We start from the raw sequence: 63,976 nt of genomic DNA on the forward strand, positions 1-63,976 counted from the left end.
AGGCCGTGATCCTGGTTACACCTAGACTTTGCAGGCCCATACCAGGGCCAAATATTCTTTATTCTGCTAGATGCATATATGAAGTGGTTGGAAGTTATTCCCGTAGCTTCCACCTCCAAGGCGGCGGTGGTCAGAGCCTTGCGTAGGGTCTTTTGCACGCATGGGATCCCCGATACCCTCATCATGGACAATGGGACCGCTTTCACCTCCAGGGAATTCCAGGAGTTCTTGAATAGATACTTAATACAGAACATCTGGTCCGCCCCCTTCCATCCGGCCACCAACAGCCAAGCAGAGCGCATGGTGCGCACCATGAAAGAGGCCCTGGGGCGCATTGTACAGGGTGATTGGGACCACCGCCTGGCAGCCTTCCTATTTGATAACCGAGTCACCCCCAATACCGTCACGGGTTGAGCTCTGCTGAGTTGCTAATGGGGAGGAAGGTGATCACCAGGCTAGACCAGTTGCATCCCAACCAGGCCACAGACCTCTGCAGTTTCCCCGAAACCAGGGAAGCCGCTAGGGGGTTCTTTCCAGGGATCTGGTGTACGCTAAGCGGCCTGGAGTGGTTAGACACCCAGGTGCTGTGGGTGAGGGGGGGCAGATCCTTAGGAGGCATATCGATCAGCTGCGCCGCCACACTTTGCCAGAGGAACCGACAGCAATGGGTGGTGGGGGGAGCGGGGGAGAACCGACAGCAACACCTCCGGTAGCTACCCCGCCCATGCCGACCGCACCGAATGTAAGGGCGGAAGAGCAACACAGCGGCAGGAGCGACCCCCCCCCCCAGAGAAGGGTCTTCGGAAGAGCAACCAGCGGCGGACAGTCCTCTTCCAGCGTCACCCCAACCCGGGGAAACCGCCGCCCCACCAGCCATGGCAGCAGCTCCAACTCCACAAATAACCCCGAGGAGGTCGACCAGGGAATGCCGGGCACCAGCCTACTTGAAAGACTTTGTGTCCTGAACTAGGGGGGGAGGAGTGTTATGTCTTGCATCCAAGTCTGCACGTACAACACAGCTCGCTAATACGCTCCGCTCCGCCAATCAAGATCTGTGGCGGGAAGTTTAACTGTCCAGGATTGGACCAGGCCAGACGGAGGGTTGTTCCGGGGCATGTATATAATCGGGACCCGGCCCGCGTTTCCCTCTCTTGTGATGTACTCACCAATAAAGTATGTTGCCTTCAACACGTCTCGTCACTCAGTACATTACAACCCTGTCAACAAAATTGGTGGTAGGGTATAAGCTTTCATGAGACACTGCTTACTCCAGATTTCAGGAAGTGAACAGTGACCAATGCAAGCTCATACCCAAACATAAATGTTGGTAGTCTTTAAAGTACTACTGCACTCTACTCTTTTCTACTGATACAGACACTGTTGCTAGTTGTCTAATGCCAAGAAGTGATGTTAAACATTAAATTTTCAAATGATAAAATGTTTACAGCAATATATAACTGAGAAATGAATCCTTCAGTAAGCTTTCAGATATGATTTAAATCATAGGGGGTCAAACTTGCTTAATGAAAGAGTCACACAGAATAAACATCAGATGTTTGAGAGCTGCAAGACATGACCAAATATTACTAACATCTTAATTAAAACTATTAATACTTTCTTTGCATGAAAGATAAAATACACATGTATCCACTTTACAACATGACCATGCTAGAAGGAGACTTTAAAATAAAAAGCTGGGAATAATATTCCCTATAAAACCAGCATGGGGAAAGTTTAGGGAATTATTTTTTGGCACCAGTGGGAGAAGGAAACACACATGTACCATATAAATCAGGGGTCCTCAAACTTTTTAAATAGGGGGCCAGTTCATTGTCCCTCAGACTGTTGGAGGGCCGGACTGTTGTGGTGGCTGCCATTACTGTACAAGGCCGCGGGCCGTCAGTTCTCCGTCTTCTGCATCTCTCTCCCTTCTCCACACCACACACCCCAGCCTGGGAACTCACCTCACCTCGGTATCGCCTCACACTCTGTCTCTGCCGCCTCAGCCCAGTGCCGGAAGTGTGCATTGCTAACGCAAGTTTAGGTCAAACGTCACTTCCGGTCTGATTTTGCCATAACCCGGCGGGCCGCATAAACATCCTCAGTGGGCCGCATCTGGCCCGCGGGCCGTAGTTTGAGGACCCCTGATATAAATCACTGACCACCATTTGCATCATTATGCATCTCTCTTTGCCTTGACAAGAAGGTTAGTAAATACAGCTCCTACAAGAACTGTGCAACTAAAGGGGAACCCTGCACCACCCTCTTTAATTCTATCCCTTCTTCCAGTAGCTCCCTCAGGTCTTGCACTTTCTTTCCCTGCTCTAAGTCTCTGGGTGACCATTGTGGTGAAGAAGAGTTTGCAAGTCTGCCGATTTCCCTCTCTTCCCCACTTCACACATGGTGGAAATAGTTGCCTACCTATTGGTTAGTGCTCAGAGGCTGACAGAGGTCCCAATGCTAAGCATACTTACTTGAGAGTAAGCCTGCAGTAAATTCCTCCTTGACCTCCAAGAGCCACACAATATGGGTAACAGAGCCACATGTGGCTCCCAATCTGCATTTTGGCCAACCCTGGTTTATATACCGTTGTAAATATTTTAACATTTCCCAAGGCTTCCAAAAGCCAACAAAGGATTATCTGTGCATTCCAGGATTGTCTTGGCCTATGGAACATGTGTTTTCCAGTGCTGACCTGATTGTTATGCAGTTGTCTGTGCGCAATACTGACATGGCAGCATGTTTAAATGTAAAATTTTCCCAACAAAAATCAGTAGCAGAGTGGATAGCATGTAAGTAGGCCAGAAGGATGGTGAGCTGGTTAATATATTTAGATATACAATTTTTAATGAGTTGCCTTATTTGATGGAATGTACATGCCTATTCTATGGGCAACCCAAATGGTGGCTGAACGCTCATGAGATGTGGCAATTTTGCAAGAGCTCAGAAACCCATACACAACTTAAGAACGTAATTGTGTGAGAGGGGTGGCAGGAGCATCCTCCAGCCTCTGGTGTCATTTAAAGGGGCCACCAGTCAGCTGATTGGTGAGCCCTTTCAATCATACAGGAGGTCGGCAGCTGCTCCCATGCAATTTGAATTGTGGGGGGAGGGGCAGTGGTGAGGAGAGTGGGAAGGGAAGGCCCTGTGGGAGGGGTGGTGGGGAGGGCAGGTGACAGGTCAGCTTCCCCTCTCCCAGAGCTATCCTATGGGCTGGGGGGTCCATCTGACCCCCGCCTGGATACAACAGCTGGGGAGAGTGGTAGAAAAGGGAGGGGAGGGGGTAGAGAGAATGGCAGGAAGGAAAGACCATGAGGGTGGCGGGGGGGAGGAGAGGCTGTGGGATGGCCAGCTGGCAGCCAGCAAGGATCTTCTTCAAATGGCAATGGTGGGAGAGAAGGCAGAGGGGAGCCACTAAATGCCCCCTGAAAAAATGAAAGGCTCCTGATTTTTTAAAATCCTGGCTATGGGCCTGCTCTTGAGACCAACAACAGGGCAGAGAGTTCAAGGCCTTCCCCTGATGTTGCCTCCCTGGCTCTGGGATTCAGAGAAAATGGAGGTTCTCTAATCTACTTTTAAAGCCATCAATGTCTGTGACTATGACTACAACCTCTGGCAGTGAATTCCACATTTTAGGCATTCAGTGAGTAAAGAAGTATCTTGTATCTCATGCCCATCAGCTTCACTGGATGCCTCCGAGTTCTACTATTTTGGAAAGGAGGGGGGGGAGTTCTCTCTGTTCACTCTCTTAAATGGCTTTTTGTGCTATTTCTAAAGGAAAAGGAGCAGCAAACAGATTCTCTTCTTGGGCTCCTGGTAGTGGAGCAGCAGCAGCAGTAGCAGCAAAACACCTTGAGCAACTGCTGGCCTTACAGAGGAATTTATCTTTAATCTTTATGCAGGATGGAACCTGCGGAATCGATCCTGAGTAATGTCTGGTGTGTTTCCTGTTGTATGTTGGATCTGTATCTTGTTCTGTTTTCTGGACCTGCGTCTCGGGGTACGATGAGGTGAGCTCCACCCAGCCTGGAACAGGAGAAGACGGAGGCACTCACCATGTATGGTAACTTCACTTGCCGTCTTGTAGATATATATATATATGTTCCTGAAATGTTATATTAGAAATTAAAAGCAACTCAAATGGAAATAGAAAGTATAATATTTGAAGATTAGGAAACAAAGTCTTATAGCCCCAGTTATTCTGAGTAGTAGTGTTAGAATTTAGCTGTCCAGACAGTTAGCCTGTCCCGAGTTGCTTCCACACAAAAAATGGTTATTCACATAGCTCTCGTTACTGCTGCTAATACAGAGGCATTCTTAGTGGAAATGGACCATCCACATGAACGTTTTTACAGCACTTTCCTTGTCACAGCCAACCACAACTGTCATTCCCACTCCTGCCAATAGAAGGCTGTTCAGAAGAATTAGGAATTGACAGATCAGCATTATAATGTTGCAAAATTCTAATGCAGGGGTCCCCACCTTTTTTGAACCTGTGTGTAGCTTCAGAATTCTGACAGTGTGTAGGCAGACACAAAATGACTGCTGCAGGAGGTGAAGCCAGCCACAAAACAACTGCCACAGCTCACCTTTAGGCACTCAGTGAAAATCCTTGTGTACTGGTACCAACTGCTGCCAAAGCAACATTCAAAACTAATCTGCACAGCCAATCAATTCTCCAATGGCCAATCATAGCCCTGCTAGGCAAAAGTCCCATCTGGCTCCACCCACTTTTCTAAACTGCCAGGAAAGCTTTCAGAGGGAACCATGCTGGGGATGCCTGCTCTAGTGCCATCATCTACCAGCTTTAATCTTAAAAAAAAGCAGGTATGTAGTCCAGGGGACCCCAATGTGGCAACCATGAGTGCCATGGCACCTGCTGACAAAGTTAGCAGAAGAGAGGGAGAGGAAGCGGATGATGGCCGTTTACTCATGGGCCACATACAAGCCCTTTGGGGGCTGCATCAGGCCCACGGGGCTGCACGTTTGACACTGCTGGGCTAGAGGCTTAGTTTTATTTAAATGAAAGCAGAGAATGAAGAGAACATGTTAAATATAGTGTTATAACATACCAATATGACATGGGCTGCCCTTGAGGCTGCTCTGGAAGCTTCAGGTAGTTCAGAATGCAGCCAACCCAATTGTTGGCTGGTTTAACCTGGGATGCATATATCTGTCCTGTGCTGCAGCAGCTACACTGGCTACCTATCTATTTCCAGATCAAGTTCAAGGTGCTGGTACTCACCTTAAAGGCCCTAAAACTGGGGTGTCAAACATGCGGCCCCCAGGCCAAACCGGCCCCCTGAAGTTTTTAATCAGACCCAGGGGGCTCTCTTCTCTCCCCCACCCTCACCTGTCCTTACCCTGCAAATTGCGGAGGCTTCCTATGTTCCCAGTTCCTTCTGCCTTCTCTTTGCAGAGGCTAAAGCAGAAGCAAAGCTGCAAAGAAAATGTGGAATGAATTTTCTACTCAGGCGTATAGGCAGAGCACACTGGAATGGATAATCCACTCTATGTTTTCTTTGTAACTTTGTTTCAATGGAGAGGTTTAACTTCCCAGCATTTCTATGGCAGCTGAAGCTTCCTGGAGTTGTCCTTGGAGAGCAAGCGTGAATGCTCTGAGTCAGCTTTGTCTTTTCTCAAATGGGGTGAGAACTAATGCCTAGTGAGTATTCTAACTTGGGAACCCACAATCAAAGGGGGATATTACACTAGAGAGCCATTGCTAATCTGAGTAGGGGGGGGGGGTGAGCTTGCAATGCTTTACCTTGCCATTTCATGTTTTCCCAGGCTGAGAGCATTTTATTTTTTTAGTTTTATGCTGTGTGATCCTTGTGCTTTTCCTTGATGTTTTATTTTTAAAATTGCATTACAGAATCCCACTATTAAATAAATTGTTTGTTCACAGCCTAAGCCAGCATTTAAAACACTAAAATCATACAAAATTAAAACTGATTGACCATAAAATCATACATAAAGAGGCATAAAATACTGTTATAAAACTACAAATATAACAAAACACAGCAGTTACAGCAAACAAACTGGCAAAGGTGTTTAGCCATTTCCTGACTGAATCATTAGAGTTTTCCTTATTCTTGTGGCAAGCCAGCCAAATGTTGCTAATTTGTATGTAACCTCAGGGTTCTTATCAGTAAGAAGATTCTTAAGGAGTTGCAATTTTTGGCTACTGGTAAAAGGTATAGCTGTGGAAAATGGAAGTACTTCTCGATGATCATTATAAGCCTCACAGTCAAATGTGACATGGACTAGAGATTCGATACCATCATTGCAGCAGGGACATAATCGTTCTTGGAACGGCACTTTTTTGTATCTCTCCTCCACCGCTGCTGAAGGGAGAACATCCCACCTCATAAGAGTAAACATTCTCCTATATTCATTGTTTGTTAAGCGATATAGGTAGGGCACCCTGTTGATTGGTTCTGTCAGAGCTTACCATTTGGTTGTGCTGTTGAGGTCATTTGTCTGACAACGTCCAATATTCTCTGTTTCACTATCTCTCTAGCTTACAACATGTAAAACTAACATAAGATGTAAAATTAAGCATTAAAATTAACAGTACATAATTTATAGTTAAAAATCTAAACATTTGTTTTATACATAAAACATTAAAATCATTCAGCGGTCTTAAGCTACGCTCAATTCAAATTCGATGTTCGAGATATTGTTTTGAAAGTCCGTAATAATGAATTCTGTCCTCTATGGCCCTAATCCATTTTGGGACCAAGGTATCTTGCAGAATTAAACTGATCAAGCTCTTAGGAAAAAACATAAGTTTAAACCAGAACTAGATGGATAAAATCCAAAGTCTCGCTTCTACTGTAATCATGCCAGTTTCTATCCTAATTAATGCATTCGGAATGCCCTTGGGTACCTGGAGGACTGTTCTTAAAAATTTTGATTGAACACTCTCCATTTTTTTGTAGTTTGTAGTAATGTTGATTGGGCCACCAAATGTTAGCTGGCAGAGGGATTTAGCCTTAAACAATCTAAGGGCCGCAATTATGCATTTACCCCCTTTGCTCCAGTAGAATTTTTGGATAGCCCCAGCACTCCTTTGGAATTGAATCTCCAAAAATTCTGTTTTAAGGCATCTCCAAAAATTCTGTTTTAAGGCATGTGTCTATGTTAAGTTAAAAAATAATATCTTTAATTGTGTTTGCCTGTGTCCTTTATAAAGTGTACATCTCTCCCTAGCATTACATTTTAAGACATGCAAGGCTCAGCCCCACAAAGTCCCATTTTTGTCAGATCTGGCCCTCCTAACAAATGAGTTTGACACCCCTGCCCTAAATGGTCTGGGACCATCAAATCTGAGTGATCAGTCCTTTCACTACAGTCCCCTTCATGCACTGTGCTCATAATCACACAACTTGTTGGTGGTGCTGAGCCCCTGAGAGGTCCACTTGGCTACCACCAGGACAAGGGCCTTTTCCACTTTGGCCCCACCCTGGTGGAATGTTTTGCTGGATGAGGATCAAGCCCTGCAGGACCTTCACAGCTTTTGCTTGCGAGTCAGTGTTGGTCAGGGAGGCCTTCTCTTAATATTGTTCTGTTGGCCCTCTAGAAACTTACCCACTTCTTCATGTTATATTTATTATTTATGAGTGACCAGGGTCTGATTTTATTGTATACAATCTGTTTTTATATCTAGTTGTTGTTTTATTGTTGTAATCCATCCTGAGCCTTCAGGAAAGGGTGGAATAGAAATCTAATAAAAAACAAACAAAATCTTAAAAATTGCCTTTAAAAACAAAACCTGGAAAACCCTGGTAGTATGCAATAGAGTGATGTTTGCTACTGGGAGGCTAAGGCAGGGAAACTTAAGCTGCCATATGGCAGCCACACCAGCAACAGGGAAATTATTTCACCCCAGAGTTGAAAACAACTGGTGCTTGCCCTTTAACTTTTTATACTGGATGGAAAACATTAAGGCATGCACAACTGCCTTGTACATTGATCTGTTACTTTTTCTCTGCCATGGGCCCAAACAAGCCTACACTCACTCCTTCTTAGATTCCATACCTTCATAATGCAGGTATAATCTTTGGAATTTAAGGATGATGACAAAGAAGAAGAAGAACAACAAGAAGATGAGGAGGAGGAGACTCCAGCCTTCACTCGGAGTCCCACAGTGGCTTACAATCTGCTTTCCCTTCATCTCCCCACAACAGACACCCTGTGAGGTAGGTGGGGCTGAGAGCTGTGACAGAAACTGCTCTTGAGTGAACAGCTCTTGAGAGAACTGTGGCCGATCCAAGGTCATCCAGCAGCTGCATGTGGAGGCTTGGGGAATCAAACCTGGTCCTTCCAGATTAGAGTCCACCACTCTTAACCACTGCACCAAACTGGCTAGTTTATATAAACTCAGCATGAATGCCTGGCAGGTCTTTCTTCCTGTTAGTTTTCAGCATTTTTCTAGCTTGGCTACCATGCCTTTAAGAGTTGCATGAGAAACTGAACTTTAGCATGTGGTGCCTGCTGAAGAGTTATTTCATGGCAAGAGCACAACCAGGAAAACGAACAAACAGGCAAGGTCATACTAGTTCCTGCTTGATTTGGAGGCACAGTCAGTGATTTTTCCAACAGAGGACAAAGTGATCCTAAAGCACACCAGAATATAAGAGGAACGCCATCTCCAAAATGCTACTGTTTCTAGTCTCTGGCTGTATGTTCAGCCTGACATGTCCTGTACACAACAGAGCTGAAATAGGAATTATGCCACACTCATATTTGGCATTTGCAAAAATAATATGAACAAACATTTCCAGTAAACTTGGCTTGGAAGAGTGCCTTTAAGGACAGTTTGATGCTCAGAATTTTAAAGGTGGTCACCTACATTTGTACAGATCAAATTGCTTCTTAGGAAATACAACTGGAAGAGCCAGTTCAGGTTTTCAAAAACCTGCTCCAATGCCACACAGTCCACAGCAAAGGATTATGAGCCAGATTAGTGACTGATTTATGATAAATTAAGCAAAAGTTTTACCAGATTATGTGGTTTACAGAAAGAATCAAAGTCTCTTTTCAGTTCCTGCCCACTCTCTTCTCTCTCTCCTGCAATTTGTCTACGTAGAGGGAGGTGCTGAATTCTGTAATACAAGTGATTGAAGATAGCCCCTCCCTTTTAGCCAGGAATGTTCTGTAGGAAATACAGGCAACTGCCTGGATTTGCATAGCTGTGGGGCTTCTAGATACATTAGAGAAAGTCTTTCAGGAAGACAGGGTTGTTTTTGCTACAGATCATTGGGTCTCCCCTTGTTTTCCCACTTATAGCCCACTTCCCTTGTATTGTGTGTTCTTGATATGGAAAAGTGCCTGTTTACATACATAGAGCAGAGAAAAGCGGATCCCATTGAGATACCCCTCAGGGAAATCACAGTTCCTTTTCACAGACAGCTGGAGGAATTGCAGGTTTACATCTATCTCTCTCCTATTGTGTCCTCCCCCTTCCTCCAGTTTTCCATATTTACTCATTTAGATCATTTGTATCCCTCCATGACAGGTACACAGAAATGTATCTCTTAGACAGAGCACAAGATCAGTAAACTCTGAGCCTGCTTCAGTGGGGAGAGCGGGATATAAAACCAGTAAACTAAACTAAATGCTCTGAATCAACCACATGGGAGCTGTACTGGGAAGGCGGTTAGACAGGCCTGACCTGAATAGCCTAGGCAAGCCCAATCTTGTCAGATGTCGGAAGCTAAGTAGGGTTGACTGTGGTTAGGACTTGGATGGGAGACTGTCCTTGAAATACCCAGTCAGGAAGCGGAGGCAGGTTTATCCCCCAGGACCCTAGTAGGGGTGGGTCACTAGAGGCTGACATGTCTTCCAAGTGCGCACATATACACTCACAAAATACAAATCCCCCCAAAAGGGAGGTGGTTAGACAGAAAAGGTTAGGTTGCGAAGAAGTCAGGTATTGAGGGTGATGAGAGGAAAGTTAGCCTAACAGGAGTGTAAATTAAATGTCAGAACGTAGGGATGCCAGCCTCCAGGTGGGACCTGGGGATTAAGTTTATAGGGTAGTTATTACGTTCATAGGGTAGTGGGAAAAGGGAACAGGCAAGGGTATGGAGAAGCAATACCATACGTACATTCATACTTCAATATTCCATCTTTTCCTATTTCTTCGAGCTACATTAAACTTCTAGGTTCTTCTGCTTAGGTTTGCATAACTAATTGCATTTCACAAATGCCTATTGTAAGAGTCTTCACTTCATAAACCAATCTTGTATTGAGTCAATCATTTAGTCTCATCAAGTTGTAAAATGGTTGCCAAAGTTTTTTTAAATCTCTCCCTGCCATTTTCCTTCATTAAGTCTGTCAACATGTCCATTTCCACTGTTTCAAAAATTTTCTTCAGGATCTCCTCTTTTGGTGGTATTTCTGCTTTCCTCCAATATTTCACATACAATATTCTAGCAGCTGCATTAACATGAACAATTTTATGTTTTGTATTTCTGTCCAATACATCAGGCATAATTAAGCAAAAACATTTCTGGTTTGAATGTCAATGTCAACACAAACATTTTCTGTAACAACTCATGTATTATACTCCAATATCTATTAGCTCTTTTACAGGCCCATAAGGAGTGAGGAGGGTTGGTTTTGCGTTGAGCTCTATGCGTCTTCCTGGGGCCAGCTTGCTGCCCTTAGCTGAGGTGCTGGGCTGGGATGTGCTTCCTGCTACTGCCGCCTCTTCCTCCCCTTGTGTCCAAAGCACATTGGGCTCCTGCCTCTGCCACCTGAGCTACTGGAAAGATCACTGACTGTTCCTGTGCAGCAGACAAATCTCTTTGGCCTCCCCTTCCCAAACCAAGCTGAGCAGCTTCCCGTTTGCAGGCTACTGCAGGCACAGGCGCCTGTGGAAAGCCACTGATCAGCTTGCCAAACATGCCTGCTTATGGAAGCACGTGAACAGAGCAACTGTTCTGGGTTTGTTGTGCATAGCTGGGTTTGTTGTGCATAGCAGACCATGTGTGAGAGAAAAGCCTGGTGCTTATGTAAGGAGCAGAGACAGAGGAGACCCACCAAGTCTGATTACCCAAATGTGCATGGCTCCTCTCCTGCCTCCCTCCCAGCAGTGCAGGAAGGATTAAATAAGAGCTGAAGCTGAAATGCATACATGCTCTGTGGGTTTCCTTATGGTTGCCAGTTGCAGATCGGGGGAAGACCCTGGGGCAGACCCGGAGTGTGGGAGTAGGCTAAGTAGGCGGCCGCCTCAGGTGCCACTTGACCTAGGGGCGCCATGAGGCGCCCCCTCTCCCCATGCCCGCTGCCGTCTCCTCCCCGCAGCCGCCCACCTGCTGCCATTAGCCTCCTTAGGCCCGTTGCCATCCCCTGCTAGCTGCTGTGCTGTCCCAGCCCCGCCTGCTGCTGTCCCCTCCCCGTGGCTGCCGTTTGCCTCCTTGTCCCCACCCCCTGCCTGCTGCTGCCGCCCCCGCCACCCGCGCCCGTCGCTGTCCCCTCCCTGCGGCTGCTGTTCGCCTCCCCACCCCTGCCCCCTGCCTGCTACCATCGTCCCCTCCCTGCAGCCCCCGTTCGCCTCCTCGCCCCCCCACCACCATCCCCTGCCTACTGTAGTGTGGTCCCCTCCCTGCCCCCCTGTGCCCAAGCCGGCTTGGCTCGGCAGTTGGGGGGGGCATGCTCAAACAAGCAACTAGAAGGGGGCGCAGATAAGAAGATCGGCCTAGGGGCGCAGGCACCCCTAGCCCCGGGCTTGCCCTGGGGAGAACCCGAGTTTGGGGAAGGCACACTCAATGGGGGACCTCAAAGTAGCTGTTGTATTGAAAAGGAATTTCGGGAACAGACTAGAATGTGAGATTGCAGAATTACTAGTTATTACAACACTCAAGACAATGGATCCACCAGAGTGTAACAGATATCGATTCCCATAGGATATAATGGAGAATTGATCTGTGTATATCTGGGGCTCAGGGGGGTGTTTTTTGAAACAGAGGCACCAAATTTTGCAGTGTAGCATCTGATGCCTCTCCTCAAAACACCCACCAAGTTGCAAAAGGATTGGACTAGGGCAGGGGTGTCAAACTCATTTGTTATGCGTGCCAGATCTGACATAAATGAGACCTTGTTGAGCCGGACCATGTCGGGTTGGGCCGAACCATGTTGGGCCAGGTCATGTGTGTACCAATTTAAGGTTAGGTAGCAGAGATATAAACTTTATAAAGGACACAAATACAATTAAATATATTTTTAAAAACTTAAAATATGCTTAAAAAGTTAGCACTTGTTGGTCTTAAAGGTGCTTTTTTTATTTCTCCCATGGGATCCAGGGAACTGGGCAAAGGAAGCTCTGGCTCTTTCCTTCCTTCCCCAGGGGACTAGGAGGAGAGGAGCCTCAGCCAATAGAAGGAAGAGAGGCTTGGCTCAGTAGCTCTGCTGTGCAATTGAGAGAGCCTGGCAAAGCAAGGTCTCCATCCTCCCCTTCCACCCAGTTGAGCAAGCTGTTATGAAGAAAGAAGCAAGATATAGGGAGAAGGAAGCAGATGACAGCCAGTTGCTCGGGGGGCTGATAGGAGCCCTCCAGGGACCTGATTCGGCCTCCAGGCTGCATGTTTGACACCCCTGGACTAGGGGGTCCAGTTCTATGAGCCCCAAAAGAAGGTGTCCTTATCCTTCTTTATTTCCAGTGGAAAGACGGCATTTAAAAGGTGTGTGATCCCTTTAAATGTGATGGTCAGAACTCCCTTTGGAGTTCATTTATGCTTGTCACAACCTTGCCTCTGGCTCCACCCCCAAAGTCCCCAGATATTTCTTGAATTGGACTTGGCAACCCTGCTGTCATATCTCAAAAGGAAGTTTCTATGTGTTGTTTTTTAAATAAAGATTTGTATAAATTGTATCCTGTTTCCCTTATGCCCATGACATCTAAAATGTCTGTTCAGTTCTCACATCTATTTGTTATTTCTTTTATTATCTGTATGCTAATTTGCTGGTATTCATAGGTTTTACCAACTGCTGTAATCCAATCTTAGCTATATTTATAGCTCAGTTGCTTATATACCTTGACTCTAATTAGCCCTTTCTGGCAACTAACCGCCTCCACCCTCTTTCTACCTATAAGTAGAAGACGATCATAGATTTATACCCCGCCCTTCTCTCTGAATCCGAGTCTCAGAGTGCCTTACAATCTCCTTTATCTTCTTCACCCACAAAAGACACCCTGTGAGGTGGGTGGGGCTGAGAGAGCTCTCCCAGAAGCTGCCCTTTCAAGGATAACTCCTATGACAGCTATGGCTGACCCAAGGCCATTCCAGCAACTGCAAGTGGAGGACTGAGGAATCAAACCCGGTTCTTCCAGATAAGAGTCCACACACTTAACCACTACAAACTGACTCTGGTTGGTTGGTGAGATCTGTTTCAATGTATCTGAACAAGTATAGATGCACACAGTGATGGCACCTGGCTTTTTGGCCACTGTGTGACACAGAGTGTTGGACTGGATGGGCCACTGGCCTGATCCAACATGGCTTCTCTTATGGTCTTATGTGAGTTTATACCCAGAATTAAACCTTGTTGGTCTTGAAGGTGCTAATGGACCCAAACTTTGTTCCATCAACAAGGAGCAGCTGTTGACACCATGGCTGGGTCCAGACGGGCAGTTTAAGCCAACTGTTTGGCAGTTTAAGGATTAGGAAGTGGTAGCAAATTCTTCTTCCCTTGCCATTCGTCTTTCTGGGTGTCTGAACTTAAGAGCATGCGAGTGAGGCAGGTTGGCGGTGTGACCCATCAAACTACTCTAGGCACTCACTGGTATTCTTAAAAAAAAAAAAAACTGCCCTAGGCGCATGGGTGTATGAGCGCATGGCCACTAAAAATATAAGGAAAAAAAGAAATCCAAACCACACTACAGGGATGATGTGTGAGAACTATCTGACCATGCCAAAGTACCTCCCATGCGAGATATGGGTGTTTTGAACAGGCTTCGGCCTCTCCTTTTTGAACTGACAAGATTAGGGATGCTTTCCATACACCCAAAACTGCCAGTCTGGACCCAGCCCAAGTCTCTTGTAGGCAGATAATATCATGCTGAGTTAGAAAAAGATTGAAGGAGGCATCTGCCATCTTGCATAGGCGGTATAATATAACCAGCCTACAATGTTCCACATTAGGAATTTAATTGATCTTTGGGACATCCATCTAAAGGGATTGCAGAAGGATCTTTCATTAGCGGTTGATTAAAAGCTTCTTCCATAACAGCAGCTTACAAATTTCCACCAGATAAATAGATTGTTCCAGGTTTGGGTGGATATAAGAATCTGGAAAGGTCTGCTGTAACATAACCATCTTGTGTTTCACTATACTAATGCAGGGAGTAATTTCAGTCTGTTCCATCTTATCTATGGAATCTGGGCAAGCCCAAAGGTTTGTTCTAAGGAACCCAGTTCTCATTGCAGGGCTTTCAGGGTTCAGCTGCTGCACTGGTTCATTTGGGTTAATTTAGGCCTACTGCAGTTTGACCTTTGTCAGATCTGAGAAAGATAAAAGCACATTGAGTTTGAAATCAGAATATTGTTTTTATTTTCTAGGGGTGCTTTATCTAAATGTGTCATGCCCTGCCTGGTCTGGGATCCCTGCCCCTCAGGCAGCCGTCACCTCGCAGAGCTCCGGGCCCCACCCTGGGGTGGCCCGGAGGTCTCAGAAGCGGATGGAGGGCTGGATTGCGTCACCCTGTTGCCTCTTTAGCTGACTTGTTTTGGCTGGGCCCTTGTATCACTCTGGCTGCAGACTAGGTTCCAGCTCCAGCTCCACCACAGGGTCCTCACTGACCTCCCCACTGGCCGCCCTTGTCCCTCTTTATGTCCGTCCCTACTCCCCTGTCTTCCCCCATTGGCTCTCAGCCAGGCTCCTCCCTCCTTCTTAAGGTGCAACGCCCTGTGAGTTCCAGATTGTGGGACCCGCCAGACTCGCCCATTCCTGCTGTGGCATCACTGGGTCTTGGGCTAAGTTTCCCAGCTTTCAGTTGGCCTTGCTGGCCTGCAGAACAGAGGTAGGAGGTAGATGACTCGCTGCTCACATCCGGGGCCAGGCATATCGCTCCTCCGGGCTGCTCTCAGCGTTGGCTTTGCTGCAGGGGCTTGCCTCTACCCTCTTCTGTTGGGCCACCGCTTCTGCAGCCAGTGCAGAGGCTGTCGGCTCCCCAGACTCTCTGGTAAGTGTGGCATTGGGTGGTTGCTGGTTCCAGGGTCAAGGGGGTTGGGCTGGGGGGGAGGTGTCGGAGCCACCAGAGGCAGTCCCAGCTGGTAGTGGGCAGGACAAAATGAGACAGGTCTCAGTTTGGTACAGGAGGATTCAGTCCAGCAGGATGCAAAGAATAAATTGAAATAAGACTGAACAAGTGAGCAGTGACTCATGAAAGCACACAACCTACCACAAATTTTGTTAGTCTTTGAGTTGCTGCTCAGGGCCAGTGCCAGAATTCCTAGCACCCTAGGCAGACCCAGGAAGGCAAGAGTGGCAGGGGCAGCACATGCTCTCCTTGGAGCCCACCTTTCCTTGCAAGGGAAGGCGGGCTCCAAAGAGAGCACATGCCAAAACACTGCTCTCATCTTTCCTGGTCAGTGCAGATAGCACCCCTGTAAGCCAGGTGGCACCCTAGGTGGCTGCCTACCTTGCCTACTCTTGCATGCTGGCCCTGGTGCTCCTCTTTTTCTTTTTACTGCGGTTAGAAACCACAACATTAAAAAAAACCAGTAGGAACACTTTAACCTTCCATGACATTCAGTTGCTGACCTAAGAATAGCAGTTCAAAGGGCAATTAGAGAGACTGCTGAATTGCAACAGATAATGAAGCTCAAGACAATGCATCCTCCTGGACTGAACTGAGACCTAAGTTTCTTCTCTAATTTTTATTTATTTTATTTTATTTTGCAAATGTATAGTCCACCCTTTCCCAGGGGCTCAGGGCAGATTACCACACAATAGAACAGTTAAAATCGAATAAAACAGTTAAAAATTAAACAGTTAAAACCATTAAATAAAAATGAAATAAGGCGGCGTCGGTGGTATGAACATAATTCACATATTGAGAGACAGGAATCATAGGTGTCTTGGATGTCAATTATCAACAGTCTCAGCCTGGTCTCTGGTTATTAGGATGGTAGCCAGTGCAGGGAGGCTGTTAGATGGTATGAGGACACCCACTTGCCTCAGTCAAAAGCCTGGCGGAACAGCTCCGTTTTGCAGGCCCTCCGGAATGGTAATAAATCTGGTAGGGCCCAAACCTCCTTGGGGAGCTGATTCCACCAGGTTGGGGCCAGGTCGAGGCAAACCAGACGTTCTTTGGGCCAGGGATAGTCAGAAGATGTTAGTTGGCTGATCGTCGTGGCCTCCAGGGCTCGTATGGGGAGAGACAGTCCCACAGGTATGTTGGTCTCAGGCCACGTAAGGCTTTAAAAGTCAATACTAGAACCTTGAAACAGATCCGGTACTCGATTGGTAGCCAGTGCAGACTGCGCAGCAGCTGCCGACTGCCTGCCCATACAGGCAGTTCAGTCAACAATTGTGCTGTTGCATTTTGCACACGCTGGAGTTTCTGGATCAGTCCCAAGGGCAAGGCTGTGTAGAGCAAGTTGCAATAGTCTAACCTGGAAGTGACCGTTGCATGGATTGCTATAGCTAAGTCCCAGGGAGCCAGATAGGACGCTAGTTGTTTGACCTGCCAAAGATGGTAAAAAGCAGACCGTGCAACTGCTGTGACTTGGGTCTCCATAGAAAGGGTGGCATCCAGCATCATGCCCAAATTCCTCACCTTCTGAACTGGCACAAGAGGTGCACCATCCAGACTGGGAAGTTGGATGCCTGCTCTTAGCCCCCCATGGCTCAGATACAGGACCTCCGTCTTGGTTGGATTAAGCTTCAGCCGGCTCAACTGTAACCAACCAGCCACTGCTTCCAACGCCCTGGTCAAATAGTCTGGGTCGGAGTCTGAATGGCTGTCCAGCAGCAGATAGAGCTGGGTGTCATCTGCATACTGGTGACAACCCAGCCCAAAACCTCTGGCAACCTGGGCAAGGGGGCACATATAGATGTTAAACATCATTGGCAAAAGAATAGCTCCCTGCGGAACACTACATTCTAGTGGATAACTCCAGGAGGTGTACTCACCAATCACCACCCTTTGTCCCTGACCACAAAGAAAGGAGGAAAACCACTGTAAGGCTACCCCCTGAACTCGAATGAGTCATTAGATCGTAATCGACCTTGTCAAATGCTGCTGTAAGATCCAAGAGCAGCAGCAGCACTGACCCGCCTTGATCCAGATGCCTTCTAAGGACATCCATGAGGGCGACCAAAGCAGTCTCTGCCCCGTGACCAAGACGGAAGCTGGACTGGAAGGGGTCAAGGACAGATTACCAATGCCTGCTATTGTCATTTGGCGTCTGAAATCACTTCACTCTCCAAAATGTTAGGATAGATGGGCTCACATTCTAGTTGTATCTGAAGAAGTGGTTCTTCTTCAGTGACTCATGAAAGCCCATGCCCTGCCACAAATTTTGTTAGTTAAGGGGCTACTGAACTCTTGCTCCTTTCTGCTAATAAAGACTGCAAGCTGTGCTCTTAGATTTCTTCCCCCTGCAGCTGTTAGAACTGGAAAGAGGGATCTCTCCAAGTGCCATGGGACTCCTTCTCTCCCTCCCCACCCCACCCCCCACCCCCGGCCTCCCGCCTGCTCTTTCCCTCTCTCTCTCCCTGCCTCTCTCATTGAACACATATGCAGGCACACAAAAGCTTATATCTAGAATAAAATGTTATTGGTCTTAAAAGTGCTGCGGGACTCTCTCGTTCGCTGGCTGTTTCCTTCCCCCTCTCTTTCCAGAGGAGGAGGGGGAGAAGCCCTTAGCCAATGGAGGGAAGGGAAGCTTTGTGTTCTTTCTCTGTCCTCTGCATAGCAGGAAATAGGAGAGGCTGGGCAAAAGCCACTTCCAGTGCTCGATATAGAAAGGAGGAACAAGTAGGAAGCAACGGATCTGATTGGAAGTCTGCTTGTGGACCTGATTGCAGCTTTGCAGGGGCTGAATCCATATCTCAGGCCATATCTTTGCTAGACTATACTTCTTTTTGTAGTAGCTGACGGGGGGGGGGGGGGGGAGACAAAATAACCTGTTTACACAGGGCAATTAAAATAACCTGTATACAGGGCAATTTTTTTTCTTTGGAGCTGCCATGTGAAGCCAGACATTTTCCCTCTGTTATACCCTGGGGGTTCCCTGAAACATACAATTGACTGAGAAAAGTGAAAGAAGAATAGCTACCTTGAGCAGATTTCGAAGAGTCGGTTGTGATGGATTTCCTGGGGCGTAGCCACCCCTGCATAGGATTTCCCCTGCTGTCCCACTTGAGTTTTCCACCCATTCCTCTGCACTGGGGTTCCCTTCCCAATAGAAAATTAAAAAGAGAAAAATGAACTAGAACATATTTAAACACACACACTTAATATTAACACTTAACGAAGAGTTATTGAATGTTAGGTTTCACACAGTATATGCCTCAGGAAAACACTCTCTCGGGTAAGTTTATAACATAACACAGGAATACTCATTTGCAACTAGGCTGCAAACCACATGCTGTTGGCCTGTTGGAGCACAGCAGTACAGTCAAGCAGGGAAATGTAATCATAGAGTCTCTAGTTAGATCAGATTTAGGATTGCCAGGACTTCCCTGGCCACCAGCAGGATGGGGTGGGTGGGGTAGAGTTGCCTGCTTCAGAATGGGGAACTCCTGGAGATTTGGGAGTGGGGCCTGGAGAGGACACAGACCTCATTATGATATAGAGTCTATCCTTCAGAGAGCTTCCATTTTCTCCAGGGGAACTGACTTCTGTAGTCCGGAGATGGGCTGTAATTCTGGGGGATCCCCAGGTCCCACGTGGAGACTGGCACTCCTACATTCTGATGTTTAATTTACACTCCTGTTAAGCTAACTTCCCTGTCACCGCCCTCAATACCTGACTTTAAGAGTTTCCAAAACCTAACTTTTTCTGCCTAACAACCTCCCTTTTTCTCTCATGGATTGCTGCTTTGACATGGCGAGAGGGCTTGCACGGTTCAGTGAGGCTGTGGGCTATGCCATGCAAGGCCACCCAAGATGGACAGGCCACAGCTGAGAACCCAGATAAAATGCGATCCACTAGAGAAGGAAATGACAACCCACTCCAGTATCCTTGCCAAGAAAACCCCATGGACAGCAACAAAAGGCTAAAAGATATGGCACTGGAAGATGAGCCCCTCAGGTCAGAAGGTGCCCAATATGCCACTGGGAAAGAGCGGAGGGCAAGTCCAAGTAGCCACAGAAAGAATGAAGCAGCTGGGCCAAAGCCAAAAGGATGCTCAGCTGTGTATGTGTCTGATAGTGAAAGGAAACTCCGATGCTGCAAAGAACAATACTGCACTGGAACATGGAATGTAATTCTATGAATCAAGGTTATCTGGATGTAGTAAAACAAGAGATGGCAAGACTGGTCAAAGCCGTGGTATTCCCAGTAGTATTGCTGTGAGAGTTGGACCATAAGGAAGTATGGCCATAAGTAGTATGGCTGTGAGAGTTGGACCATAAGGAAGACCAAGCGCAGAAGAATAGATGCTTTCGAGCTGTGGTGCTGGAGAAGAATCTTGAGAGTCCCTTGGACTGCAAGAAGATCGAATCAGTCAGTCCTAAGGGAAATCAACCCTGACTGTTCCCTGGAAGGTCAGATGCTGAAGCTGAAATACTTTGGCCACCAAATGAGAAGGGAGCACTCACTGGAGAAGACCCTGATGCTGGGAAAGACAGAAGGCAAAAGAAGAAGGGGATGGCAAAAGATGAGATGGCTGGACAGCGTTACTGATGTAACTTACACAAATTTGAGCAGTCTTCGGAGGATGATGGAAGACAGGAGGACCTGGTGTGACTTTGTCCAAGGGGTCGCAAAGAGTCGGACTTGACTGTGCGACTGAACAACAATTTCCCTTTTTTTTGGGGGGGGGTGTATTTTATGTGTGTGTGTCTGCACCTGGAAGACATTTCAACCTGGTGACTGACCCCTAACAAGGATATTCAGGGAGGTGGCTGACTAAGCCTGCCCCTGCCTCCTGACTGGGTATTTCAAGGACAGTCTCCCATCCAAGTCCTAACCACAGTCAACCCTGCTTAGCTTCTGACATCTGACAAGATCAGGCTTGCCTAGGCTATCCATGTCAGGGCTGTCTAACCACCTTCCTGTTAGATCTTCCCAGTACAGCCCCCTTGTGGTCGATTCAGAGCATTTAATTGATCTGGTGCTCTGTCTATGAGATACATTTCTGTGTACCTGTCACAGAGGGATACAAACGATCTAAATGAATAAATATTGAAAACTGGAGGAGCGGGGAGGACACAATGGGAGAGAGACAGATGTAAACCTGCAACTCCTCCAGCTGCTTGTGAAAAAGAACTGCTTGTGAAAAAGCCACCCTGAGCCTGCCTCAGCAGGGAGGGTGGGATATAAATGCGAAAAATAAATAAATAAATAAATAATAACTGTGGTTTTCCCTTGAGAGTAATCCGCTTTTCTCGGCTCCATATATGGAAACAGGCTCTTTGCCATACTCATGTACACAGAACAGGGGAAGTGGGCTGCAAATGGGAACACAAGGGGGAACCCAACGATCTGTAGCAAAAACAACCGTGTCTTCCTGAAAGACTTTCCCCAATGTATCTGGAAGCCCCACAGCTATGTGAATCCAGGCGGCTGCCTGTATTGCCTACAGAACATTCCTGGCTGAAAGGGAGGGGCTATCTGCAATCACTTGTATAACAGAATTCAGCAGCTGCTTCTACGTAGGCAAATTGCAAGAGACAGAGAAGAGCGTGGGCAGGAACTGAGAAGAGGCTTTGATCCTCTCCACAAGCCACAGGATCTGGTAAGACTTTCACTTAATCTGTCATAAATCTGTCACTAAAAGCTGAATAGCTCTATCTTTTGATCTGGCTCATAATCCTTTGCCTTGAACTGTGTGGCACTGGAGTGTGTTTTTGAAAACCTGAACTGGCTCTTCCAGTTGTATTTCCTAAGAAGCAATTTGATCTGCACAAATAGAGGTGACCACCTTCTAAAGTTCTGAGCATCGAACTGTCCTTAAAGGCACTTTTCAGAGCTAAGTTCAAAAGTTGTTCATAGAATTATTCATAAAATCATGGAGTTGGAAGGGACCTCCAGGGTCATCTAGTCCAACCCCCTGCACCATAGAGGAAATTCACAAATACCTCCCCCTAGATTCACAGGATCCACATTGCTGTCAGATGGCCATCTAGCCTCTGTTTAAAAACTTCCAAGGAAGGAGAATCAAATCTTATCCATAAGGGATCTACACTTTTGAGTGCTTGAAAGCTATATGAAAGGTTTTACTGTTCTATCATTTGCAGTTAGAATCCTCTTGTTGTAAGTCATGTGGAGACTAATCCATGAGGTAAAAGTGGGGGAGAATAGCCAGAAATTCTTCAGCCATGGCTGGAAATATTGCTTTTCTGGCATGGGTGTGCCTTTGATGGCAAAGTAATACATTCCTTTTTGAGGTGATTTGAAATTACTGGGAATGTTTGTTCATATTATTTTTGCAGATGCCAAATATGGGTGTGGCACAATTCATATTTCAGCTCTGTTGTGCAGACAACTTGCCAGGGTGAACATACAGTCAGAGACTAGGAACAATCACATTTTGGAGATGGTGTTCCTCTTATATCCTGATGTGCTTTAGGATCACTTTGTATTCTGTTGGAAAAATCACTGACTTTGCCTCCAAATCAAATAGGAACCAGTATGACCTTGCCTGTTTGTTTGTTTTACTGGTTGTGCTCTTGCCAAGAAATAACTCTACAGCAGGCATCACATGCTAAATTGCTGTTTCTGATGCAACTCTTAAAGGCATAGTAGCCAAGCTAGAAAAATGCTGAAAACTTTAACAGGAGGAAAGACACCTGAGTTAAGACCAGCCAGGCATTCATGTTGAGTTTACATAGTCTAGCCAGTTTGGTGCTATGGTTAAGAGCAGTAGACTCTAATCTGGAAGAACTGGGTTTGATTCCCCACTCCTTCATATGCAGCTGCTGGATGACCTTGGGCAAGCCACAGTTCTCTCAGAGCTGTTCTCTCAAGAGCAGTTTCTGTCAGAGCTCTCAGCCCCACCAACCTCATAGGGTGTCTGTTGTGGGGAGAGGAAGGGAAAGCAGATTGTAAGCCACTGTGGGACTCCAAGTGAAGGCTGGAGTATAAATTCAGTCTCCTCCTCCTCATTATCATCATGTTGTTGTTGCTGTTGTTCTTCTTCATTATCATCACCCTTAAGTTCCCAGAGGAAGAACTTAAGGAGAGGAAAAGCAACAGATCAGTCTACAAGGCAGTTATGTAATTTGGAAAAGCCAAGCTGGTCTTGCATCTGATCAGACTGGCATGTATACAGGAGAGGTGGATTCAGAACATTAACCTTTGCTCAACACACCTTAATGTTTTCCACCGAGGTTAGGCACTTATAATTTCCCTGTTACTGGTGTGGCTGCCATATGGCAGTTTTAGTTTCCCTGCCTTAGCCTCCCAGTAGCAAACATTACTCTACTGCATACTACCAGGGTTTTCCAGGTTTTATTTTTAAAGGCAATTTTAAACATTTTTGTGTTTGTTTATTAGATTTGTGTTCCACCCTTTCTCAAAGGCTCAGGGTGGATTGCAACAATAAAACAACTGGATATAAAAATACGTAGTATACAATAAAGTCAGACCCTGGTCATTCATATATAATCGATAAAACATAAAGAAGTGGGTAAACTTCAAGAAGGAGCCCTGTGGCGCAGAGTGGTAAGCTGCAGTACTGCAGTCGAAGCTCTGCTCATGACCTGAGTTCGATCCCGGAGTAAGTTGGGTTCAAGATTGACTCGGCCTTCCATCCTTCCAAGGTCGGTAAAATGAATGCCCATCTTCCCGGGGGTAAAGTGTAGATGAACCACCCCATAAAAAGTCTGCCAAGAAAACATCATGATGTGATGTCACCCCATGGATTGGTGCTTGCACAGTGGCTATTTTATCTAAGTTTCAAGAGAGCCAACAGAACAAGATCAGGCTGAAGAGAGTGGAGGAAGAGGGAAAAGGCTTTACTCGGCTGCCTGAATCCCAAGGGAGAAATACGAAAAGCTGCTCCTCATACAGCATTCCACAAGGGTGGGACCAAGATAGAAAAGGCTTTTGTCCTGGTGGTAGCCAAGTGGACCTCTCAGGGACTCAGCACCACCAACAAGTTGTGTGATGATGAGCGCAGTGCATGAAGGGAGCTATAGTGAGAGGGCTGGTCCCTCAGATTTGACAGTCACATAAGAGAAGCCATGTTGGATCAGGCCAATGGCCCATCCAGTCCAACACTCTGTATCACACAGAGGCCAATACATACACACACACACACACACTGTGGCTAATAGCCACTGATGGACCTCTGCTCCATATTTTTATCCAATCCCCTCTTGAAGCTGGCTATGCTTGTAGCCGCCACCACCTCCTGTGGCAGTGAATTCCACATGTTAATCACCCTTTGGGTGAAGAAGTACTTCCTTTTATCCGTTCTAACCTGACTGCTCAGCAATTTCATTGAATGCCCACGAGTTCTTGTATTATGAGAAAGGGAGAAAAGTACTTCTTTCTCTACTTTCTCCATCCCATGCATAATCTTGTAAACCTCTATCATGTCACCCCTCAGTCGACGTTTCTCCTAGCTAAAGAGCCCCAAGCGTTTTAACCTTTCTTCAGAGAGAAAGTGTTCCAAACCTTTTATCATTCTATTTTATCATACAACAGGAAACACACCAGACATTACTCAGGATCATTCCTGCAGCTTCCATGCTGTAGAAGGATTAAAGATAAATTCCTCTATAAAGCCAGCAGTTCCTCAAGGTGTTTTGCTGCTACTGCTGCTCTACCCTCAGGAGCCAAAGAAGATGATCCTCCTTATTTTTTTGCTACTCCTTTTCCTTTAGAAATGGCACAAAAAGTCATTTAAGAGAATGAACAGAGAGAACTTTTTCTCCCTCTCCTCCCCACAATTAGTAGAATTTGGGAGGCATCCAGCGAAGGTGACAGGCATGAGATACAAGATACTTCTTTACTCACTGAATGATTAAAATGTGGAATTCACTGCAAGAGGATGTAGCCATAGTCACAGACAATTTAAAAGTAGATTAGAGAACCTCCATTTTCTTTGAATCCCAGAGCCAGGGAGGCAACATCAGGGGAAGGCCTTGAACTCTCTGCCCTGTAGAATAGGCATGTATATTTCATCAAATAAAGCACCTCATTAAAAATTGTATTATTTAAATATATTAACAAGGTCACCATCAGTCTAGCCCACTTACATGTTATCCACTCTGCTACTGATTTTTGTTAGGAAAATTTTACATTTAAACATGCCGCCGTGTCAGTATTGCACACACATGAGACAACTGCATAAGAATCAGGCCAGCAATGGGAAACGTGTTCCAGAGGTAGAGATAATGGGACTGCCCGTGTCTCAAAACCAGAAGCTTCAACTGGCAAAGAATGCTGCAGCTATACTGTTATTGGGGCTCCCCTTGTGGAAACACATTCAGCCTGTGCTGAAAGCGCTGCACTGGTTACCTATTGCATACTGGATTCGTTACAAGGTGCTGGTGCTTTAAGGCAATATAAGGCAATACATGTCTTTTTCCACATGTTCCCCAGAGAGTACTATGGTCAGAGTTCAAAAACTTTCTTTTGATCCCTGGCCCTAAGATGGCCAGGCTAAAGACAACTAGAGCCAGGGCCTTCTCTGTCACAGCTCCATATTGGGGGAATGAGCTTTCTAAAATGTGAGGGATCTGCAGGATCTTCCTCAATTCCACAGAGCCTGTAAGACCATGCTCTTCTGCCAAGCCTTTGACTGTTAAGATTGAAGACTGCCATATTAAGTGAAATAATCTAACCACCTGAATGCGCAGACCTGATCTTATGTCTCAACAGAACATCTGGACAAATTAGCTGAAAATATGAAATTATACTTTTGCCATCATTAAACATTAAATACATTAGCATCTCTAAAATGTGGCTATAGTTCCTGTTGCTGTTTTAAATGCTTTTATTATGATATTGTTTATATTTGTTATTTGTGTAATAGTTTTATTGATATGTAAGCTGCCCTGAGCCTGCTTCAGTGGGGAGGGTGGGATATAAATCTAATAAATAAATAAATACATCCTGGAATATGTAGGTAACCCTTTTTAAGTTCTTGAAGCCTTGGGAAATGTTAAAATATTTACAGCAGTATATAAACCAGGGGTGGTCAAACTGCAGCTCAGGAGCCACATGCAGCTCTTTCACTGATATTGTGCGGCTCCTGGAGGTCAAGAGGGAACTTAATGCAGGCTTACTCTCAAATAAGCATGCTTAGCACTGGTACCTCTGAGCGCTGACTCATAGGTAGGCAACTATTTCCACTGTGTGTGAAGTGGGAAAGGAGGGGGAAATGGGCAGGCTTGCAAGCTCTTTTCCACCACAGTGGTCACACAGAGACAGAGCAGGGGAAGAAAGTGCAAGAGCCGAGGGAGCCACTGGACAGAAGGATAGAATTAAAGAGTGTAGTGCAGCCCCCCACCCCCCGTTTAGTTGCACAGTCTTTGTTGGAGCTGTATTTACTAACCTTCATGTCAAGGCAAAGAGAGATGTATAGTGATGCAAACGGTGGTCAGTGATTTATATGGTATATGTGTGTTTCCTTCTCCCACTAGGGCCAAGAAATCTTTCCCTACCCTTCCCCTATGCTGGTCTTATGGGGACTGTTATTCTCAACTTTTAGGTGGTTTTTTTTATTATTTAAAGTCTCCTCCTAGCATGAGTTGTGTTGTAAAGTGCATATGTATTTCATTTTTCTGTTCAAAGAAAGTATTACAAGTTTTAATAAAGATGTTTGTGTAATATTTGTTCATGTCTTCCAGCTCTCAAAGATCTGACTTTTATTCTACATGGCTCTTACATTAAGCAAGTTTGGCCATCTCTGATATAAACCATATCTGAAAGCTTACTGAAGGATTCATTTCCCAGTTATATATTGCTGTAAACATTTCATCATTTGAAAATTTAATGTTTTACATCACTCCCTGGCATCAGACAACTAGCAACAGTGTCTGTAGCAGTAGAAAAGAGCAGAGTTCAGTAGCACTTTAAAGATTGACAAAAATTTGTAGGAGGGTATGAGCTTTCATGGGTCACTGCTCCCTTCTTCAACTCTGGAGTGAGCAGTGACTCACAAAAGCTTATACTCTGCCACCAGTTTTATTAACAGGACCAGATTCAGTGCAGGAGGATGGCCTAGGAACGGGGTTTTAACCTTCCCTCACATGCTGTTTTCCAGAGTTGAAACAGTTGCAGGGGAGCCTGTTTGCCATTGCTGTGGGGTTCCACGTGCACTGACTGTAACACATGGCCCCTGCTGTGCTTACAAGCTGAATATGGTCCCACAGAACTTAGAAACACCTTATGTCATGAACCTTTGTCTATTTGAAATCCTGTTGAGATCAAATCCCACTTAGAAGCCAATATAATTCTGATAAAGATTAAATCGAAACACAATACAATACCTGGAAACACATCATCTTTTGGCTTTTGGAACTTTGTATGTACAACTGTCTATTCCTTAAGGGACTTTGGAAGTATAGATATTGACTGAAGAGATTTTTGCAGGAGTGAGACCAACATAATTGTGGAATTCAGATAATTTGCTATTTGGGACTTTTGTACACATGTACAGGTTGTTTTGTTTAACTTTGGATATATGAGAATATTGTATATAGGTTTTGGACCACAAACCATTTGATACGAACTAAAAAATAGGCGACTGAACATAAACCACCTGGAGGTGGTAACATGCACAAGTAAGTTCCCCTAGGGGCTCCCTAATCTTAGAAACTGCTGCTTTTTACAGAAAAATGGTGGCTATCTTAAATGGGCACATAGAATCACAGGACCTAAGTTCTTGTGTCATTCAAAGCAATTGATTCTCAACTATTACCATACCATGAACTCTCACTGATGCAATATCAACTGACCATCTTAGATTATTAAGCAGCAAGTTACCCATTGAAGAGACAGTCAGCCAAGAGGACCTAACTTAGGTCGTTTTCGCACTCACCTTAATCAGCAGCGACGACCCTCTTCACCGCGCAGGATCTGCGCGGATTTCGCACTAATTGCCGCGGAGCACCCAGAAGAGCCGGAAAGTCCCGGCGCTTTTGCGGCGCAAACGGAAACTGGTTTTTGGTGGTTTCCGTTTGTGCCGCAAAAGCGCCGGGACTTTCCAGCTCTTCTGGGTGCTCCGCGGCAATTAGTGCGAAATCCGCGCAGATCCTGCGCGGTGAAGAGGGTCGTCGCTGCTGATTAAGGTGAGTGCGAAAACGACCTTAGTAAACATTTGATCTACTTTCTCTTACTCTCTTTTCATTCATTTACTCCCTGAAGCTTTTTGCCATGTGGTTCTTCTTGGCTGTGTTGCTGATCCTTTATTTCTTTCGCCGATGGTACCGGGAGAGACAGACCGTGGAGAATCTGACAGAGAAATATGTCTTCATCACTGGCTGCGACTCTGGTTTTGGGAATGCGCTCGCCAAGCAGCTGGATCTGAACGGCATGAGGGTCTTAGCAGGATGTCTCACCAAAAAGGCGGCTGAACAGCTGGAGAATGCCACATCTGATCGCTTGAAGACCACCATCCTGGATGTGGCCAGCACAGAGAGTGTTGCAGCTGCCACCGAGTGGGTGAAACGATGTGTGGGGGACAAAGGTGACTGGTTGTCTCTTCTTCATCATGCCATACTTAGTCTCTGTGCAGACAGGACCAGTGACATGAATAACTTACTTCAAATATTCCTAGAATGTTGTAGGATTATGTTAGGGATTCTTAGCAGAGTAATGCAGATTATTGCACAAAACAGTTAGCCATACGCATTTAGCTTTAAAAGTAATCTTTACTTATCTGGTGAGGAAAGGGGGTCTACCAAACAAGAAAAGAATTAACATCGTATCTGTCTTCTCTAACTACATGTTGACTTTCTGAGATCTAAACGGCAACTGGTGTGTGATCTAGGGCTTGAACAAAGGATTGTAAAACTGTAACCCAATGCTTTCTACCCAGACCAAGGGTGTCAAACTCATTTGTTATGAGGGCTGGATCTGACATAAGTGAGACCTTGTTGGGCCGGGCCATATCAGGCCAGGCCTTATGTATACCTATTTAAGATAAAGTAGCAGAGATATAACATTTATAAAGGACACAGACAAACACAATTACATTTTTAAAAAACAACTTAAAACATGCTTAAAACGTTAGCACTCATTTGTCTTAAAGGTGTTTTCTTTGTATTTCTCCCATGGGATCCAGGGAAGGGGGCAAAGGAAGCTGTAGTTCTTTTCTTCCTTCCCCAGAGGACTGAGGGGGGAGCCTCAGCCAATAGAAGGAAGAGTGGCTTAGCATAGTAGCTCTGTTGTGCGATTTAGAGAGCCTGGCTCTGCCTTTCCACCTTCCTCAAGGGAGGAGCCTCAGCCAATGGAGAAAATAGAAGTTTTGCTCTGTAGCTCCTGTGCGATTGAGCAAGCCTTGCAAAGCAAACTGTGATGCAGAAGGAAGCAAGAGAGAGGAAGAAGGAAGCAGATGACAGCCAGTTACTTGAGGACCTGATAGGAGCCTGATTCAGCTCCCGGGCCGCATATTTGACACCCCTGTCCTAAACCATCCCCAATCTATTGATTACCCAACTAGAGCTTACCAATACAGGTTAATATACATATTGACACCTAGTTTCTGACAGGAGATACATGCAGAGCTGCTGATAGGTTCTACCACTAAATAGCTAAGCATCAACATGCATAAGCAAACAATTAATTAACTCATTGCTTCAAGAGGTGAAGTTGCCAAAAAACCAACAGGTTACCAGTTGACAAACACTATGATTTCCCTTAAGAGCAGCTTAATGTAAGAAAGGAAGTAGGGAACAGCTTTGCATGGCATGGAGTTTGATGTTTTTGTCTGATATTGTCTGCAGATGAAGACATTATCAGACAAGAACATTGCCATCTGACACACAGCCATAGGGATTAAGTGGGTCTCTTGCAATCTTAGAAACACTCTGGGGATACCTGCTAGGACAGCAGTTTCTGCATTACTCCCAAGAGCAAGACCTCATGCTCCTTAGTATTCTGAGTAGATGCTGATAACAAGGTAGGAGGGGTGATGACTTGTGTGTAGGTGGAGAGTTTCTTGAGACAAGCTCATCCGAAAGCCTGCTTTGGGGTTATATTAAACTTTTCTAACATTGTCTTTGCAGAGTACCAGCTACCCAGGCTCCTTTGGGTCATTATGATCCTTTTGCAATATATGGTTGGGAATCAGCCTACCCTGGCCACCAGCAGGGTGGGGGAGATGGGGTTGGATAGGGTTGTCAGTTCCAGGATGGGAAACTCCTAGAGATTTGGAGGTGGAGCCTAGGGAAGACAGGCACCTCAGTAGCATACTATACCATCCAGCCCACACTCCAAAGCATCAATTTTCACCAGGGGGATTGAAGAGTTTAGCTGTTATTTCAGGGAGTTCCCAGGTCCCACCTGGAGGCTAGCATCCCTAAAATCACTGCCATCCCCTCTGACTTGGATACACTAGGAGTGCAGTCAGATGAGCACTTTGATCTGTTGTCATTGCTTCTCCCAATGGATTTAAAGAGCTCATCCACAGAGTTACATCTGTCTTCCATTCCCCACTTGTCAGCCATCCATCTTCACTGACTTTCCCACCACTGAATAAAGTCCATTGTTTTCTGTTTGAACCAGCCCCACTGAGCACTTCTGATGACTGATCTCTCTGTAGTACACTTGAGCCCTTTAGGAGGTCTGGTTTCCACTCCTTAGCCGCTATTTTACTTTTCTTTTTTTGCTGTTAGCGATATGTATACACATAACTGCATATTCACCCAATGGCAAGTAAGTGGTTATGCACACATACAAAACAGACTTTCTAAAAAGACCAAAGCTGCCCACCACCCCCTCTCTGTGGTGACTGCATGGTGGGAGTCTGATCACTCAGCCACGGGGTGAGATGGGATTAGGGTGTGATCACATTTCTCCAGAACAAATAGTTCCAGAGAAATTTTAGGTGTGGCCAAGGCTGAAGTCTGAGCGCACCCTTGATTTAAATTCTGTATCAGAGTACATCTTGGATTTGGCTAGTTCCAGATTTAAATTCTGTATCAGAGTACATCTTGGACTTGGTTAGTCCAAGTTGCTTGGATATATTTCAGCTTTCACCTGAGAAGGATGACAAGTTACTTGAAGGGGTCTGTGCCCCTATGTGCTGTCTTGATCCCTGTCCTCTTTGTAGCCAACTGTGAAGTCCTGCTGTTAAGGGCAATTTAAAGGCTGAAAGCTCTTTGGTAGAGTCACATAGCATCTCCCCAAAGGCAGGCAGTTATTAATAGTCCAGTGAAAAAAGCAATCCCTATGAAGAGTTACAGGTTGATTTACAGTTTATAATTTTGAAACAGGATGCTAGACTGGATCATGGCCGCATAATTCCTGTTACTAGGATGAAGGTCATTACTGCAAATATATTGTAATTTTGCCCTGCCATGTACTCAGTGTAGGAATAGCTAGAGTCAAGGTGTCCTCACAATTAGCACATGTTCTCAAGGGTGATGAAGTACCTGTTGCTTAATTTGCATGTTACAAAATCCCTGCTTCATCATTCATATATTTGACACCCCATCTAGTTATACAATAGCCCCAATTAGCGGCAGAAGTTGGCTGCAATTCTGGATAACTGGCAGTAATCAATTGCATGAGGTACTGGGCAGGGAAGTTATTTACGCAAACTGCAGAGTTTTGTGGCATCTAGAATGTGTCATCAACCCTTCTTTTTCTCTACAGGGTTCAGATGCTATGTTACCAAATGCAATTTATATAAGGCTGTAAAGATTTAAATAGACATTTTTGTGAGGGTTTTTAAAAAATCATGTTGATCTTTAATGTCCCCCCCCCCCCTCACTCACACACCTTTATTATGAAACCATGCATCAAGCAATCTGTCTGTTGTATTATGGGGTGGAAGTCCATACGAAGTCAAGCCGAGAGAGAGTAGTGTGGTTTGTTAATAAAATAATGAGGGGAAGAAATCCCTCAAAGGTTTGCTGACACATGAAAATCCAAACTATGTGTATATACAACAATACATGAAAGGCCATGTAAAACTAATGACTTCTCTCCATAGCAACAGAATGTGTCAGTAATAAAGGGCAGGGCAAAGGTCATTGCAGAATCTTAGAACATGGGCCCCAGTCATCTTTCATTTCAGTATTTTAACACCCATTCAAGAAGCGAGCAAAATTCTCTGCATTTGCTATGTAGTAAGATAGTTGCCTGTTTTCACCAAAGGACATTAAATATTGTTATTGGACATTGTTAAAGGACACTAATATATTGTTTCCTCACACAGGGCTCTGGGGTGTAGTAAATAATGCAGGTATAGGTGCACCAACAAGTCCCAATGAGTGGCTGGCTAAAGAAGACTTCATGAAAATCCTAAGTGTCAACTTGCTTGGGGTGATTGATGTGACACTGCAGATGTTGCCCCTGGTGAAGAGAGCTAGAGGAAGAGTGGTCAATGTGGCCAGTGTGATGGGAAGACTGGCATTCTTTGGTGGAGGTTACTGTCCATCCAAGTTTGGTGTGGAAGCCTTCTCTGACAGTCTGAGGTAAAGTATCAACTCAGCAGTTTGCTCTTTTAACTGGTTAACTGGCAAGTGCTTCTGCAGGTAAATCTGAAACTGAAAGCCACTTCGGTATAGTGGTGAAGTGTGTGGATTCTTATATGAGAGAAATGGGTTTGATTCCCCACTCCTCCACATACATCTGCTGATGTGACCTCGAGTCAGTAACGAGTTCTCAGAGGTGTTCCTCTCAAGAGGTGTTATGGAAGAGCTCTCTCAGCCCCACCTAGTTCACAGGGTGTCTGTTGTGGGGAGGGGAAGGAGATTGTGAGTCACTCTGAGACTCCTTCAGGTAGTGAAGGGTGGGATATAAATCCAATCTATTCTACTTGAAATAATCTGATCCCCTGAACTACACTAAATAAAACTAGATCATGGGGAAGAAGAATGTTGTCAGAAACTGCATGAGAAACTTTAGGCAGATGCCTCCACAGTTTGAGAAGCAAGTGACACATCTAGTCTTCATCCAAGGCAGCTTTGGTTGTCAGGATTGGGGGAAAGAATACATAACTAAGGTTACCAAAATACATGCATGGTTTAATATTGGATGGGTGGTTGCCAGTCCAGGAACTTCTCACTAGTGGCACTTCCCCTATTGCTTACCAGGGAGAAATGTTACAGACATCCACATCAATTCCCTGGCCCCCAGCCAAATCAATTATCATATAACAATCTTGACCTCACCCTTTCATTTGATAGTTTCAGGGCAGAACTATGTGTTAAATGTGTAGCTATGTGATCCTTTGCAGGGGGCAGGTTTTGTTTTCCACAAGTACAGCTGCTGAGGCTGCAGTTAAAAGGAGAAGACCCACACCCTTTCTTCATAAGCAGTTTTCCACCTGAATATTGCCCTCACAGAACTGTCTTTACTCTTGTTGAGGAACTTTATGATTAAAATATTTCTAAGCCACTTGTCTCAAAAAAATATATTGATATTGGGAGTCAGCATGGTGTAGTGGTTAAGAGTGTCAGACTAGTATCTGGGAGACCCAGGTTCAAATCCTCACTTGTGGAGTAGAAGCTCGCTGGGCGAATTTGAGCCTAACTTACTGCACAGGGTTGTTGTGAGAAAAATGTTGAGGAGAGGAGAATGATGTAAACCACCGTAGGTCCCCATTGGAGAGAAAAGTGGGGTATAAATGAATTAAATAAATAAACCCCTCCCTGCCACCCGTGGTGCCCTTTCTCACTGCAGTCACCCTTGCCACTTGCCTCTCTGCCACCCTCCTCTGCCTCCCTGCCTACATGCGGGTGGCAGCAGGGAAGGGGCACCAGGGGGGGCACGACACAGCAGTGGGTGCCCTCGGAGGTGCTTAGAGGAAGCACAGACCCAGGAAGGTTGAGTGGAGGCAGTGTGTCAGCAGGTGTGTTTGAATGTGCTCAGTGCTGCACCACCTGCCACTGCTGCATTCACCCTTACTGCCACAGGCACGGGAATGGGGGGGGGAGGGCTTGGATACCTAGGGTGCCAGAAACCCTGGTACCAGACCTGCCAAAGTGGTTCTCATGCTTCCCCTCCCACAGCAGCCTTCAATGCACGACTACTCTCTGTGGGGGCTCAGAAACGGCTGTTAAGGAACAGAGATGGGAGACCCTGGAATATTGGGACCCATCAGTGGCTTTTGCTGACAGATCACAGGATCCTATGTATAAAGAGTAAAAATCTTGTTAGTACCTCTGCTGTTACAGTTTTCTGTTACTGCAACCCATTATTCCTTCCCATAGTACTTCCACCAGTCACTTGCTGTCGTAGTGGCCTGCTGCCTGCTCAAATGGAAAACAAAATAATCAGAGTCAGCAGATGTCTTAAACTGGCCATAATACTAGAATCTTCCATCTAAATTTGGCAAGGAGGTTCCTCTGGGAGAGTGGTACAATCTCTGAAAACTTTACCCAAATAGAATGGAAAACTAAAAAGCTATGGCCATGAATGCATCTTCAATTGAAATCAGTAGAAACCAAAATAATTATAATGAAAACGAAATGGTTTCCAGTTGGAGGCATCCTTTCTTTATCTTTTGATTCCAATTCAGGCGGGAGATGCTTTCTTTCGGGGTCCATGTCAGCATTATTGAGCCTGGCGCTTTTCGTACATCCATTGCATTGCCTGTAGAAGAAACCTACAAAGATATATGGACTCGGTTACCTTCCGACATCAAAGTACAATATGGGCAGCAGTATTTTGATACCTGTGAGTTGTAAGGCGGAAATTACTTCTTGTGTTGTTTGGGGTATTGTGGATGTAAAAGAAAATACAGGAGTCATAAAGCAGGAGCCATGGGTACAGTATAAGACTAGGGTCTGGGGGAGCTGGGTTCAAGTTCCCACTCTGCCATGAAATTTGCTGGGCCAGTCACTGTCTCTTTGCCTAAGCTACCTCATAGGGTTGTTTTGAGAATGGGAGAATAATATATGCCAGGGGTGGCCAATGGTAGCTCTCCAGATGTTTTTTGCCTACAACTCTCATCAGCCCCAGCCAGCATGGCCAATGGCTGGGGCTGATGGGAGTTGTAGGCAAAAAACATCTGGAGAGCTACCATTTGCCACCCCTGATTATGCCACCATGAGCTGCTTGGAAGAAAAGCACAATAAAATTTTGCTAGACAGAAAAACCAAGAATTCTCAGACACACAGAAGTTTCAGGGTTGATGCCTTCAGAATAGTCTCAGCTGCATCCCCTTTGAGCCAGTTTTTTTTTTTAAAGTTGCCCAGGAGTTATTATGTCCCTTGTGTAATGGAGAACCATTCCTTCTCTTTTAAACTTTAGAAATTTTCCTTCCCAGCTCTCAGAAAGCACAAGGTTCTGTTGCAGCTCTTGGGAGGGTCATGCAAAGAAGTATCCAACCTAATTGGACATTTAGTGTGGAAGGAGGGATGCCCAAGGGAATATAAGCCCTTAGAGTGTACCACACCTAGGGTTGCTGGCTCCAGGCTGGGAAATACCTGGAGATTTTGGGGTGGGGACTGGGGGTTGGGGGGTTGGGTAGGGGTATAATGCTATAAAGTCCATCTTCCAAAGTGGCCATTTTCTCCAGCTGAACTGATCTCTGTCACCTGGAAATCAGTTGTAATAATGGGATACTGAACTGATCTCTGTTGCCTGGAAATTAGTTGGGCTATCTCCAGCCACCACCTGGAGGCCAAAATTACAGTAGAGAGAAGTCACTCCAGAGATACAAATACAAACACAACCCAAAAGTTATAGTGACAAATAACTATTATTTGTATAAATATACAATACAATAAAGAGAAACAAGTCCCTTGAAGAAAACATTAAAAAGTGTCCATTTCTTGAATCCAGAATCCAAAACGGACTTTGTGTCACCTCCAGTAGAGGCAAAGGCATTCAATTTCACGTGTAGAAAGAAGTTGGAATTCCCTGGACAGGTCATCAACTTCTGCCACACCTTTATCAACAAGGGATATTCCACAATATTTATACAATACACAATTGTGCAATACTCAAACAAAATTCATAGAGACCCGAAGTCTCCACAAGACTTTTAGCCGTTTGGGAGCGTGAGCCATAAATGAGAGAACATCTTGTGGAGACTTTGGGTCCCTATGAATTTGAGTATTGCACAATTGTGTATTGTATAAATATTGTGGAATATCCCTCTCTTTATTGTATTGTATATTTATACAAATCATAGTTATTTGTCACTATAACCTTTGGGTTGTGTTTTATTTGTACCACCTGGAGGCTGGCAACCCTATTGTCTCAGTCTTCTGCTAGACACAGATAGAGGAGCATTCACTCCCCTTCTTAGTTTAGAAAAGTGGTCTTCTTATGATTTTGTTGGAATCAGTAAGGAGGCCCAAGCCTGTTTTCACTCAAACTTGTCAAGTAAGAAATGATTGACTTAATACCTGACATCTTCGACAAGATTCAAGAGCGAATGCCTCCGCTTAAAAGAATGGGCTTAACTCTTTGCTAGTTAATACTTTATAAAGTTGCAACAGACATCAGGCCCATTTTTTACTCCATATTAAATGGAGCAGTGTAAATTCACATTATATTGGGGAATCCATTTTCTTTGGCCTTGAACATGTGACAGGGAAATTAGCATATCATCCCACCCATCCAGGCTTTCAATTGGTTATCCTTCCCCTCCTCTTCTAGATGAGCCCTTAAATTGAGAGATATCATGAGAGATTGTCTCTGTATTAACAGATTCTGTATTAACATAAGTATAGTGTCCAGATCATGTGAAATGATGGTATCACTTTACTCTGCTAAGACTTCACCTGGAGTATTGTGTTCAGTTTTGGGCACCATGTTTTAAGAAGGATATAGACAAGATGGAACAGGTCCAGAGGAGGGCAAGAAAGATGGTGAGAGGTCTGGAGACCAAGTCCTATGAAGAAAGGTTGAGGGAGCTGGGCATGTTTAGAGAGGAGGCGTCTAGGAGGTGATATGATCACCGTCTTCAAGTATTTTAAGGGCTATCTAGAGGATAGTGTAAAGTTGTTTTCTGTTGCCCCTGAAGGTCAGACTAGAACCAATGGGTTGAAATTAAATCAGAAGAGTTTCTGGCTCAACATTAGGAAGAACTTCCCAACAGAGTAGTTCGTCAGTGGAACAGACTTTCTCAGGAGGTGGTGGGCTCTCCTTCCTTAAACAGAGGCTTAATGGGCATCTGACAGCAATGATGATCTTGTGAATTTAGGGGGAGGTGTTTGCAAATTTCCTGCATTGTGCAGTGGGTTGGACTAGATGACCCCAGAGGTCCCTTCCAACTCTATGATTCTGTGCTTCTCATAAGAGTTGTGTCTGTGTGTGATGGAGACTGGACTGGACCCAGAAGGCCTTCTGGTGAAAGGCAAATTCTCACTGATATATTCCTGGTTCCAAATTCTCTGCTGGGACAGTGTCCCAGAGTAGTATAACGTGTAAATCAATATGTGCTTCTCAGTGCAGCCCCTTCAGTTACCAAAAATTGCAAGCTGCCTCCCACGCTGCAGAAGTAACTTGTCTTATGCTTTGTATTTCTCACACAAAGGCCTCAAACAATTGTCAGGACTCCTCCATTCAGGAAGCGCAGATCTCAGCTTGGTCACAGACTCCATGGAACATGCTCTGACATCTCGCCACCCGCGCACTCGTTACTCTTCAGGGTGGGATGCTAAACTCTTCTACATTCCCGTCTCCTACTTACCAACTACAGTGGCAGATTATATACTGACCCGTGATCAACCCAAACCAGCACAGGCAATATAGTTAATGTTCTAGAAACTGTATTACTGTCATCTGAGCTGCAGAATGGATACACGTTATCTTTTGAGACTCTTCTCAGATAAAGCCTAATCAAACTAAGATTTTTATAAAATAAATGATTTTATTATTCCTTTTTGATCTCTATGCTGCTCCCTCACCCTGCTTATTCAACTGATTGCCTTATTCTCCAGTCATGGAGCTTAGAAACCTCTAGGGCTTTTTTTGTAGAACAAGCTCAGCAGAAACTCATTTGCATATTAGGCCACACCCTCTGAAGTCACCATTGTTTTACAGGAACTCATTTACATAAAAGGCCATACCGCCTGACACCAAGCCAGCCAGAACTGCATTCTTGTGCGTTCCTGCTCAAAACCCCCCCTGAACACCTCAAACCTAAAAAAGATCTGATGCTCTTATGCCTCACCAATAAGACAAAAGACTCAAGAACTGGGTTATTAATTAACAGCTAGATGCCTGGATCTTCCTATGGATTTGCACAGGAGGAAGGGGGAGTAACTGTCACTGATTTCCTCCTTCGTTCAGTATCTGGGAGTTCTCTGAATTCTCTGAAACTGAATTCTGCAGACTGTCTTTTACTTCAGAGGGAGGGCAGAGGTGAGAAAGCCATGTCCCACTGATGGAAATGTGTTCTGTCAGTGGAAAGTTCTGGTAGATTCAAGTCATGATTTATTAATTAACAGCTGGATTATACTGCTATTTAAATTTCTCCAGCCCTTCACGAAAGTTTCTGTAAAAGGTTTCCCAAGAGAACTCTCAGAATTTGACCAATCCCACCTGTTTCACATCTAGGGCCAAAATACAGATTACATGTGATGTGAGTAGGGCCACGTGTGTCTGGCTTCATTCTCAGACACATATTCACATGAACGCTAACCTTTAAAAACCTCTCAGTTAAAAATTATTTCAGTGTTTATTAATCAAACAAGAGAATGAAGGAGGGCATTCAGGTTTTCCTCCCACACTGTTTTGTTAGCAGAAATAGCTGCAGGGTGAGGGTTGTTTGCCCTTTCCTCAGGTTCATTGTGTCCATTCCTGGGCAATTTCCTGGAGGTGAAATTGTAACAGAAGGGAAGTCCTTCCTTACTCCTCACAGCCTTCCCCATGCGAACATGTGACTGAGAGTCCCGTGACCAACTTGTGTCACACACAGCATATGCTAGTCAGTATAATGTTGTCCAGCACTGAATCTACATAATTTTCTTCATGGTCTCTGTGCTTCACACTCATGGGATGAAGCGCCAGCGCCGATCCCCGATCAGTAACTGCAAAGTCCAGGATTTTTCGCTGCCGGACCCCAGTAGGCATGCGCGACAGCCCCAGTGCGCATGCCCACCCAGTGGGCGCAAATATCCCGCCAGTTCCTTCTTTATCACCACGTCAGATAGACTTGTTCTTCATTACTCCGGTCGGTAGTTATTTACCTTTTTCCTTCTCCGGGTTTCTCCTAGTTCCTGTTAAAAAAAAGAAAAAATTAGAGACTATTAGTTAGTTGTTTCAACCCTTAGGGGGGGTTTCCCCCACTCTTCTCCCACCATCCCTGTCTATTGAAAAGCACTGGGGTTTTTTTTAAGTGGTGCCTTAAGTGTGGGAGCAAGATCCCTCCTCCAGACAGACATTCTCTTTGTCTGCTGTGCCTTGGGGAAGGTCATCAGGTGAAATCCTGTCATAATTGCTCGAAATTTTCCAAGCAGACAAGGAAAAACCAAGCTGCAAGACTTTCAGCGGCACTGGTAAAATTGGCTCTTGCACCGCAGATGTCGACATCGGTGTTGACCAGCACTTCGATGGCCACCCCAGCATTGATATCGGTTCTGGTCTTGTTGTCGAGCCAACCGACCCAACCATTCCAAGGAGCCGACCGCCCCCACAAGCGCGCAAACTCAGCATCCCAGTCGGAACCATCGACCCCAGCCAAGAAGGCCAATGGGGCCCAGGACTCTCGCTCTGTTGAGCCCAGGAAGCATAAGGAGAAAAAGAGCTCCCTTTTGGGCTCTCTACGGCCCCTAGGGTCTTCACAAAGACCATGGTTGTGGTGGCTTTCCTTCCTCCAGGGTATCATCCTTTTCCCCCTACATAGACGATTGGTTGGTGGTTGCTGTGTCCGAAGCTTCTCTCAGACCGCATCTACAAGTGATTCTCAACCTTTTGAGTGCACTGGTAAATGAGAAGAAATCTCACCTGGTCCCAGCGCAAAGAGTTCAGTTTATCGGAGCGATTTTGGACACCACCCAGCACCTGGCATTTCTTCCAGATTTCCGAGCGTTGGATATCATCTCCCTGGTTCAACTCCTTCAGGCGGTGAGATGCGCTTCTGTTCTGCAGATCCAAAGTCTCTTGGGCCTCATGACGGCTACTACCAATGTTCTGCGCTTCGCAAGGCTGAGGATGCAAATCCTCCAGTTCTGGTTCATCAGGAATTACAATTCGGTGAGAGATCTCCCGTCCAAGATTCTGCAAGTTCCTTCGCTGGTGCTTCACTCTCTGGATTGGTGGAAGATGAAGTCCAATCTTTGCGGAGGAGCTCCATTTCATCTCTCCCTCCCCTCGCTCACAGTAACAATGGATGCCTTGTTGTGGGACTGGGGAGCGCACCTCGGAGATCTCTGCATAGGCAGCCCATGGCCCCTGTCGATGGCTCACCATCATATCAATTTTTTAGAGTTTATGGCAGTTCATCTGGCCTTGAGGTCATTTCTATCTCTAATCAACGGTCAGACCGGAGCTGTGATGTCGGACAACACAACAGCTGTCAGTTATATAAATAATCAAGGGGGGGACTGTGTCCAGAAGACTGTGTGCGTTGGAAATGCAGCTTTGAGAGACCTGCATAGCTTCTCAGACCTTCATTGTAGCCACCCAACTGCCCGGGGAGCTCAATGTTCAAGCGGACTCCCTGAGCAGGGGAGACATCTCCCATCATGAATGGAAGCTGAACTGGAGCTACCTCGAACCTCTGTTCCAGGAGTGGGGTCATCCCAGAATAGACGTATTTGCCACAGCAAACAATCGGAAGTGTGAACAATTCTGCTCCAGAGGAGGGACGGACCCAAGATACCTAGGGGATGGTCTTCTACTTCCGTGGGCAGACAAGTTCCTCTACCTGTTTCCTCCCTTGCCTCTTCTCACCAGAGTGCTTCACAAATTGGCCCAGGAGCATCCGGAGTGCATCCTAGTTGCTCCGTGGTGGCCTCGACAGACTTGGTTTCCTGTCCTCCTAGCCATGGCAGGGGGATGTCACCACAAGTTTCCGTCGGAACCGGACTTTCTTTTGGCTCAAAGTGGCCGCCTGTTTCACCACGACACCCCTCACCTCAAATTGACAGCTTGGAGGGTCAGCTTCTAGAATTCTCTGACAGAGTGCAACATGTCATGTTGAACAGTAGAAAGCTATCAACTCGCCACTCCTATGCGGAAAAGTGGTCTAAGTTCCTGTCTTTTTTGCGGAACAAGGGTATCAATGCACATTCTGCTGGTCTTGAGTTTGTGTTTGAGTTTTTACTATCTCTTGTTGATGCTGGACTTAATCATTCTTCGATTTGAGTATATCTGGCTGTCATCTTGGCTCATCACGACTCTGTGGATGGCGCATCCGTTTTTACCCACCAGCATACAAAACGTTTTTTGAAAGGTCTTCTGCGGCTTCACCTGCCATCTAAGATTCCTCCTCCTGCTTGGGATCTGACGTTGGTCCTGGACTGGCTATCGAGGCAGCCCTTTGAACCCTTGGCTACCTGCCCCATTGCATCTTTTAGGCTGGAAGACTGCCTTCTTAGTGACCGTCACTGCGGCCAGGAGGGCAGGTGAGCTAGTGGCTCTGTGGTGTGATGCTCCATACATTTCTTTTCAGGACAATGGGGTGTCCTTGGCCCCCGACATCTCGTTCCTCCCTAAGGTGCTGTCTAGTTTCCACCTCAATTTGGAAGTGTTTCTGCCTACTTTTTACCTTTCTTCTTCTGCGGAAGAGAGACGTCTGTACACCTTGGATGTTAAGAGGGTGTTGTTGTTTTTTGTGCATCGCACCAAGCCGTTCAGGAAGGATCCCAATCTATTTGTCTCCTATGCGGCCCCTAGGTTGGGTCTCAAGATCTCTTCACAGAGACTTTCTAAGTGGATTACGGAAGCCATTAAACTTTGCTACCTGTTGGCTAAGCATCCCTTGCCAGGGCCACTCCGTGCACATTCCACTAGGGCTATGGCTACGTCCACAGCATTTCTGAAGGGTGCTTCCTCGGCAGACATCTGTTTGGCTGCAACCTGGGCATCTCCTCATGTCTTCATCCGACATTATGCCCTGGATGTCCGGAAGCGTCGCAGAGCACAGCTGGGTACCCTGGTCCTTCAAGCTGCTACTTCTGCATAACCGCCAGCTCCCTCCTCCAGGTAAGCCTAGCTTGCTAATTTCCCATGAGTGTGAAGCACAGATACCACGAAGAAGATAAACAGGTTTTCTACCTGTAACTGATGATCTTCAAGTGGTCATCTACGCATTCACACTACCCGCCCTCCTTCCCCTCTGCTACCAGTCATGGTGCTCTTGATAGGTGGCGGCGGGAAGGAACTGGTGGGATATTCGCGCCCACCGGGTGGGCATGCACACTGGGGCTGTTGCGCATGCCTACCGGGGTCGGGCAGCAAAAAATCCTGGACTTTGGAGTTACCGATTGGGGATCAATGCTGGCGCTTCATCCCATGAGTGTGAATGCAGAGATGACCACTCAAAGATCATCAGTTACAGGTAGGAAATCTGTTATTACGAAGTCCTTGTGCTTAATGGGGAACGAAAACAACATGAGGAGTTTGTAGCACACATGCAAAAAGGGAGTTTTGTGCCTTCCAGATATATACCAGCTCTTTGGTATTTGAGACAACAGCAGACAGGGGAAAGTGGCTTTACCCCCACACCTCCCCCCCACGCACACAGTTTTTGTGTGCCTGACCATCCCATAAAGCCACAATAGGCTTCATTGTAAAAATCATGTTATTTAGAGTTATGGCAGACCTGCCTGTGTTTTTATAAGGTGTGATGTTTTTATCTTGTTAACTGTTATGTTATTTTAATGTGTTTACAATTTGTTTCAACCAACAGTTTCTATTCTAGTTATTCATTTGTATAAACTGTTCCAGACACTCATGCAGAGGGATACTTCAAGAATGAATTCCTATATCAAATGACTTCTCATAAAAGCTTTACTTGTGTCCCAGACCATTCTCGTATCAGTGCCTTTATTTAAAGTCAAAAAATTATTTCAGTTTTTTCTTCACAATCCTTCACAATCTTTTTGTCACAGTGCTTCATTTAGTCTCCATCTGAAAGTACTGGCTCTTCTTTTACAAATCAGACTTACAGGGCTATGATCCAAAAAGTCCTTGGTAAGATTTCTATTTTGGAGACCTTAGTAGATAAATCTCTAGAGATCATAATCATATCTATTCTTAAAAATGATCTGTGTCTCTCTGAAAAATAGGTATACTCTTTAGAGTTGCCATTATCCTTTCTCCAAATATCAACTAAACTATTCTCCAAATATCAACTAAACTCAAATAATCCATCATATTAATTTACCTTGCATGTTTAAAATATTTTTTCCTGAAAGTCTTATCTATTTGGGGAGAAATCACTCCATTCCAATTGCCCATCAAACACCAACTTTCATAAACCAAATCTGTTAATTATCCATAAATTGTTTATAAAACAGCTCCTTCTCATTTGGCGCATAAATTCCCATGACCATAGTCTTATGTCTAAATTGACTAACTCAGAACTATCAGGGATACACATATTTTCTATTTTGGATATGAAATCTTGAATATCCTTTATAAAAAAAATATTTGCTAACAAACAGCTTTAGAAAAATATCAATGTATTGAGGTAAGGGCTCCAAGATAGAGTCTGAGCCTGACACAATGGATCTCCCAGATGGTGGGAATCCAGACTTTTGTATTTTTGGTAGGACATAAAAAACCTGGAATTCTTGGGTATTCCTTTAATAAGAACTCGTCTATGTGTCCCATTGCAAGGGCATCATTATCCTAATTAGTCTTGAGATATATGCCTTTGGGTCCATATGGATAGTGGTATAACAAGACCTATCAATTGCCAATTTATCTCCTGACAATAATCACTAAGATTCATAACTACAACTGTGCACCCTTTGTCTGCTTCCTTAATAATTATAGTCTCATCCTCTGCTAAATTCTTTAAGACAGGGGTGTCAAACATGCAGCTCGGAGGCCAAATCAGGCCCGCAAGCAACTCACTGTCATCTGTTTCCTTCTCTCTCTCTTGCTTCCTTCTGCATCACAACTTGCTTTGCCAGGCTTGCTCAATCACACAGGAGCTACAGAGCAAAGCTCCTCCCTTGGGGAAGAAGTTGGGGAAGGAGAACTAGCTTTGCCAGGCTCTCTCAATTGCACAGCAGAGCTATTGAGCAAAGCCTCTCTTCCTTCTGTTGGCTGAGACTCAGCAAGCCAGTGAGGTGGAATAGGCTGAGTGTGTGTGTTTGTCTAAATCCTTTATAAAGTTTATATCTCCCTGACCTGACATTATATTTTATGACACACATGGCGCAGCCCAACAAGGTCAAGATCCAGCCTTCATAGCAAATGAGTTCGACACCCCTGCTTTAAGACCTCATATTCTTGTTTTGAGAGATTGTGCCATTTAGGGACAGCTGAATTCTCTACTTAAGTAATATCCCTAAGAAGCAGTCTTTCAAAAACTTGCAGTGAGGGGTCATTCAAAGATGGTATAAATGTTGATTTAGTTCTAAACTTATTGATAGTAAATTGACCAGTATCACCCAAAATATACATAATTTAAGTTGTCTAATTAGGTGGAATAAATCAACTCTCATTTGGAAAGCTAAACTCCTCATTGTTAGCAAACATAGGTGGAACTTGCTGAATACTAAGACCTCTTGGAATCCAATTAGCTTCACAATAGTCAGTCAAAGATACCACATGTAAATGGAACCTCATTATTTTCTTCTTAATAAATTGCAACTGAGCCCAATCATTATTAACATTAACAGATCACTCCTCCAACATTGTCGGTATATTTGGTAAGATACAGTAAATTTGCCTCCAAAAAAGCAAACATAACTAATATGAACATACATAAACAACAGATTAACCCCTCCATGACAGAAGGCAAGACACTTGTAAATAACAACAAAAAGCCATGTGGCTCCAGGGAGGAGAGTAATCAGATGAGATCAAAAAGAACAGTTCATAGGATCCAGCTCTGTTTGTTGACTCGGATGGTCTGAAGCTCTGCTCTTCTTCTGCCCTATTAAATTGCACTTCCACATGCTCAGGCACTCTTACAAGATGCTATACTTTTAAGGTACCCATCCTGAGTCTTTGGATCATGTGGGTTACAAACGGGAATAAATCTCTGGTCCACAGTTGCCCAAGGAGCTTTCATGGCAGAATGGAGATTCAAACTTGTCCCTGCCAGATCTTAATCTGATATACTAACCACAATACCACACTGGTTCATCATGGGAAGCAGGGAAAGGGAGTTATGTATGCAATAGAACTGATTATCTAAAGAGAAATTGCATAATTTGATAAAGTATTCACTATGATAGCGTTCATTACTTCCTACTTTTTTCAAAACCCTTTTATTATGTATCTATTTGCATGCTGCCAAACTATCTTGTTCAACAATATGCCAGTTTCAAGTGGAAGGTTTTTTTATTCACTGCTCAGGATAAATAATTCAAGAGTAATTGACTTTTCTTACACTATTTTGGAAGAGTTTTTGGTTTTGATCTTTGTCAGGGGATGGATGTAGAGAAGTGTTTTGCTTTTTTGGCAAAATGCACGCATAATTTCCATTTAACTCAAGGAGCAATATCAAATATATATGTGGTTTTTTAATTAAAGAACTGAGAAAGTTAACATCTATGACAGTGTCATCCCACTTTGTGAAACTTGCATTTATAAAAAGAACTATAAACAAACTTTAAAAGACACAGTATTTGGAGCAGTAATTAAGCATATACAACAACACATGTAACAATTAAGACCTGTTGTATTTGAGCAGACCAGGGCCTCAGTCATTCTGACTTCTACCTAGTCAGTCCCTTGAAGACGTATCAACTTTCAGCTCCACTCTGCATTGGCATGTTGCCTGCTCTTCACAGGAGTTTCTGGTATTCCTAAAATATTAATATGTAGTTTTATAGAAACTTCTACTTGCAGCTTCAGGCCCTCCAATCTCAGGGAAAATTCATATAACATCCATTTCAAATATTCACAACAACAATCAAAATACAGACTAACAGCCAATTAATATAAACACAATCCTCCCTTCCAGTGATCAATATAAGGGAGGAGGAGGAGATTGGATTTATACCCCAAGAAGTCCCAGAACAGCTTACAATCGCCTTTCCCTTCCCCTCCCCACAACCCTGTGAGGTAGGTGGGGCTGAGAGAGCTCTGACAGAAACCCGACTCTTTAGCTCTCCCTAGTGGACTCAGGGTTACGCACGCGTCTTTCATTGACAAGGGCAAGCAAAGTAACACTTACTTGCTTTGCACCAAGGTTTGATCAACAACAGAACAGCCACAGCTAATGTAAGCAGCAGCAACTTTGACAGCAGAAGAGGCACAGCAAACACAGCCACATTGCTTGTCTGTCCTGCAAATAGGAGAGAGATATATATTTACAGGTGTTAAGCATAGCATCACTTCCTATTCAGTGGGGTGTTCTGGTATTTAATTGTAGAAGAACCATAATCAGAAATGCTCTGCACCATCATGGCAGCATTATATCCTTCCAAGTCCATTAAAGTCAAAGGTCTAACTCTTCATAGGGATTGTACTAGTAATCACCAAAAATTAAATTTCTACATAATTTTTCTGAGTCTATATTTTGTTTCAGATTTTTTTCAAAGGTAACATTTCCCTCTGGGCTCTTTTACTTTTGACAGGATAGATTTCCAGTTCTACATAATTAAAAACAGGGCTTTTATTCTGGAAAAAGAAGTGCTGGAACGCAAGAAGGAAATGAAGGAGAAATACATGGATGCCCCTCCTGAATTTTTTTGAGAATTTTGTTTTCACAAAGAGATTCCAGAGCACCATTCCACCGCATTCCCCCAGGGGAAAAGCCCTGCTTAAAATATATATGGCAAACCTTAAATACAGCTAATCCAACCACAATTGTCAGATGTAATTATCTGTGGTCCCAGATGTAGATGACTCTATTGGCATAAAAAGACCCACGTAGTCATTTCTACAGGGCTCAGATACATCTCATGATGCAGGTAGGAATGTACCAGCCTAACCCACAAAAAGAATGGTGGTTGTGATATTGTAGGTGAGGAACAGAGCACATGCTTTGGATGCAGAAGTTCCTGAGTTTAAGGTCCGGTATCTCCAGTACAAAAAATTCAGGGATATTCTTCTGTGAGAAAAAAACCCCTTACAGAACATCATAGTCACCAGCCAGGTTGCCAGAATGCCTGGAGAAGTAACTCACATCTGGCCAGAGAGTGTGGGTTTGCCTAACCAGGCATGGAAGGGACTTGTACAGTACTAGAAGCCATAACGCTACTATGGCACTCAAAACCAGTGAAAGAGTGCTAGCCAGCAGAACAGATGGTTTCCTGTCACTCCGTGTGACGTCCATCTTGGCCGTGGAGCGGGAGAAGTTGAGATGCCAGGAGCTATGCAGGCGAGCGGTTTTCAGCACTAACCATGGAATCCACCGTGGGAGGCTAACACCACATGCAGCGATCTTCCTACCATGCCAGACTCCATTCCAGCGAAGCGAACAGCTCACATACTCGCCAGATGTCACATTTACATATGGCAATCAAACTTATCCCGGGTGTGGACAACTGTCCAACCGTCACAGTCTTTGTCCAACGGAACTCTAGACAAAGACTGGCGCCAATGGAAGATTGAAGAGGAGAAAGACCATCTCCACCCTGAGCCAGGTGTCTTTGTGTAGACTGGGTGTTACCTTAGGCAGCAATTTGGCCATCTATTGTCACCATTGCATCTAAGTTCAACCACTCCCATGTACCTCCACCCCAGTAGTTTCACCTTTTCTTTCCCTTGACAGCTACCCTGGAGCATCCCACCATGGCCCATGGTTATCTGGAGGTCCAATCAGGTAACCAGTGCCAAGTCCTCATTAGCCAGGAGCAGGCAGCCAATCAGGTGTCTCCTCCAAGCCAGCCATTGGCTACCGCACAAGTCCAGCCCTTATGGTCACTGCGGAGCCTCCCCTTTTTCTGAGGTCATGCACCAGCTGACCACTTTCCTCCTCCCTTGTACCTCCCATTCCCTGAGGGCCCAAGGTAGTCCTTATAACCTGTGGCTTAGCTACCCACAGGTGTGCCTCTAGTAGTATCTCAATTCCACTGTCTAGATCCATCCCCGATTCTAAGGCCAAGTTTCGGGTCCCCTCTCCCTCGTCCTCGCTCGTCGCCATTGGAGCCTTCCTTTGAAGACTATGATTGGTAATTATCACCCTGTTCGTTTACCCATGTGTTTCTCTATGTCTCTCTATTTTTCTTAGGACTATATGTATGATTTTATGAGTATTTTATCTTGTGTGTGAGATCTATATTTTCTAGAATAAATTCAAATTGCTTTTACTTAATTAGTGTCCCTGGCATATTTGAGCAATAGTTTCTGGACGTGGATCCTGTATACATAGACTCATCCCACCTCATAGAAGTTCCCTCCAGCCTGCACCCCAGGAAGTTTATCACCCTCCCTGCATCACTGTGGGTGAATCAGTTCTGAAGACAGTCCAGCAGTTCAGCTACCTGGGGTGCATCATCTCCTCAGATGCCAAGATCGACAAGGAGATTGACAACAGGCTGGCAAAGGCAAATCGTGCATTTGGCCGACTGCACAAAAGAGTGTGGAGCAACAAGCATCTGAAAAAAGGCACAAAGATCAATGTTTACAAAGCGGTTGTGATGACAACCCTCATCTACGGCTCCAAATCGTGGGTTTTATACCGTCATCACCTGCGACTCCTTGAGCGCTTTCATCAGCGCTGCCTTCGCACCATCCTCAACATCCACTGGAGTGACTTTGTGACCAACACTGAAGTCCTCAAGAGGGCGGAGGTTACAAGCATCGAAGCACTGCTGTTGAAGACGCAGCTGCGCTGGGCAGGGCATATTTCTAGGATGGAAAACCACCGCCTTCCCAAGATTGCTCTTTATGGCGAACTTTCCACCGGCCATCGAAATAGAGGGGCACCAAAGAAGAGGTACAAGGACTCCTTGAAGAAATCCCTTGGCACCTGTCGCATCAACCATCACCAGTGGTCTGACCTAGCCTCAGATCGCAAAGCATGGAGGCACACCATCCACCAGGCTGTCTCTTCCTTTGAGAACGCACGCATAGCTGGCCTTGAGGACAAAAGGAGATTGAGGAAGAATCGCACTGCTAGAGCACCAACCCTAAATCAGACTTTTCCCTGCAGCCACTGTGGCCGGACCTGCCTGTCCCGCATTGGTCTTGTCAGCCACCAGCGAGCCTGCAGCAGATGTGGACTACTGCACCCTTCTTAAATCTTCGTTCGCGAAGTCAAGCCGAGAGAGAGAGAGAGAGACTCATCCCTTTTAAAGTCAAGTGCCCACCTATCAATTCCCCAACCTCGGTTTTGAGGGCATTTCGGCTCACACTTCCACAGCCCTGATGCAGCAAGACCTACGACAAGTCAGAATATTCTGGATGGGCTGGATGAAGAGCCTCGCTCAGCACAAGGCAACATCATATGTTTTAAATATTGCCTAGCTATGTGGATTTCCTTTGCTGGATTAGGGATCTGCCTTTCAAGCATAACATCCAATGTAATGTATCAGTCCAGAGTAAGCCTGAATCTAGAAGGATGATATAGGCTAGAAGCAGGGCTTTTCTTTTTTTGAGTAGGAACACACAGGAATGCAGTTCCGGCTGGCTTGGCATCAGGGGGTGTGGCCTAATATGCCAATGAGTTCCTGCTGGGCTTTTTCTATTAAAAAAAGGCCCTGACTAGAAGACAAGGGACTCTCCCAGGTTGTGGCTCCAGGCTAGTTGGGATCTCACACAGGCCAAATAGCCAGAGAGGTGCACCACCCCCATGCCCTTCTGCAGCAGCACTACGCAGTACATGGAGCTGGGATCAAAGGTGACAAAACACTCAGAAGCAGACAGTGTAAGGCTGGAAGTGCAGGCATGAGTGTGAAAAAGGGATCAGGAGCAGTGGGCCCAGCCAGGATCCATGAGCCCTGGCAGCTACTCCCCCCCCCCCACACACACACACACGTATGCTGGGTTATCCATTAAAACTGGAAATCTCTCTTGCTCCTGGAAACTGTGCACTTACCTCTCAGTATGAAATTGAAATGAAGACTGTATTTGACTTCTGCAAATCTGTTTTCAACTTTGCATTTATATTCTCCCAGTTCATTTTTTGAGCTGACCATGAAGTGAAACTCAGCTTCTTCTCCCCTTTTGTTCTTGCTTACAGGGGGTAGACAGATGCCTTTTCCTTTATATAATGTGTACTTAATTGGCAGAGAACCAGTCCTTGAGAAGCACTTCAGTATCGCATTCTCATCTATGGTGATCTCTTATGGGGAGCTGTAGATCATAGGATGAGACATAGTCTCTGAGCAAAAAAAATAAAAATAAAAGGGCACATCAGCAGGAATCTACCATTAACTTTCCAGCACCACCTTCCAGGATGCTGGCTGAAGTTAAAAGGAATGCAGCTCTCTCTAAGTCTTACTACTTATTCGCATCCAGAGCATTCAGCGTCATTATTGGGGGGTTAGCGTGGGGAACAGCCTCAAGGAGATCACTTTCTGTAGCCTGCAGAGAAACTGAAGCAAGCCACCTCCTCCTACCCTGAAAGTAGGGTTGCTGGATCTGGGTTGGAAAACACCTGGAGATTTTGGGGGTGAATCTGGGAGAGGGTGGGGTTTGGGGAGGGGAGGGCCCTCAGCATGGTACGCTGCCATAGAGTCCACCCTTCAAAGCAGCCATTTTCTCCAGGGGTACAAAAATATCAAAAATATTGTGCAAGACACACACTCTTGAATAGTTTATACAATATTAAGTAAATTGTATTGTGTCATATAATGAACAGCCTACAAAAGTAGGCATACATTCATACAATCAGAAATTAAAGCCAAACAAGAGTCTCAAATACAGTGTTTCAGGGAGGACCCCTCACAGTCTCTTAATTTTCCAAATAGAGTACTAAGTCTCAATAATAAAGTTCCACAGGAGTCCTTCCGTTGCTTGTTGGCTTCTGAAGGAAAAAATCTTGCCTTCACGCAAACTCCGGCTTGGATTGCATTCCGCTGCTCCTGCAGCTTCCTCGTAAGCCAACTGAAAATTCCAGCCAAGTTCTCTCTCAAATGCCCATTTCAGTATCTGGGCGTTTGAGGGAGAACTTGGCTGGAATTTTGGACAGGAGCTCCCAGGAGCAGAGCTCCGGAACCTCTACATTTTATTGTGCTCTTTCATTCCTATGCCCCCCCCAAAAAAACCTTGTTTCTGGGCTCCATTGTTCAAACCCCCTGTGAGAATTTTGCTGAACTCTAAGATTTGACAGACTTTCTAATATTTCCCCACACACACAAAAAATGGAAAAATAACTAAAACATATAAAGCAGACAGATGGAAATCTTCATCATGCCACTGTGGCCACATAGGAAAAAGTAATTTTAAAAGTATGATGGGATCACGGGAGTAAGGTTTTATGATGACAATTATAATTCAAGAAGCATTTTAAGGTAGATGCTGAGCTGATATAATTTAGCATACCTTCTGGTGATGTCAAGGGTGTGTGGCATATGCAAATGTGCTAAAGAGCTCCAGCACCTCTTTTTCTACAAAACGATGCTAAATGTGCTAAAGATCATTCTACAAAATGATCCTTGCCTGCAATGTTCCCTCAAGCTGCTTTGTGAAAGACTATAGCATAGCTGGGCTGGTGCCCATATGAACAGGAAAGTCTGGATCTTCCCAGTCTTGTTTACATTGGCACCATTTCCCCTGCCCCAGTCCCTATGGCTGCTGTGCACTTTTCCTCTCATGTGCATGCACACACACTGGAGGACTTTAAAAAAAATTCCCACCCTTCATTTTTTTTTAATAACAAGCAAGCTCATGGGTTTATTGTGTGCTCCAAAATACCAGCAAATTCACATCAGGTGCCAGTAATAACCTGTAATGAAATCAATTATTCCTGTGGCACTTTTAAAGGTATGCTTGTCCTGCTTTAAATGTTACCACTTGGCCATGCTGGCTGGGGCTGATGGGAGTTGTCGGCAAAAAACATCTGGAGAGCCAACGTTCCCTACCCCTGCACTAGCCCCTCTAGCTAGCTCACACGATAGCTCTCTCTGCTTGCCTTAAGGAGGAACTGGGTAAGAAAATCATTTATTAGCAACTCAAGAGAGGGTGAAGAGGTTAAAAATTGGGGGGGGAGGGCATAATTCCAAATGCTAAACTTTAGGGGTGGGTGGGTGAAAAACTTAAAATATACTTCAGATAGACCAACATTTCCTAAATGATGCAAAAAATGCACAAAGGATGGAATGGGATTGTAAAGCCACCTTCCAATATGGCTATCAATTGGGTCTCCACTTTGGAGTTTCTGAACTGGGTAGGACGATGGCATCAATTTTTTAGAGATACAGGGACATTCAGAACTGCATTTCTATAACACACACAAGCAAAGAGAGTTTCAGGTGAATGTACAGTTAGAGCAATGTTATAGAGAGATGCTACTAATCGCATTCTGGTGAGGTGCACATCCAGCCTTTCCTGCTGGGTCAAACTCAAGAGAATCTGATTTCCCCACCCCAAAATGAAGACACCAGGTAAAAAGCATGGGTTAACCAGGGGTTTATTAATTACAACATGAACTGCACTTCAAATTCACTCTCATCCATTATGCAGGTGATTCACTGTTGCTCCAAGCTTGATCCGGCCACGGTACATTCCTTCTGATCCTCACTTGCATCAAACTTGCTCAGAGAGATGCTTCCCATCTACCCCGTGTCCCCATTCTATGCCATGGACAATTCAAGTGCTGATAAGCAGCACCAAGGAATTAACTCCCCCCCTTCCCGCCCTCTGGGACCATAAAGCCCCCAGTGGCTGGTTTGGGTGCCTCCCCTGCCACTATCTCTGAAGAAACCTGCTTCTCTGGCTTGCTTGGGGAAAAATCAACCTCAGGCCTGCTTTGTACCATTTTATTGCTGTCTTCCACTAGATGGCGCCACTAAGCCATCTAGAGGGACTAAAATCAAAGTTTTTACACAACGAAACAACACGTTGGTCTCCTGTTATGATTTTAACAGGGGTGTAAAATTCTCATATTAATCTGTTTTTAGTAGAAAAATGTTGTTTCAAGTGGACCTTTAAAAAAAACATAATGGGTCTTTGTCAAACGTGTTGAGCTTGCTGTTTAAGAGGAAGGAAGACATCAAAATAACCTGTTTTTTCACTTGCTTGATGTTTAAAAGTTTCCCTCTTTTCATTTGCCTCCACTCTGATAGCTGTTACTCATATATATATATATAAAATACAGTGCATTTCCTTGTGATATTTTTGGTGCTGGGAGAAGCAGCATACTTATTATGAAGCTGAGTATATTTATTTCATTTTTTGTTGTTCAGTCGCACAATCGAGTCCAACTCTTTGCAACCCCATGGACAAAGTCATGCCACGCCCTCCTGCCTTCCACCATCCTCTGAAGTTTGCTCAAATTCGTGTTAGTTACATGAGTAACACTGTCCAGCCATCTCATCTTTGCCGTCCCCTTCTTCTTTTGCCTTCTGTCTTTCCCAGCATCAGGATCTTCTCCAGTGAGTGTTTCCTTCTCATTTGGTGGCCAAAGTATTTCAGCTTCAGCTTCAGCATCTGACCTTCCAGGGAACAGTCTGGGTTGATTTTCCTTAGGACTGACTGATCTGCTCTTCTTGCAGTCCAAGGGACTCTCAAGATTCTTCTCCAGCACCACATCTCAAAAGCATCTATTCTTCTGCGCTTGGCCTTCCTTATGGTCCAGCTCTCACAGCCATAAATTGCTACTGGGAATACCATCACTTTGACTATATGGACTTTTGTTGGCAGGGTGATGTCTCTAATTTTTGTTATACTGCCCAGGTTCACCATAGCTGTCCTCCCAAGGAGCAAATATCTTTTAATTTCATGGCTACAGTCACCATCTGCAATGATCTTGGATCCCGGAAATATGAAGTCTGTCACTACTTCCATATCATTCCCTTCTATTTGCCAAGGTGTGATGGGGCCGGATGCCATGATCTTAGTTTTTTTGATGTTGAGTTTTAAACCTACTTTTGTGCTCTCCTCAACAAGAGGTTCTTTAGGTCCTCCTCACTTTCTGCCATTAGAGTGATATCATCTGCATATCTGAGGTTGTTGATGTTTTTCCCAGCTATCTTAATTCTGGCTTCTGCTTCATCCAGGCCAGCATTCCACATGATGTACTCTGCATATAAATTAAATAAGCAGGGTGACAGAATACATCCTTATCGAACTTCTTTTCCTATTCTAAACCAATCAGTTGTTCCAAATCCCATTCTGACAATTGCTTCTTGGCCCTTATACAGGTTTCTCAGGAGACATGTGAGGTGGTCTGATATTCCCATCTCTTTAAGGACTTGCCACAGTTTGTTGTGATCCACACAATCAAAGGCTTTAGTGTTGTCAATGAAGCAGAAATAGACGTTTTTCTGATACTCCTATGCTTTCTCCATAATCCATCGAATATTGGCAATTTGATCTCTAGTTCCTCTCCCTCTCCGAAACCCAGTTTGAACTTCTGGTAGTTCCTGATCTACCTGAAGCCTAGCTTGTAGGATCCTTAGCATGACCTTGCTGGCATGTGAAATAAGTGCAATGGTGTGACAGTTTGAACATTCCTTTGCATTACCCTTCTTTGGGATTGGAATATAAACTGAACTTTTCCAATCCTGTGGCCACTGTTGCATTTTCCAGATTTGTTGACATAATGTGTGCATCACTTTAACAGCATCGTCTTTTAGGACTTTGAATAGCTCAATTGGGATACCATCATCTCTGCTCACTTTGTTGTTAGTAATGCTTTCTAAGGCCCATTTGACTTCACACTCCAGGATGTCTGGCTCAAGGTCAGCCATTTCACTGTTATGGTTTTCAAAGACATTGAGATCCTTCTTGTATAATTCTTCTGTGTATTCTTCCCACCTCTTCTTGATCTCATCTGCTTCTGTTAGGTCCCTTATTGTCCTTTATCATGGTCCCTTTTGTCCTTTATCATGGCCATCTTTGCATGAAATGTTCCCTTGATTTCTCCAATTTTCTTGAAGAGATCTCTTGTCCTTCCCGTTCTATTATTTTCCTCTATTACTTTGCATTGTTCCTTCAGGAAGGCCTCCTTATCTCTCCTTGCTTTTCTCTGGAAATCTGCATTCAGTTGGGTGAATCTTTCCTTTTCACCTTTGCCTTTCGCTTTCCTTCTTTCCTCAGCTATTTGTAAAGCATCAGACAGCCACTTTGCTTTCTTGCATTTCTTTTTCTTTGGGATGGTGCTGATTGCAGCCTTTTGTACAATGACATGAAACTCCATCCATAGTTCTTCAGGCACTCTGTCTATCAACTCTAGTTCCTTAAACCTATTCTTCACTTCCACTGTATATTCATAAGGGATGTGATCAAGGTCAAACCTGAATGACCTAGTGGCTTCCCCAGTTTTCTTCAGTTTAAGTCTGAATTTTGCAATAAGTAGCTCATGATCTGAGTCGCAGTCAGCTCCAGGTCTTGTGACTAAGGTCAGACCTGAATGGCCTAGTGGCTTCCCCAGTTTTCTTCAATTTAAGCCTGAATTTTGCAATAAGTAGCTCATGATCTGAGCTGCAGTCAGCTCCAGGTCTTGTTTTTGCTGACTGTAAGGAGCTTCTCCATCTTTGACTGCAGAGTATATAATCAATCTGATTTCTGTGTCACCCATCAGGTGATGTCCATGTGTAGAGTTGCCTTTTAGGTTGTTGGAAGAGGGTGTTCGCTATGACCAATTTGTTCTCTTGACAAAACTCTATTAGCCTTTGACTGGCTTCATTTTGTTCTCCAAGGTCAAACTTGTCAGTTGTTCCAGTTACCTTTTGACTTCCTACTTTGGCATTCCAGTCCCCTGTGATGAGGAGGACATCTTTTTTTGGTGTTAATTATTTCATACCCCCTTTTTGTTGCGAATAATCATGCTGAGGATCACTCCCCCCATCACATGTAAGCTTGCAGAAGAGATTCTGTGTTGCATCTTGGTGTGAATGAATCCCATCAACCACACCCCGCCCAAGTATTAGATATATATGTAGTCAGCTAAGGGTCTTGGTGTTCTCACTTTACCATTCTTCCAGAATACGTTTTTGCACAGTAGTCCCTTCAAGCTGCCTCATGGGAGCAATTTTTATTGGGTCACCATGCAACACAGAATGTTGCTTTAGCCTATGTACCTGTCTTTTTTTTAATGGATCTGTCTATTCTAAGGAAGCCATTCTATGCTGCAGTGTGGATGATAAGAAACTGAGAACTCATTGCTAGAAGTATGGCTCTCCATGTTCTTTTCCCCTAGCTTGCCTGCCCAGGTGATGGAAAAGGAAACCAAGAAGTGATGACAGCAACGAGTTAGTTGGTTAGCTAGTTTACCTTTATTGGCATTAAAAGATCATTAAAATAGATAAAGAGTTGAGCATAGAATGAGTCATAGATTAAAATCATCCATATTAAAATATCACAAATTTACAATATATGACAGCTACTATTTTTCTACTACAGAAGCTGAAGCTCGCATCCCAAATGCTTTCAGCTTCGTTTTCCTGCTTGTATTCCCTTTCTCCTTCTGCATCTGAGCTCTTTCCTGAAACAACTCAACCCATTTTTCTTACATAGCTAATGCAAATAGTTTTGTTTGCTGGGTATCTTATTCTGGGAAGCAAAATTTATTCATTCCCTCAGTATATACAAGGATAGATGATGGAGGTCTCTGAAGAACTAGCAGTCTCCCCCACAAAGATTCCTACACAGACACATGCATCACTCAGACCCCCAATTCAAGCATTATATGAAAACAAATCCCCTGACTTGCTGAGAGGCAAAGGTGAACAGACTCCCAGGATTTATCTTCTCATCCTTGCCCTATCCCAGAACTTGCCACTGGATTCAAACCTCACTGCCCTAGAAAGATCTGCTATGTACCAATTTACAGCCTCCCACTAGATGGTGTTGTTCTGCAATTAAAATAAAGGTTGTAAATTTTAGTCCCAAATGCTTTTAAGTGGAGGTAAAACTGTTCCTGGCAAATTTTAGCTATTCCTGGCTAACTGTGTGTTTTCAAATTTGTAACCTGTGTGTTTTTAAAATATGGTTAATAGATTGTTGTGTTTTGTGTCCTTACACCTTGATGTTGTATTGTTAACCTCTTTGAGTCTCAGGAGACAAAGGGGTGGGCTATGCATTTAAAAAAAATAAATAAAAGTAATTATAATAGAGATAAAATGCTCTTGCTTGCTCCTCCGCTGCTAGCCTGGAGAGCCAATTTGATGTAGTGATTAAGATTATAGGATAGCTATTAATGGACTCTAATCTGGAGAAGCTGGTTTGCCAACTGCCGAGTGGCCTTGGATCAGACACAAGTTCTTAGCAGACCTGTTCTCTTGAGAGCAGTCTTCTGACAGCTTTCTCAGCCCCATCTACCTCACAGGGTGCCTATTGTGGGGAGGGGAAGGGAAAGAGATTATAAACCACTCTGAGACACTGAGTGAAGGGTTGGGTATAAATCCAATTTCCTCTTCTTCTTCTTCTTCTTCTTCTTCTTCTTCTTCTTCTTCTTCTTCTTCTTCTTCTTCTTCTTCTTCTTCTTCTTCTTCTTCTTCTTCTTCTTCTTCTTCTTCTTCCTAGCACTTTATTTATGAACAGGGACTCTGGACTTTTAATGGTAGTATTGCCAACAGAAGGCAACTGTATCCCATAAATTGATCTCCATCCAGTTTAAAGATCCCCAGAAACACACACACAGAGAGATTGTACCACTGCAAAGGATATTGTGATGCTCCACTGAAATTCCTCCCTCCTGCAACTGAAGAGTATTAAATCTAGTCCTGCCCTCTGGAGACACAAAGAAAAAGTCCATATTCTCTTCCATTTGACAGCCTTTCAGGTATTTAAAGAGAGTGCAATCATGACTCCCCTCAGTCTTTTCTTCTCAAGCTGAACATGCATTTGTTCCTTTCAGTTTTTCCTCATAGGGTTTGTTTTCCAGAATCCTGACCATCTTCATTACCCTCTTCTAATCCCACTCCAGTTTTCATGATCTGTCTTTAAACATAGTGTTCAGAAGTAAACCTCATCGCCAGGTGAGGCCTGGAGACCTCTCAGAATTACAGCTGATCACCAGACAATGGATATCAGTTCTAATTAAGGAAATAGCTGCTTTGGGAGGTGAAAACTATAGCATCCCATCCCTGTTGGTGTCCCTTTCTTCCCTATACCCTGGTTTCCCAAGGTTCCACCCCCATATATCCAGCAATTCCCCAACCTACCTGGCATGCCTATCTGGAGTACTGTGTCCCACTATCAGCATTACTAGTTTATTTGTTCCTGGTCTTACTACTGGCTTCTCCTTCTGTAATAGGCCAAGCACTGTGAAATTATGTGAGTATTAATAGCCATCCTATGATCTATACAGGGAATAAATTCACAGAACTGATCTAGGGTTGACAGGTCTGTGTTGGAAAACACCTGGAGACTCTGGGGGCGGATCCAGCAGAGGGTGGGGTTTGGGGAGGGGAGGGGCCTCAGCATTGTACAGTGCCCTAGAGTTCACCCTTTAAAGCAGCCATTTTCTCCAGGGGAGCTGATCTCTGCCAGCTGGAGATCAGTTGTAAAGGTGGGAGAACTCCAGGTCCCACCTGGAGGCTAGCAACCCTATTTTCCCATTGCCAGCCCTGCCAAGAGCCACCATAGGCCCCAGACAAAGTTTCACTCTGGACACCCTTGCACTACCCAAACCCAGCCAATATCATATGCAAATAAATCACACAAAGCTTTAACAAAGCAGCTGCTTGTGTTGAGTCTGAACAGACCATGTGGTCATAAAGTTACACAGAGATATAGTTTCAAGTGGAAACGAAACAAATACTATTTTATTACAGAAATAACATGTCTGATAGTGTAGGGTGAGAGACAGAGCAAGGGTGGGGAACCTTTTTTCTGCCAAGGGCCATTGGGATATTTATAACATCATTTGCTGGCCATACAAAATTATCAACTTAAAAAACAGTGCTCTGCCATGGGAGAACGATTCAGACCAGAAAAATTAATCCAAATAATTGTTTTTTTATTTGACATCACGTGGGGAGAGCCTAAATCAGCATGCACGCACACACAGCAGCCTGCCATCCTAGGAAAATGCCTAGGTCCAGGCATATTAGACCACATCCCCTAATATTACACACTCATTAGCATATCAATCCACACCATCTGAGATAATCATGTGCAAATTGAACTGGTGGTAGCTGGCTCCCACCCCCTCACCCCTGCCAGACCTCCCTCCCTCTCTTCAGCTGCTCCCAACAGACCGTTAAAGGCACCCACATGCCCCAGCAGCAGTCCTTCACAATGCCCATGAGAGAGGGTGGGGCTCAGCCCAGCAATCCTCGAGAGCCAGACCAAATGATCTCAAGGGCTGTAAATGGCCCTCTGGCCTGACGTCCCTCACCCCTGAGACAGAGAAAGGTCCTTCGCTATCTACCTGGCAGAAGGGGATGGATGCAGAGGGGAGCACCCTGCAGCAGTGGATGACAGAAGGAAGACAGTGACAGAGCAAGAAGGAAGTTACTTTTCCCTAGGAGTGTTCATCTGCACTTCATAGGAAGACTGTGACAATAGAGAATAAACAGGAAGATGCCTTGTGTGTACCTGTCTGCCCTGCCTACTCTGTGGTCACTTGCTTTTGGAGGTCTGCAGTACAGGGGCATCGTACCAGGTACTTCCAACATCACATGATGCTGTCGGCATGAATGGTCTGCTGACTGGTGAGTTAGCTGCTGGAGGTCGCAACTATGGCGACATTTGAAAAGGTGCAAAGGGAGTGGAAACAAAAGCATCTTACCCTGCTGTATTGTGGGCCTGGTCATTCTTAAATTACTTTAAATGGCAGCAGTACCCTTGGGTAGGGTTGCCAACCTTCATATGGCATCTGAAGATCTGGAATTTCAAGTGATGTCCCGATCACAGAGATCAGTTTCCCTGGAGAAAATGGCCACTTTGGGGGGAGGAGCACTGTGGCATTGTACCCTCCTGAGGTCCCTCTGCTTCCTAAACTTTACTATCTCCAGGTTTCAACCCCAAAATCTCCAGGCACCTCTCAACCTAGATCAGGCAACCCTATCCATGAGTCATAACTGTGGATGCTATTACATCTAGTTTATAAGAACATAAGAGAAGCCATGTTGGATCAGGCCAGTGGCCCATCCAGTCCAACACTCTGTCACACAGTGGCCAAAAAACCCAAACAAACAGGTGGCATCAGGAGGTCCACCAGTTGGGCCAGTTAGTTAAGGCCCGTGTTTTGCCTGAAAGACTAGTGGAATTTTTACAGGTGCAAATCTACTTGTATTCAAAACAATTACAGATGTATTCCTCTTCCATTAAAGGCTACCCAAAACGCATAGAATGTTGGCCATCTGTCATGATGCCCTGTTCTGCCCCAAGGTCTCAGTTTTCACTCTTTCTGCTGCTTGACTCTGGAGAAGTGGATTGGCAGCAGGCCAGCCTTTCAAAGTTGTGCAGTAAGTATATTTAAAGAACATCAGGATAAAGAACATAAACATCAGGCTAACAAGCCTGCAAGGTACTTCCTGGTCATTTATTACTATGGCTACTGTGTTCTCTCCCCTCCCCGCCATAAAATGGTGACTAGGATCCATGCTGAAGCTTGTTCCCCAGAATATTTCCTTCCTGTTTCCTGTTGCAAAATACCATCGAAATGTAGGTAATAGACTGTAGCACAGGTTGTGCCTGAAGCTATATAGGCTTTGGAAGAACACTTCCCATTGCGTTCAATAGAAACAAAAGAGACTTTATGTAAACATAAAAAGCTTTGAGAACAAAGTCACGACTTATTAGACTTCCTTGATTTATGTTGCCAAGGCTTGATGTTTATTGGAGCTTTAAGTACACGGGTTTTAAAGTGAACTTGGGATTCTTCTTTTTCTGTGTGTATTTGATGTACCAGGGCTTTTTTTCTGGAAAAAGAGGTGCTGGAACTCTCAGGTGGGAAATGAAGGAGAAACACCCAAAATTCTTTGAAACAACAACATTAAAGTAGATTTACTTCTACTTTAAAGCAGTTTCCAAACTTTAGACATGTCACCAGCTTCCTCAGTTTGGAGCATGCTTTTGGTGCCTAACCCCAAATGATGATTGTGAAGCAACTGTATTTTAACATACTTTGTTGAATCAAAGACTGTCATGATTCCCTGGTGCCCCTCATGAACTCTTAGACATTTTTTGAGAATATTGTTTCCACAAAGAGCTTCCAGAACTCCATTCCACCACATTCTCACAGAACAAAAAGCCCGTGGTATAACAAACTAGCATAGCTACCCCACGGGATTTTGTCCCTTCTTATCAAAATGAACTCTCACAAAATATAATGCATATCTCTTAAATGAGAACTGTGTTTCCCTCATTCTTCAGATTTTATCTGACCCTCCTCTTATTTCCCTTCCATCCACTGTATTTCTGTCATTCCAGTCTTATTTCTTTAAAACATGGAACATCATGGATCTGAAGAGGCTGATTTGAAATACATTGTACCCAGAGGGGCTTCCGGGGTTGGAACATGGTGAGCTGACCTGTCTGTCACAGAGGGGCAGTACGAGTTCTTTGTTTTGGACATAAAAGGCATTTTGATGCCTGCTGTCTACCTGTTTCCAGTAAAGGAACTTGTCTAGGACATGCTTGTTAACTCAAGGGGAGAGACTTTGGCTGACAAGAGACCCCAGGAGGGGGTTTTTCTGGCTTTGAAGAACCCCCGATGAGAGATTGCATCTCGTCGTCTACAAAGAATCTCTGGAGTCATTGAATTGACTTAAACTCATCAAGGTTCCAGCCTTCTATAGACTATAATAACTTCTGAAGGAAAACTGGATGGTATGAGCAAGATTACACGGCACTAAGGTAAAAGATTCTTATCTATCACTCCGGGAGAAAATTGAGACTGTAAAGAAAAGTGCTAAGATCCGGAACTATTTGTCAAAGTAAGAAATTAAGGAGAAGTGGAAGGGGGTAAAGGTGGAATTTTTGGAGCTAAGAGAAAGCAGTAAAGTGCAGAAAAATACTTGCTGTTTGGAATTTTTGTGGCTTTGAAAAAAAACCCAGCCATAACAAAGCTTGCAGACTCTCATGACGAAGCAGGAAGTGACAACTCCTTCAAGTATTGTGAGATTTACAATAATAGAGAATGGGACTTCATTGCCAGAGAGTCAGGAAGCAAGTGGTGAAAGAAGAGGAACCTCCAAACATCTGGGTATATTCCAGAACCAGGAACCATAGAGAATCATCGGAGGCCACTATAGAAAGGCCAAAGTTTTATTAAAAATAAACTGGATTTGGACTATAAAAACATTTAAAACCAACACAAATCATCCTCAAATGGCGAAATAGTTTGGACTATATATTTGGAAATAAAGACTAAGCCCTAGGGGGGGAAGGAAAACTTTTTAAAACAGAAAACTTTGTGGTCACCATTTTGGGGGACTTAAGAACTTTAAAAATTAATATCTGGAGCTAGGAGTCTCCTAGGACGGCGATTTTGGCCTTGCTGGAAAGGGCAGGCTCCAATCTATTGAATGCCACCATTGGATTGTGGATTGGTGAGACCAAGATCCCATTAAAAGCAATGGGCAGACAGTAATGTCTGATCAGAAGCTGGGATCTAGAGTTACATGTTTAAGAGCAGCCTCAGTGGGAGAAGGGAAAATGTCTAAACAAGTCCAAGAGCAATTGGACGCTATGGAAACAAGATTATTAAAGGCAATGAAGGAATTAATAATGGGCAGTGAAAAGAAATTAACTAAGGAAATAACCAAAGAAATCAACTCTAGTGCAAGAAGTAAAGAAAGAATTTAAGAAGGAGATTGAGGAACTTAAAAAAGAGTCTCAAGCAACAGCAAAAAAAAACCTGAAGAGATTGAAGTTAAAATAAAAGACCAAGATGCTACTATCAAGAAATTGCAGGATAAAGCAATATTGCAAGACTGTAAATTGATGGAGAATATGATTCATCTAAGGGGAGTGTCAGAGGCTGACCAAGAGGATTTGAAGAAGTATATGGCTACAATTTTGGCTGAATTTCTGGAAGAAAACCCAGTTGAGGTGGAACGTATGTGTGACTATATATATAGGGTCAACTCAGAATTTGCCAGAAAGCGTATGCTACCCAGGGACGTGGTAGTGAAATTTACTACAAGGGATGTGGTGGGAAGGATCTTAACCAAGCAGTTTAGTAGCCCAATGGTTGTGGAGGAAAGCAGAGTGAGAATCATGAAGGAATTGCTGAGAAAGATCATCAGTGACAGAAAGCAATTCAAGAAACTGACCGACAAGCTAAGAGACAAGGGCATAAGATATAGATGGATTTTACCTGAAGGTCTCAGCTTTGAATATAATAGATGAGAAAAACAGTGGACACCCAAGGCATGAATGAATTTTTGGTGGACAATAAAGATTTCGAGGGTACAGAATAATTGTAAAAACCATTATGGATTACAAATTAATCTCTTGGAATGTAAATGGACTTAACTCACCTCAAAAAAGAAAGGCAATTTTTCATTGGATTAAAAAGCAGAAATGTAATATAATTTGTCTACAAGAAGTACATATTAAGCAAATGGATTACAATTTTTTATGGAACAAAGCTTTGGGAGAAGAATTTTTCTTGCTAGCAAAAGATAAAAAAAAAAGGGAGTGGTTTTTTATATTAAAAAAGAACTGGAGCCGAAATTGGTTTTTAAAGACAATGAAGGTAGATATATTGTGGTGGAGATGTTTATTAATGAGAAAAAGACATTGTTGCTGAGACTATATGCCCCTAATGGGGCGAAAGATGCTTTTTTCAAAGACATTTTGCAGCAACTTGACCAAATGACTTATGAGCATGTAATGTTAATGGGAGACTTTAATGGAACTATTAAGAATTCTTTGGACAGATCTGGAAATAAAAAGAATAAAGATGGCAAGTTGCCAAGTCTTTTTTTGAATTAGTAATACAAGAAAGTTTGGAAGATATTTGGAGAGAGTTCAATCCTAAAGTATGAGATTATACTTTTTTCTCAGCAAGGCATGACACTTTCTCGAGAATTGATATGATATTGTCTACAAAGGACCTGGGACTTATTACTAATAAAATAGAGATTCTTCCAAAAATAGGTGCAGACCACAATCCATTATTGTGGTTAGCAAAAGGAGTGAAAAAGTGTAGAAGATGGAGACTAAATGAAGATTTGCTGCAAAAAGTTGAAGTAGTGAAATCTCTGGAAAAAGAAACTAAAGCTTTCTTCCAAATGAATAAAGAACAAGATGTTAAAATTCAGACCATATGGGACGCATACAAAGCTGTTATGAGAGGAATACTAATTTCACTGAATAATAAAGATAAAAGAGCTAAAGAAAAACAAATGAAGGACTTACAAATAGAAATAGGCAGAAAAGAAAATGACCTGAAGAAAAGACTGGGGAAGAAAAAAATATTGTGAGAGATTACAATTCTACAGAACCAACTGAGACACCTATTGAATAAGGAAGTGGAGTGGAACTTAAAAAGGTTGCAGCAGAAGTCTTTTGAAGGCGCTAACAAACCAGGGAAGTATCTGGCCTGGCAATTAATGAAGAAAAGAG

At 44.4% G+C, this 63,976-nt stretch overlaps 1 protein-coding gene across 1 annotated transcript; it reads left to right on the forward strand.

The window, feature by feature from the left end:
* Positions 1-20,791: 20,791 nt before the first annotated feature.
* On the forward strand, positions 20,792-37,145 carry LOC132581771 (17-beta-hydroxysteroid dehydrogenase type 6-like). The gene is made up of 5 exons (XM_060253177.1): positions 20,792-20,921; positions 27,506-27,827; positions 31,524-31,782; positions 33,831-33,988; positions 36,801-37,145. Exons 2-5 carry the CDS (start codon positions 27,515-27,517, stop codon positions 37,016-37,018), a joined length of 948 nt encoding a protein of 315 aa, XP_060109160.1. The 5' UTR covers positions 20,792-20,921; positions 27,506-27,514; the 3' UTR covers positions 37,019-37,145.
* The last annotated feature ends 26,831 nt before the right edge of the window (positions 37,146-63,976 follow it).

Source organism: Heteronotia binoei, chromosome 13 (assembly GCF_032191835.1).
Source record: "Heteronotia binoei isolate CCM8104 ecotype False Entrance Well chromosome 13, APGP_CSIRO_Hbin_v1, whole genome shotgun sequence".
NCBI lineage: Eukaryota > Metazoa > Chordata > Lepidosauria > Squamata > Gekkonidae > Heteronotia > Heteronotia binoei.

Coding starts and splice junctions, on each gene's coding strand:
- LOC132581771 (XM_060253177.1), top strand. CDS start 27,515: ATGTGGTTCTTCTTGGCTGTGTTGCTGATCCTTTATTTCTTTCGCCGA. Junction 31,783..33,830: donor GCCTTCTCTGACAGTCTGAG/GTAAAGTATCAA, acceptor ATTCCAATTCAG/GCGGGAGATGCTTTCTTTCG. Junction 33,989..36,800: donor GCAGCAGTATTTTGATACCT/GTGAGTTGTAAG, acceptor TCTCACACAAAG/GCCTCAAACAATTGTCAGGA.